The following is a 72089-nucleotide window of genomic DNA, read 5'->3' as shown; positions in this document are numbered from 1 at the left end:
TTCCTATCTGCAGATGCCTGTTATTGCTTTCAGACATTATCAGCCAGATTCTTTTGCTGCCTGGTAGCTCAGATGACAGTGAATACTTGATTGCAATAAAAGGGCAATCTATAATCCTCCATATGGTGTTTACCTCAATAGGTTAGAAATAGAGATTGAAGCCTCTAGGTGGTGCATGGTATAATAGAGCTGTTTTAAAAGTCTGCTCTGATGTTTTACTACTCCAGCACATGGCTTGCTTGCACTGAGATGCATTAAGGTGAAGGCTAGCAGGAGACATCAAACATAAGGGATGGGTTTCATTACTTCTGAAAGTTTCTGAGTAATCTGATATGGGTAATTTGTCTTGTCCTTCTCATCCCGGAGGTGTACTGTAAATGATGCTTACACTATTGATCAGTTCAGGGATCAATGCTACAAAAAATACAAGAGATGGCAAAACTATAAGAAGGCACATAAAATTACAAGGAAGCAACACATTACAAGCAGTAAGACTTCAGCTTTCTGATGAAGAAAAAAATATAAACGTTGGTGTGTTCTTTATGTTGTGCAGAGATTGCATTTCTAATTTACTAGACCTGAGCCACAGTAACAAAATTTGTATATACAGGCTGTCTTCATTTTATTTTTAACAGTGAATCAAATACACAGACTTAAATAGCATTTTATAAGTAAAGCATTTCAGATATTCAGATCTGTCTGGACTGTGGGAACTTCTCACCTACTGTATACATGTCTAAATGCACAACCTGAGGTCTCTCTTTGAACTTTACAGATCTAATCCAATAAGGGATAACCAATGTGCAAACAATTATGTTGGAATTCCGGTAAATAAAGCTGACCATAGACATTCAGATTTTTTTCCTTGTGTGACAAACGGAAAAAATTTGTTTTGATGCAATGATCTAAAAATAACCATTTAGATTTAAAAGGAAAAGTAACAAATCAGAAAATGTTTTGGTCATTACTTAATTAAATAAACAGCAACTATGAAAGTTATGTCCCAGAATAGTAGTGTCACCCATGGATATCGTCATATAAGGAATACATGCAAAGATATTATTGTTACTCAACAGAAATTTTCTAACCTATCCAATCAACTAAAGCAGTAATCGCGATGGTATGAAAATTTCTGACTTTCTGTGCATCTCTATGGCCAGTTTAACAGTGTGTAACGCTGAAGGGAAATAAAAATGCAGGATTTTGTGTGAATTTTGCACCATACGCTTGTTCTATAAATGACCTTTATTGAGCCCTATTGACTTAATGTATTTACCAACAGGATAGAATCATGCAGGATTCCATGCTGATTTCAGATAATATAGGGGTTGTCTGGACTCTAGATGTTTCCCAAGATGGGCAAGAACTGCCCAGATTATTTGACAGTGTATGCATGTGTGTATATAGTGTATAAATGTTGTTTTCACACAAAGTTTTAAGGTCCAAAAACTTGCTGCTTTGTTTTAGACAAAAAGCAATGATTGCACAGCATGGATTTGCAGTATTAGTTGTTTTATTATTTGAGAGAGACAAGTTTATTTGCAGATCTCTTTTCATGCTGTGCAAGATTGAGTAAATGCAAAGTCTTGAGTTTCTTCGCTGAAATCCACAGAATGTTTTCCCACAGTCAGGCCCGGATTTGTGGTGAGGCCATACAGGTCTGGGCCTAGGAGGGGGGGGGCACAGTGGCGGAATAGTTAGGTGTGTGTGCTCACGAGGGGCGTGCGTGCAAAGGCAGGCGATGGGTGCTAGGACCGAGCGGCCTCAGAGCGCCACTGAGGGAAATCCGACCATGCCCATTGTAGCCAACATGATGATGATCCGGATGGGAACAGAAGAAGGAGGCTGCTGCCAGTGGCAGGAGCTGAAATTGGCCTGCGGATTTCAGCAGGCTGATTTCAGCATTGTGTGGCCCAGCCTAATGATTGAAATCTGCTACAGCCATTATATCTCTGCTGGTATAAACAAGCCTTCCCCCAATGCTTTTCCTACATGGCTGCCAAAGAGAATCAACTCATGTAAATATAGAATGGCCTTTATTTGAAATGATTGCCCTAAGTAGGAGAATCAGTTTTCTTATATCTGAAACGTTAGAGGCACACAAATGTGGTGACTAGCCAATCTGTTCTTTGAATTTGCATGGTGAATGTTAAAAAAGAAAATTTACACTGGCTAATTGTGTGACTAGGAGCCAGTTTGTTATGTGTGCAGCCTCCTTATATTTTTTGTCAAGAGCTTATTCACGACATGATTAATTACACAGTCTAAACAGACTGAATGTTTAAGTCTAAATGCAAACCTTAAAAATAGATACTTCATTGATTTTAACATCACCCCAGGGCAATTTTTACTATATGTATTCATGTAACAGTGATCCAGTTCAATCCTATCATTTGGATGTTTATTGACTGATTAATGAAGTACAGCCTATGAGAATTAAAATATTTATTTTGCAGTTTAGAAGAAACAAGCAAAAATCAAAGAAGTGTTACCCAGAGTGTTAGTCAGTTCTCAACATTTACACAGGCACAGGAGAGGAACCCTACTGAAAATGTAGCTGCCCAGACAGTAATCAGAGCAGGTAAGGGTAGTTCCATAATGAACACTACATATTAATAGCAGTAGCTAGTTCTAATGAACACACAGTGATGGGCAAGGGCAAGAGAAAAAAAATGCCAGACCATAAGCCAAGGAATAGAAGAGAAAGGTGAAAGAGTCAATGAAGTTAAACTCACAGCTGGCATGCATCATTCTGTATTGATGGTAGTCTAATTGACCTGTGAGCCCAATTACATTCTTTATCTGATTGTATTCATAAATTGTTTGTGATTTAGGGTGCAAAAAGAAAGAGGGGAAAGTAGAGGTATGTGATTAGCAAGGTGTGCCAGTTTTATTGGACTTAACATAAAAGATGGACAAATGAGAAGGACAAAGACAGAGAAAACATTCTTATGGACCCGCAGAACATAGCAAATATGTTGTCCATATATTATCCATATATGGGATGTTTCTTCCATTTTTCCTTGCCTTATCAGTCGCCCATGGCATCTTAAACAGATGGGAATGACCTTAAAACAGAAAACTGATAACTGAAGGATTGAACTTAACACATATTTCCTTAACTCAAGAATAGCACATCTTAAACTGCACAGCACATTCTAGTTTTAGCAGAAATCCAGGATCTTCAACATGAATTCTGTAGACAAAACCTGAAACATTTAAAATTTATAAAGGGTCATATTTTTGCATTTATAAATTATAAGGGGTCATATTTTTGCACTTTACATGCTGCCTTTTTCAAGTCCTGAATTGCCAAAGACTGTTCATTATATTATTGTATACATAGTTATATAGTTACATAGTTAAATTGGGTTGAAAATAGACAAAGTTCATCAAGTTCAATCCCTCCAAATGAAAACCCCAGCATCCATACACACACCCCTCTCTACTTTCACATAAATTCTATATACCCATATCTATACTAACTATAGAGTTTAGTATCACAATAGCCTTTGATATTATGTCTGTCCAAATAGTCATCCAATCCATTCTTAAAGGCATTAACTGAATCAGCCATCACAACATCACTCACTGTCCTGACTGTGAAGAACCCCCTACGTTGCTTCAAATGAATAAACAATATTAACTGTAAGTCTAGCTATCTATAACCTCTCTCTGTAATTGCAGCTTACACATAAACTCATGATTCTTGTATACTGGCTCATACTTCATTCATCTCTGCTGTTCAGTAAATGAGAATAAGTTCTGAGATATTTAAATAAACATATTTTTTCATTTATCTTATTTTATCTTTGTGGTATGTGACATATAGAATGATTATTAGAATGGCTACTTGATTGAATTATCTTGGCATGTTGGATATTACACAGCATAGGTATGGAATATATTTTATGAAAACCCAGTATTCTAAAAACTCTAAAATACAGTAAGACCATTTCACATAGAGCATTATTTTAACAAACAAGTCTTTTGTACTTGATGCAATGGGGCAAATTCACTAACCTCCGAAAATTTGCCAGCAACGGCTTCACTCACAACACAACACTTCGCCAAGCGTAGATCGCCAGGACAACGCTAATTCACTAAAATCCAAAGTTGTGTCCAGGTTGCCGAATGCTGGCGAACTTGCACTAGCATTACTGCGCCAAGCGAAGCGAAGTTGTGGACTTATATGTTACAGCAAATACATTACACTACACAAGCCCGGGAAACCTTAATAAAATAAAATAGAGTTATTGCCCTACACATGAGCCGAGTATATACTTTATGTGCCGTATGCTAGGAAATGTAGTGTTTTTTGGGAAATTGTTCAACTATTTTATGAGGAAGTCCTATCTACCCTACTGCACTTCGCCTGGCGTTATGGAGCGAAGTACCGCTAGAGTATCTCCTTCGCTACCAAACTTACACCAGCGACCGTTAGTAAATCAGCAAAGTTCTGAGATGAGTCACTTCACCCTTTAGTAAATTTGCCCCTAAGCATGGGCTAGCATAAAGTCCATGATGATGGCAAAGAAACCATATATTTTTCAAAATGTTATTGTTCCTTAAATAAGACAACTGTAATATATATAGTAAAAAATTAAAATTAAAAACTCCAGGTCCCAAGCAATCCAGATAGCAGATGTCATACTTAAATAGCATTCTAAGCAAGTCTGGATAAAAAACAAAGCTTAATGTGTGTGCAGACTGGTGAACTACTAATCTGTGTTGCCATTATCCATTGATACTGTGAGCATTAATGCAGTGACCCACATAAGTCTACTTAAAATGTCTTAGACCTGACAATCACAGAAGCAGTGTACACTTATCTCATCATTATTCCTACATCTTTTACTTTCAGAGAGGGAAAGAGAAATTGGTGTCTTTCAAGCAAATGTATGTATAAAAAGCTGCCATTTGTATAGATTAAAACACAAACATTACAAACTGTGCACCGTCCTTTCAATTTTCTTTAACTTTTCCTTTGTCTGCAATGTTTGGCAAACCAATATTCTAATAAAGACCTCATAATCTAACGTAGCACAGTTCTATCTTTTGTATTTTACATTTGTATAGATTGGAATGAATTAAAATGGAAACTTTGTTAAAACCATTCATTTCAATTTAACAAGAACTCTGCAAAAGGCAACACATTGTAGTAGTCTGGATAAACTGTACTTGTACCGATTAAATTGTCAAGCATATTGTGTACATTTACAGTATATAGTTTTAACTCAATAACATAATAAACTAGAAAAGGATCAGAGAAAGTGAAGTCAAGTCCTGTCATTGAGCTGTATATAGGTATGGGACATTTTATCCAGAATGGAGTTTTCTGGATAAGGGGTTTTTCTGTAATTTGTATCTCCATTTCTTAAGTCCGCTAAACAATCTTTTAAACAGGTAAACTGTACTGTGTTGCCTCCAATAAAGACTAAGGGGTATATCTATCAAAAAGTGAAGTTAAAGATCGCCACAGTCCTCTAGAGTGAAATTTCACCACTCTCCATGCTTTTCTATAGCATTTCAAAGGCATATTTATCAAAGGTTGACCTTTTACTTTCACCCATTGATAAATACCCTTATAAAAATCCCATAGAAATTAATGGAAAGTGCGGAATTTCACTCTAGCAGACTGTGGCAACCTCTAACTTCACTCTTTTATAAATACACCCCGTAGTTAGGATCAAGTACAACATATTGTTTGTTATTACAGGGTTGTAACTGTCCAGTTTTGCACTGGACAGTGACTCTCTAACATGAATACCCTAAAAGGGGACCCGTCACCCAAAAAAATTATTCAAAATACTATTTTATCACATTAGTCAAGCAAAATGAACTTTAACTACACTATATAAATTATTTGAATCTTGTTTCCTTCAATCTGAGAATTCATAATTATAGCAAGCAGGTAGGAGCCATTTTGTGGACACTGTTATTAAGGAAAGCCTTCCATCATCTCAGAATCTTGTTTGTGCACCAGAATGGGGGACCTGATGTCCATCCCCATGCCCTGGCTACACAATTAAATGGTAAAGAGAACGGGGGAATGCGTGGAATGCGTGGAGAGCAGTGACATCTAAAAAGTGCTGAATGGAAAGTGAAAGTAATTGTCTGCCCCGCCTTTATGTCCAGGGCATAGAGGAGTGGCAGACAATATTTGATTGACAGCTGAGATTTTTGAATGAGCTTACAACAGCTATGAATGCTTTAATAAAACATAGAAATTGGATTTCATGTTTAATTTGAAAAGGACTTTTATTATACAGATTTTTGTGTCTGGGTGACAGGTCCACTTTAATTTACTAATACATTTCCTTGAAAAAATGGTGCAGGAAGAAGTCACGACAAAATTGTGCTTCAATTCTCATCGTGCAACTTTTACTAACTGTCGCCCAAAAAACACAACTATATCAAATTGTCGCCTCGACAACTTGCATTTATTGGATTACCAAATGAAAACCAGCATTAAACAGCCTGAACCCCAAAATCAAGGTATAAAACATGTTCCAGTTGTTAAGGGGACCATCTGCACTTGACTTCTACATGATTTCGACAGGCTTTAGCTGGAGTATTTTAGATTTCTAGCAGCTTCAGAGAATAATAAATCTTGAAAAAATTCAAGTTTTTCCCCTTTAAAAACTCAACCAGAAAAATTTGAGGTTAACTAGCACCTCAAGTTATTTTGAGTTGCTAAATAGTGATCGGCGAATTTTCACCCTTTCGCTTTGCAGGAAAATTGGCGAATTTCCTGCGAAATACGTGAAATGGCGAAAAATTCGCAAAACGGCGCCGGCATCTCGTTTTTGATGCAGCGCCCGTTTTTGATGCCGGCTAATTTTTTTGGGCAAATTTTTGCAGGCGTTTCACAAATTTATTCGCTGGCAGCGAATCGCTCAAATTCACCGCGAATTTGCGCCTGGCGAATAAATTCGCCCATCACTATTGCTAAACTCAAGAGCTACTAAAAATAATTCATAAATGTGAAATCAATTGTTATTTGGCCGACTCTACACCCACATGCATATGTTCTAATAGTGCTGGATAGTGTTTTGGAATGTATGATTGTGCGATTTCAAATTATACAATTTTATGTAAGAAGAGTCTGAAAATGTTTAATGCCCCTTTGAAGATTGTTGCAGTACTTTATACAGATGGTTTTCATCCGTAAGGAAGTTGCTAGTTTTTCCTGCATTAGCAATTCCTTCCTCCTGTTTCTAATTCCAATTCCTCAGGCAGTGAAGATTCTCTGAATTTTAGTAGAGGAGACCCTGATGTTGCATTGGCAAGGGAGTACTGGGTGTTGGACATCTGTGGGGACTTAAATACTTAGAGGCAAAAAATTCACATATTTTATTTTGTATTAAAACTCAAATCGAGTAGAGTTTTATTTCTGTTTTAGAAAGCAAGAGATTTAAGGAGATTCTGTGTACAATGGGTTGAGTTGAATTAATTTAAAATTTAAAATGTAAATCAGTCATATCATTTTAGATTCAGTACACCTCCTGGGTAAATGGCTGTTTGTCTGATTACTGATCAAAAGAGAGTATCTTTATCAAGTTGTGCTGAATTGGGCTGATCAGAAAATTTGAAATCATGATGAACCATGAGATCACATAGATGGCCAGCAAAAGGCTGCCAGACACATACACAGAGTGATACAATGCTTGGCAGGATCATTTTTTCTACTGCAGGCCAGCATTCAAATTAGTATTATTATAGTGAATGGTAAAGGTGCCAAATATAAAGGCAATGGGCTACTGGTTTGGTCAAGAAATCAACACCTGTATGCACTTGTGTATGGGCATTTTTAGATTTACATCACACAAGGAGATTAGTTATTAAGGGGCCGATTCACTAAGGGTCGAATATCGAGGGTTAATTAACCCTCGATATTCGACTAGGAATTGAAATCCTTCGACTTCGAATATCAAAGTCGAAGGATTTAGCACAGATAGTTCGATCGAACGATCAAAGGATTATTCCTTTGATCGAACGATTAAATCCTTCGAATCGCTCGATTCGAAGGATTTTAATACAACGAATATCCTTCGATCAAAAAAAGTTAGCCAAGCCTATGGGGACCTTCCCCATAGACTAACATTGACTTCGGTAGCTTTTAGATGGCGCACTAGGGGGTCGAAGTATTTTTTAAAGAGACAGTACTTCGACTATCGAATGGTCGAATGGTCGAATAGTCAAACGATTTTTACTTTGAATCCTTCGATTCGAAGTCGTAGTCGAAGGTCGAAGTAGCCCATTCGATGGTCGAAGTAGCCCAAAAAAAACTTCGAAATGCGAAGTTTTTTAACTTCGAATCCTTCACTCGAAGTTAGTGAATCGGCCCCTAATTGTTGAGGACAAAAACAGGGCCATTGGTTTCCTATATTGACATAAGGGGAAGAAAATAGCATATTATAGGTAAAAAAACATGGTGTATTGGGCTTGTGAATGATCCCTATAGTTAGGTGCAGCAAAATAAATTGTTTTGAATGTAAAAAGGATTTTGTGAGTTATCTTTTGTATAACAAAGAGCCAAGATATAATGTTAACAATGGGAATTTGCCCAGGGTAGCAGCTAGATTGGGGGTGAGGAGGGAGGGGTAGGGGGCAGGGTTTTTTTTAATAAGGGGTTTGTTTCTCCTTTAAAGGCTGTGCTTAGAGAAGGCAATGATTAGTAGATACAACGCTCTGAACAAATTGTCTGAGTTCCCCCCAGTTCAGTGAAAAAAGAACCTTTCAAATTAGTGCTTTAGATGACAGGAGAAGACTTTATTGCATGCATACTTGTGGCAAGATGATGACAAGCATCTAGAGTGATATGCATGCAGGCTTAATCTCTGTCACAGGCTTCTGTGTGTGCTGGTGAGATCATCAGTGACGCAGACATATCAAGTACAAAGAATATTTGACAGCAGGTCAGTATGCAGAAGCTGGTTTGCAGTTGTAGTAGAGAAGATTCAACACATTTGCCCCCATGGGTTGCATTTACTGTGGTGGAATTAACTCTCATACTGTTACAGAAGAGAAATAATGCATTATACATTATTTTACCTACTTGTGGAAGTACAGAAAGCAACAAGAAAGTGGCCGCAAGAAAAAACACCCATTGACTTCAACACATTGTCGCTCACCGCTTACTATTAATACCAACTTTCTTTTCAGAGGTTCTAACCTTTTCATTAACTCTTTGCCTGCCAAGCATGTATGCCCTGGAATTCAAATGTAGGGTGATTTACCTTTGTGCAGAAAACATTGTGTGAGATAAATGCAGCAAATTGCAACATTTTTAGGCGATTCTCAGAAACGTCATAAAAACCACTATGTTTAGGAAGGATTTGCAGTTTGGCAGGTTGGTATAGAAATATATTGGATTCACCAGAATGTGTACTTTCCTAAAAGATATGGTTTTCTGGGGTCTTTGTACAATAAGGGGGTCTTGCAGCACATAACACGCAGTCAGGGGGCTTTGTTCACAGAAGGCGAATTGACAGCCGAGAAAATTCACATGCACTATTTTCATTTTTGGGTCCGCATATGCCCACCTGCTTTGGTATATCTATGCATATTAGACATCAAACTGTTCATTAGACCCTTGGTGTCAATATTTAGGGTGTTTTCCAATTGTATGTAAGAAACAGGGTCAGATAAATGTGGCCAATTGCAATATTTTTAGGCAGTTTTCAGAAATGTCATAAAAAATGCTGCCTTTAGATGGGGAGCCCTGGGCTGGTACAGAAGCCCAAAACATAATGTACAACATTTCTACCCTACTTCTTTGGTTAAACTTTAGTTCTCCTTTCATTCTTGTACTTGAGACATAACACTGATATACTGTATATCACAGATATACCAAGAGATCATTTCCTGGAGTGAGTGATGTTCTGAGATACCTGAAGCAGAACGATAAATGTCTCTGGGTATATTGTCCTCACAGTTTGGGTTTCATTAGACTTGATACCTTTCTGTCCCTGGACCTAAACTACCCGATGTTAGAAATGGAACATTTTGAAACAAAGTAATTTGTAATAGAGATTGAAGGGAATTTACTGCTAAGTAAAGTAACTTTCCCCACTTGAGATAAGTGTGTGCAGTGTAAAAGATATTGCAGGTATTTTGTACATTTCCTGGAAATGGTTAGATGAATGTGCCATTGTGGTTATGCAGGCTAGGTGTTTTGCAAGTGAGTCAGAAAAGTAAACCATATTATGCTCTGCAATTTCCAATGTCTTCCGTAACCATTCTGTCAGCATACAGTAAATATAGTGTACATTTTTCAACCTTTGTTAACATATGGTTTCCACAGCAAGACATTTAGGATTAAACATTTAAAAAAAGGATTCAAAATGAGCACTGCCACAGTAATAAGGTGAGTCAGGCAAAGTGAATGCAACTCATTTACTAACACAGGCGATACATTCCAAAAGTGCAGTATCCCATAGCAACCAGACATTTGCTTTCATTGTCTGACCAAATGAAATTGCTTATTGAGGGAAATGGCGTACTGTGCTAGTGTTTAGCATCTGTTATAGTAAATGACCATCTTTTTTATCTTAGCTTGAGAAAAAGCTAATTTTAGTCTCTCGTCACACTGTGTTCTGTGAATCTAAAATCAGCCTTTTAGTCCACTATTCTTTTCCATAAGACACTAGCAATTCAGACTTTCATTTGATTTAATCAGAAGCGTGCTTCATCGTGTATTAGTTACAGTTCAGTGTTTTTTGAGATATATAACACAACTTACTGGTCAATCAGATTTTTATTTTGGCACACTCTCTAGCCATTGAACAACCCAAAGCCACTAAACATGCAGATTTAATACAGATTTAAAGGTCAACTAAAGCCTTTACTGTACTTTATGCACTCTACATACCATTCCAAATGGTACAGTAGCCAATGATAGTTACATTTCATTCATTTAAAATTGTATCCAGTACCACCCATTATGTTGTTGTTGTCCCTTTCCCTACTGCTAAGGCATGCAAAGTTCAAGGATCATTACATCTATCATATAAAACTATCTTGGAACTTAAATAATTAAAGGGCAATTATGAAAAATAAATTTAATATAAGCTTCATCAAACTGAAATAAGTAGTTTTCTAAATAAAATATTCTGTACCATTTCTGAAATAATCAAGTTTATCATCACTTTCCTTCTCTTAGCATCTGTTTCTCTTCATTCTGTCTTCATGCAGCAGTTGGGTGTCAGATTGACAGTTAGATCCAATATGTCTTATAGGGAGGCTCCTTTTGCCTAGAAGATGTATTAGAGCTCGCTCTTTTAAAATCACCAGACATCATGTCTCTCTATATGCAGGATTTGTGCAAAATGCAGTTATTTTGTTAGATTTTGGAATCTGTTAGGAAAGGAGCCCCCCTATTGATATATTGGATCTAACTGCCAATGAATATCTGACAACCAACTGCGGCATGAAAACAGAATGAAGAGAAACAGATGCTGAGAGAGGGATAGTAAAGACAAACTTAATTATTTCAGAAATGATGCAGAATTTTTAATTGATTGTATTCAGAAAGTTTCCTATTTCAGTATGATGAAGCTTATATTAAATTTTCATTTTCGTGATTGTTCCCCTTTAATGAAAAAAAAATGCTATTAATAATATGTTGGAGCAAACATGAAATAATGCTGTCTGCAGCCTATAGAGTATGTAGCAAACACCTGTACTGCTGAAAGTATATGTGTTGGGTACTAGGGCAATTGCACATGTGGCATTTTATTGCACATAGGAAGAGAGTACACAGAAGGGAGTATTTTGCTCAATTTGAAGATTCTGGTTTGTGTGCGGCGATTCACATTACCTGCAATACAAAGGTATTTTGGGTTGTTTTGCTTGACACACAGGAGTCAAAAGGACAAAATGTGCCATTGCCCTGAAAGTGTTGAAATGTCAATTTAAATGCATAGTCTGGATTACTAATCAATTTAGAATCATTCTGCATACTGTATTGATGTCTATAAAGCCATAGAACATGGATTGTATATGTGTCATGACAAAATGAAAATCCCATGTATATAACTGATGGGGGCTTCTAACACATCAGTTATTAAAATTCTAAAGACAAAGGTTGCAAAGTATGTTTTTAACCTGAGAGCAGGGTGGTGCTGATATTTGTGTATGTCTAGCCTTGTCATGATTTATAAATGTTTCATGTAACAGGGACTTAAAGGAATTGTTCAGTGTAAAAATAAAAAACTTGGTAGATAGATAGGCTGTGCAAAATAAAAAAATGTTTCTAATATAGTTAGGCAAAAATGCATAAAGGCTGGAGTGACTGGATGTCTAACATAATAGCCAGAACACTACTTCCTGCTTTGCAGCTCTCTTGGTTTACACTGACTGGTTATCAGAGACTTGAAGTGGGCAACATGGGTCATATCTGTTGCTTTTGAATCTGAGCTGAATGCTGAGGATCAATTGCAAACTCACTGAACCATGTGGCTCCCCTTCAAGTCGCTGACTTACTCAGAGTTAGAGAGCTGAAAAGCAAGAAGTAGTGTTCTGGCTATTATGTTACACATCCAGTCATTCCAGCCTTTATACATTACATTTGTGCAGTGGCGTAACTACTGGGGGAGTAGGGGTTGCCAGGGCCCGCACCCCCTCAGGGCCCCCCGGCAGCTCGCGTGCCACTGATTTTCTGGGCGTACGGAGGGGGGCGGGGGGCCGGCTGCATGTCCCGCGCCAGGTCCCGCCCCCCTCTAGTTACGTTACTGCATTTGTGGCTAACTAACTATATTAGAAACATTTTTATTTTGCACAGCCTATCTATTTACCCAGTTTTTATTTTTAAACTGAACTGTTCCTTTAACTCTGCATTCCACACTTCCTTCTTCCTCATCTTCAGACTTATTACTGTTACGTTGCTGCTTTCCTTTCCTCCTTTATCTCCCTATGCTTTTAATTCTGTTTTCTTTGTCTCTTTCACTTTGCACTCAAGTAACCTCTGATGGTTTCCCTAATATACCCCCCCCCTACAACCTTTGCAATTCCTCTGACTCATAACGTCCCTACATCTCGCTGCTACCCTGGCCGGTGCCACCTTAAGTCAGTGACGTCACGTCGTCATGGAGACGGGCTTACGCTAAAAGGCAAATGAGGTAGAAAAAGCTGAAGGGAGGGGGCGGGAGTGCTAGTTCAGCAGCACGTTATCTGCAGACGGAGACTCTTCTAATACTTGGCGACGCTGAACAACCCGAAGCACCAATAAAGACTCCACTTAAGCGCATCGTTCTGCTACTCCTCCCGGTGAAGTCACGCCCGGGACTGTATGTGAGAGACTGCGGCACTGGCCGGTGAGTGACAAGATCCCGTTATTTGCACTTACTTGGGGGAAACATTAATACTGAATTAACAGTCCTTCACCTGCAAATGGCAAACGTTAGACGTAAGTCATCCGCTATTTCTTGTTATTCAGCACGTGACTGTTACTATACAGAGGCGCAATCGTTATACCACTGCGCACATGTCACCGACCCTCTGGATCCCGTGAGAATGTTGCGCTACATTGTACTGTTCCCTCTGCGGGAGGCTCAGCTCTGGCTATAACGTCTGCTTCATTTCATATAGATCAATCAAGCGTTTTATCTTCCTCGGAATAGAAGTAATGGGTTATTTAGAGCTGTGCGGGTTATGCAGCTTTACGTTCATAATGTCCCGTTAATATAAGGGTGGGGGTGCCCCATTAATACTGGCTCAGTACATTGCTGTTTTCATTTGGGATACAGAAAACTGCTGGGCAATGTTCATCATCTTTCTATCTATGAGTTCAGCTTGTGCCAGACTTTGTCTCTATAAGATCCCAGCCTGTGCCAAACTCTGTCCCTATAAGATCCCAGCTTGTGCCAGCCTCTGTCTCTATAAGAATCCAGCATGTGCCAGACTTTGTCTCTATAAGATCCCAGCCTGTGCCAAATTCCGTCCCTATAAGATCCCAGCCTGTGCCAGCCTCTGTCTCTTTATAAGAGTCCAGTCTGTGCCAAATTCCATCGCCTATAAGATCCCAACTTGTGCCATCCTCTGTCTCTATAAGAGCCCAGCTTGTGCCAGACTTTGTCTCTATAAGATCCCAGCATGTGCCAAATTCCGTACCTATAAGATCCCAGTTTGTGCCATTCTCTGTCTCTATAAGAGCCCAGCTTGTGCCAGACTTTGTCTCTATAAGATCCCAGCATGTGCCAAATTCCGTACCTATAAGATCCCAGTTTGTGCCATTCTCTGTCTCTATAAGAGCCCAGCTTGTGCCAGACTTTGTCTCTATAAGATCCCAGCCTGTGCCAAATTCCATCCCTATAAGATCCCAGCCTGTGCCAAATTCCATCCCTATAAGATCCCAGCCTGTGCCAGCCTCTGTCTCTTTATAAGAGCCCAGCATGTGCCAGGCTTTGTCTCTATAAGAGCCCAGTCTGTGCCAAATTCCATTGCCTATAAGATCCCAGCTTGTGCCAGCCTCTGTCTCTATAAGAACCCAGCATGTTCCAGGCTTTGTCTCTATAAGAGCCCAGTCTGTGCCAAACTCCGTCCGTATAAGATCCCAACTTGTGCCATCCTCTGTCCCTATAAGATCCCAGCTTGTGCCAGCTTCTGTCTCTATAAGAGCCAAGATTGTGACTGTTAGTGTAGATGTTAGTGCAAATGCCAATACTAGGTTGAACCCAAAAGGGAGAAAGAGAGAAGTTGTATCCAAGACCTGTCTTTACTATGAGAAGCAGGGAGGGTTGTATTTATTTCATAAAGTACCAGTAGGTTTGTTTAGATGCTGTTGGGTTCAATCAGTCTCCTTCCACGTATCCTAAAATCAAAATCAACTGCCCAAAACTGTATTGCTTTGTTTGGATGGTTGAGCCTGTGGCTCTTGATAACCTTCTGGTCTCAGTGGAAGTTGGGAGCTGTAGTTTGATGGCAGCTGGGGTGCTCTTTTTTTAGGGAATTATGCATGCACATTTTTTTTGTGCATTCTTTTTAAAGAGATCAGATATACCACAAGTAAAAGTAATTATTCCCCTTCTTTTCTTCTGAGAGGTGTATCTGTTTCACTGAATTGTCTCCCATGAGCACAAAGAGAGGCAGTGAGCCCTTTGGCTAAGGAAGGGTAATCTGTATAAAATTTCATCTCATTCTTTTTCTTTAGACAAAGTAGGTCATTTTATAACATATAGAATACCTATTATTCCTAAGTACTCAGATATTTTATTTGCAGAAAACGTCTCCTTTGGACTCCTGATTGTGAAAGGTTTCAAGCTACAGTGTGTAATGTATGTACACTTTTTCTGGTAGCAAATATAAAATGTATTAAAGAAGTTGTTATACAAACTAGGAAGTATCTTGAGTGACATACAGGATAAAATTGTTGTAACAGTTGCCCTTGGGCTTTGCATCGCACAGACCGTTAGTACTGTACCTGGTTTGTTTACTTCCTGGGTTTGAGCCATAGACAGGGAAGAGAACACCTTAGTGCTGGTGGTGGCAGACAAGGCTACTGGGGGGAGATTAGCCAGCCTCTTTATCGGGCGACTAATCTCCCCTAAATGTCGGGGAAGGCAAATCTTTTTTCCCACCAGCTATCTGAGTGCCATCCCGCCGGTGATTTACATTCTAGCCAGCAAGAAGGACTTTAGGGGAGATAAGTCTCCCGAAGAAGAGACGATTTGTCGCTGGGCGACTAATCTCCCCCAGTAGTCTCGTCTGCCACCACCCTTATAGTAATTAACCTCTTCCTACTGAGAGATGGGTAGCTCTCCTTTATAATGCTTGTTTGTGCTGCTCAGACCAGAATAGATTTAAGGACAGATTTTTTTCAAATAGTTTTTTTTGGTCAATGTGAGATCACACCTTGACCCTGCACAAGTTCATGCACAAGCCAATGGCAGAGGTCCATTTAACCGTTTGAAGATGTTAATAGCCTTCCTGACATTCAAGGTTTTTTTTTTCGGAGGAAAACTCGATTCAAATTTTCGGGTCGTTCTTATTCAATCGAATTTTAGACATTCACGTTTTTTTCAAAAATAACTTCCCATTCAAGTTGTGAGTACATTCGAATTTATTAGAGTTAAAAACAATTCACATATGGTAACTAAAATTCGACCTCTGATAAACAACCACGTATTATTTACAAGACGACTACATTTATTTAGGAATTCATTCGATCTGTATGCTTAGGATTTTGACTGATCTTCTAGCTTTTCTCTTGCTTTCTAGTTTTCAAGCTTTGCAATATAAACGTTGTTACTGTCTGGGTATGTTGTCAAGCACACAATACAAAGGCATTTTATTCATTAACTGAATGTATGACGTTCACTTAATGTTGTGGTGTTTTACACACGCTTACACACACTCTCTGTGTTTACATTTTTCTGGCATTACACTTGCTCTGTTTTGCTCCATTTACATCAATGTTTTATATACAAGGACACTTAGAGCAAAAGTGTGATATACACCCACTCAAAAGCAGATGCTCTTTATCAGATTGTTCAGTTTTGTGCACAATTACTTATTTTTCTTTTCTCATTTCTGCTTCAGAAGTCTTCAAAGCAATGTTTTTTTTAAGGAGCAGGTGCTCATTGAGTTGCTGGGCTACATGGAATGCTCTTGAAGGAGATAATTACTCTGGACTTGATGGCCTTCACTGTCTTTTATGTTAGTGCTGGATGTTCCCAGTGTGAGACTTATGATTAATCTCCACATCATACAAGGATATTGCAGGGAACAGGGTGTTCATCATTTTAGCTGCTATTATATAATGGATTTGTAACCAGCCTCACATGTAACTCAAAGCTTCTAAACTTGACCCATGAGCTCAAACCTAATCACACACATCTCCTTTCTGCATTTCTGTAGTGTAAACAGGTGCAAATCTCACAAGTAATTTTGGGAAACAGTCATTTAAGCGGATGCTGGCAACCAAATAAAGAGTTTTAAAACAAATATAATTGAAAAAATCTGATCATAGGTTTTTTTTGCTTAAGTGTAGAAGTATATTTCACTGTACTCATGTTTTCCTTTCATTCCAACAAAATACAGGCACGTCAGAGTTCATTTATCTTAGCTAAGCAAACTGTATCTCACAGGAGTCAAGATCCATATTAGTGATGGGCGAATTTTGCAGCCAATGTAAACATTTCCGGCGTCAAAAGATTTTTGCTGCTTGCGACAATTAAAGGCGCCCATTGACTTTAATGGGCGTCAAAATAGTTGCCGGCATCAGAATTTGCGTTTCATGAATTTTTTTGCAGGAAATTTGTAAATTTTTTGTCAAAGAGAAACAGGAGAAATTTGCCCATCACTTCCATATGTCTTAAAAGAGGTTAATGCTGCACTCGGGGATTTATAAGTATACTGTTTAGTGTTGCTGCTTAAAAATAAGGTTCTTATTTTCATAATGGATCAGACTATGCTAGTTTGTGAGAATTGCCATACTGGAAACAATATCTATTTGTAGGCAGCTACGAGAAGCGGATTCTAATCTCATTTCTTATGATTTATGCCTTATTAGGACCATAAAACAAGCTAAATCATATAGTGATTTCTATAGTGTTTTATTGTAGCAGGAAACTGTACACTATTTTAGGCTCATTGTGAACAGAACATATTCTCCAGTGGTATTTTTTTAAGCCTAAATCTGCCTGTCACAACTAGTAACAAGTAAATGGCACATACCTTCCAACATTTTGGAAATAAAAAGGGGGACATAAAAGTTGAACATTTTTGACCATGCCCATTTTTTGGCCACACCCCTAATTGCCCTGTTCATTTTACAATTTTTTCAGGTTATGAAAGTTTGAACATATTTTGTGTTTTTTTTTCTTCCAGTTATTACAGTTTTACTAAGGAAGGTGAATTGCCTTTTAAGATGTGAGTCTAACATCTCCCAAAAGACTTGTTATCTTATATTGTTACAATTACTTATTTGCTTATCTCAAAATTGTTTCTAAAGTATCTTATCTGCAGCTGTGGCTGTTCTGGGCTCTCTGCCAAAAGCCAATTAAGTTAGAAACTTTGTTTCTTTTTCTGGCTGTTCAGTGCTGAGAAAACCGTGACTTTCCAGTACAAATGAGGGATTGCAGGTTGAGCTGTCAAAAGAGGGACTGTCCCTCTGAAAATGGGACAGTTGGGAGATATGCATGGCAACCTCTACAGCAACATGCAGGTTCTGAAACATACTGGCTGAAAATACAGCCCATGTGTCAGAGCCTAATACAAAAAATATATTAAATGGTATTATTTTGCTAAAGTCAAATCATGAGTTATTAGCATCATATTATGCCATGTCACTGTATCTTAAAAATATTTTACATGTATGGCTTTGCACAATATTTTTCACCTTAAATGGTTGGATAAGGTTGAAATTATGTACCTTAAACCTGAAAGATAAGGAAATCAGAAGTTTTTTTTTTCTATTGGATTTTTATGTGAGTAAGTTTTCCGGGAACTGCTCTCCCCTGCTGCTGCTGTACAGATTACATTTTGCACTACAGCTTCTGTTAATGATGACAAATATTATGAAAGTGTATTACCCACAATGTAAATGAGCCTGCTGTTATTGCACAAACAGTGGATCCTGCTCCAAAATCGTATAAACATGCCAAGCATCCAGTAGAACAGAAGCAGTATTAATTACAATTAAATTAGATACCTACCATGGAAAAGATTAATACCAGTTTGGCCCATCTGATATTAGTAGACCGTTTTCTTGTGATCACTGAAGTGTGAAATTAGAGGAGCAATTCTATGTCTTTTCATTTAGTAAATATGCAGTAGAGATGTATTAAAGGATAGGGCAGTCATTCACACTGGCTGTTGCATTAGAAAAGTAAATCTTTGCATGCCTGGCGTTTGCAATAATTTGAGTTAATTAACGACTTGGTACTTATAAAACCCACATTATCTTTCCCTGATATGCATTCTTCAAATCAGCTGAAATAAAGTATTTCTCTCAAGAGTATCCTTGATAATGAACTATTAATGAGATACTATCACTTTAGATTTCTTCTTTTTTCAATTATTGCTCTTTTTTCTAATTCTCTTTAAATGACGTGTTGTTAAACTGCCAGGGTTTTGTTTCCTTTGCCTAAGCTTTCTTATCTCAGTCTCTCAGCTAATTCATCTTGTTAAGTTTTAAAATCCCACATTGAGGTAAACAGTGGAGTTCAGAATGGAACTTCAATGAATGTGAAAGAATGCACTTATTTAGCTAGAACATCAGTCATAAAGCATTGCAGAACTGAGAGAAATGAAGTAGATTTAAATAGGTGATCATATCTCCCTAAGTACAAAATGCAAGCCAGGTCCAGTACTTTATCAACTGCTCAGCTCTACAGAACTTCCCACATTGTTTCAGAGATTTGCTCTTTAAGTTTAATGTCTGAAAAGACATTTTTTGCAGAATCATTTGCACAGTACTAGTGATGGGCGAATTTATTCGCCAGGCGCGAATTCGCGCCCAGTGAATAAATTCGCAAAACGCCCGCGAAAATTCGGCGTCAAAAACGGGCGCCGGCGCGAAAAACGGGCGCCGGCGCGAAAAACGGGCGCCGGCGTCGAGAAAACGGGCGCCGGCGTCAAAAACAAGATTTTTCGCCGTTTCGCGAATTTCACGCGAAATTCACGAATTTTTCGGCAAAGCGAAACGGCGCAAATTGGCCCATCACTACACAGTACTAGTGGCACTTGCCCATAAATGTTAAACTCATATGGACACATGTATATTAAAGAGTGCTTCTTTGTTTGTACAGGTATTGGACCTGTTATCCAGAATGATCTGGACCTTGGGGTTTCCAGATAACTGATCTTTCCGTAATTTGGATCTTCATGCCTAAAGACTACTAAAAAATCACGTAAATATTAAATAAACCCAATAGACTGGGTTTGCTTCCAATAAGGATTAATTATATCTTAGTTGGTATCAAGTGCAAGGTACTGTTTGATTATTACAGAGAAAAAGGCAATCATTTTTAGAAATTTGGATTATTTGGATAAAATGGAGTCTATGGGAGACTCCTGTGTCTAATTCGGAGCTTTCTAGATAACGGGTTTCTGGATAATGGATCCCATACATGGGATAACTAAACCAAGTGCTTGAATTTATACATTCTGTCACAAATAACTTGTATTAGCATATCATGCCCAACTATATTCGTTCTCTGGAATGGAGATGTTTCCCAAAGTTTTTTTCATGTTATAATCAACATATTCCACTATTGCTACTCATCTAACTGTCCTCCAATATAACAACATTATTACAAACATTTATTAAAAGGAAAAAACGTATAAAAATTTTGCTCAAAACGGCGAAAAATTTGCGAAACGGCACCGGCGTCTCGTTTTTGTCCTTTTTTTTTCGACGCTGGCGAAAATTTGCTTTGACACCGGCGAATTTTTTCGGCCAAATTTTCGCAGGCGTTTCACGAATTTATTTGCTGGCGGCGAATCGTGCAAATTCACTGCAGATTCGCGCCTGGCAAATAAATTCTTATTCAGTTGATGAAATTCACAGATGTGTGAAAGTGTAATGTAGTCACAATGTCCTCATTGGGGCTTATTTATTATGCTGTGTAAAAAACCAAATCACCAAACTTCGCCGTGTAAAAAATGGTGTAACTTTTTAAAGTTTTTTTATTAGAATGACTTCCGCCCGAAGCAATGAAAAACGTCAAATATCGGCAAATCTGGCCTTCACATGGTGTAAAATTACACACAGCTTGATAAATTCACAATTTATTTTACCCATCTTTTTACACCATTTTTTCTGCAAATTCTATTGAACACAGCATAATAAATATGCCCCATAGAGTCAGGTGTTCATATTTCAATGTGTGTGAATTGTTGGGAAATCGCAGTAAGGAGGTCAAAGCAGCATTGCAACCAAGAAACATTCTGAGACAGACGTTGGTACACCAAAAAGACCCAACACTTTATTAAACACTTGAAAAATATTGTGGTTAATGCTGTCCAGTGTAGTGAAGACCACTTGGATCTATTCATTTGGATGAATAAACAACTGCTCAGTAAGAGAATGGTCAAGCATAGGAGGGCAAACTCCTCAGGACAAGACTAAGTAGTTTATCTAGATCTAAAGGAAAAGGGACACTTTGAAGACTTCAATGTGCATAATTTGGGCTGAGAAGACAGTAGAGGTGTGAACGAAGCCATTTATGCCAACTGGAGAAACCATCCCTGAACAGAGGAGGAGACCTGCAACACCACTTGTAATCAACTTACAATGCTGCATTGATATCCTAATCATGGCAGTTTCACAACAATTCACACTTCCGGTCATGTATGTTGAAAAATTAACACCTGACTCTATGAGGGTCATGGAACCATTGTGATTGGATTTCTGTAATTGTACTACCCTTAAAGCCAGGGAATTCCCTACCACTTAGTTGAACTGAACAAGCCCCTTGGGTGACTGGTGAAGTGTTTATAAAAAAAATTGAAAGTCTGGTTGCTTTAGACTTAAATCTATGAGATACTGTTGATTGGTTGCTATAAATTACTAGACTAGAAGCAAACACTTCCCCAACAATATTTTGAAACATACATATTTAAAGGAACAGTAACGTCTAAAAATAAAAGTGTTTTAAAGTAATGAAAATGTAATGCAGTGTTGCCCTGCACTTGTAAAATTGCTGTGTTTGCTTAAGAAACACTACTATTGTTTATATAAATAAACTGCTGTGTAGCAATGGGGGCAGCAATTCAAAGGAGAAAAGGCTCAGGTTATACAGCAGATAGCAAATAAGCTCTGTCTCTCTAATGGTGTTATCTGTTATGCATTAGTTAACCTGTGCCATATAGCCGTTTTTCAATTTCCACCATTGTTCCACAGCAGCTTGTTTATATGAACTATACAGTATAGTAGTGTTTCTGAAGCAAACAGATCAGTTTTACCAGTGCAGGGCAACAGTACATGATATTTTCATTACTTTAAAACACTTACATTTTTTGGTGTTACTTTTCCTTTAAGCTTACTTGGAGTAATACTGTATACTTCTGGTGGAGGAGGTATTTGGGCCTTTCCAAATAATGTATCTTTCCATACAGTAATTTGGATCTTCATACCTATTAGAAAATAATTTAAACATTAAAAAAAACAATAGGCTGGTTTTGCTTCCATTAAGGATTAATTATTAGTTTGGATAAAGTACAAGGTACTTTTTTTTATTACAGAGAAAAAATGAAGATGAAATGAAGTCTATGGAAGACAACCTTTCCGTAATTCGTAGCATTGTTGATAACAGGTTTACAAATAATAGATGAAATATCTGTACCTCTCTTCCCCTTACTTATATACTGTACATATGCAAATTGCACAAGAGGAAGGGGAAGAAAAAAATATTTAAATTAAGCAATCAATTTGTGCTTTAAACTGGACACATGGGAAGTAATTGGAAAAGCCTTTTATTGCTTTCAGTGGATACATTTCCACACAACTGAATATTTAATGAAATACTGTAGTTATATTCTGGGCTGCATCTCCTGCTGTCAGTTGTTCTATATATAAGCCTCTAGTTATCTATCTATTACATCTGCCACACACTGTCGAGTGGTTTCTTTCAGGGAGCGCTTGGATAATGTTCTGACATGAAAAATACTGAGAATTAAGAAACTTATTTAGCACAAAATATTTCTGTACTGTATTATTGGTGCAACAATGGTTAATGCTTGGCCAACGCCTTTTGAAAAATTTCGAGACATAGTGCTGTGTTAAGCAGTGTATTATGTGTTACTATTTCTAACAGTTTATCTCAGTGTAATCTAACATCTCCCCGTGATAGTGCAGAATAATTCTGACAGGGATTTATCACAGCAGCACCTTTGCAAGCTATTTCATGGGGACAATTGCATGAAGATATGCATGCAAGATACCCCAATGATGTTCAGTAACTGAAGAGCATCCATACTGTAGCTTCCATGTAAGTTAGTAATTAGCTTAGGCATTTACAGGTGGAGTCCTCTGTGGGTTTGTTTTTACAGACTTGCACCTGGCCTAGACCTGCTCTTTAGCAATCCATCCTGAACCCGCATTGTTTCTGTCATCTCTCCCTATTGGAACCCGCCCAAAGAAGTCCCTTTTTAAATCCACCCTGCTCCCTGCCAAATGCAACTGTAAACCATAATTTACATCATTATTTTGGTATAGCACAGTCTTGGCACTGGAAGCAACATTGCAGAGAACACCGGGGAGCTTTTATTTTTAAGCTGCTCCCAGCTTTCTAGATGGGTACCTGCAGTCCTCCACATACTCAAGATATGTGGTCTTTTCTGCCCAATCCTGAATTATTTGTGGGTATTCCGCAGGTGCCCCCTGTTCAGCAGCTCTGTGAACTGCATTAAGTAATCAGATGCCAGCTTGCGTGCAATGAAGTTCCATTGGTATCTGCAAAAGGCTTTGCAGGTACCCTACCCACTGCAGGACTCTATTTACAGGTAGGCATTGGATGGGAGGACACCTGGATGACTTCTCAAAATTATTATTATTTTTATTGGCCAATAAAATAAGATCGAATTAGTGTTAAAAAAACTGTAGTGTTGTAAGTTTTAAACTGAACTTTATAATGGCAGAACTATTAGGACGTTGTGACAATAGTATCCATCCAGGTAAGGGGAGCATATCACATCTCTCAGACACTCACCTCCGTGCTGCACGTAATTTCCGCCCCCTTCGGATCAAATCCATAGATAAAAAACGGAGCACCAGAAGTGGTGTATTAAAAATATATAAACTTTAACAATCCATATTAGGACGTTGTGATATTGATTAAAGTTACATACTTGGGTGATGTTTATATGCAAATTTGAGTAAAACCATAAAGAAAAAAAGCTCATATAGAAAAATAGCTCTACATATTTTTAAAAACTATAGCTGAATAATAAATGCAATGTGCAAATACATTAAACTGAGCTCATTACATTATAGAATACCATGCAAAGAATGTATAAAACACGAGGCAATAGAATCATAAAGATCATAATGACTAGTTCATCACTACTGCATTTGGTTCCCCTGTGAAAAAAATACCTGAAATATTTCAGCCTCTGTTGTTGGGAATACAGCCAGGAGTATTGTAGGAAAACCAAAGTGAAATGCGTTGGGCAGAAAAATCAATATTGCTAGTTAAATGTCACACTGCAAATATGGCTTCAGTGGAAAGATGAACTGATTCTAAAATAAGACTAAATGCAACACTCTCATAATGCTTTAATAAGGAAAACAAGTTTAGCTCTCTTTTATGCCTGTAATTCTAGATAGTGATATTTGCCTAAGGCCTAGTAGCAAACAGAAAAACACCAACTCAAGATTGTCTCAGAATTCTACCTTTTACATTATGTTAAAGATAACTTGAACTCCCTACAAAAAAAAAATCACAATTATTGAAATACATGGGAAACTGTACTTATGCTTTTCTACTTCTGGGGCACAATATCACTTTTCCCCTCTTACCTGCTATTGGAGTATAAGATTGTTTTGGTGCAATCTGTAATCAGTTACTCAACAGAATGACTATTCTGTTTGGATCAGTGAGCCCCCTTATGAATGCAGGCTGGTTTAACATGTGGACAAATATGTATTCACCAATATATATTCTATAATATAATTTGATGCTTGATTGTGTTTCTTGCCTACTATTGACTTATGGAATTGGCCTTGACAAGTAATGTTATACAGTAAGTAGTGATAGGCAAATCTGTGTGAAATTTGCAAAACACATTAAAATCAATGGGCATCAAAATAATTTTGACATGCGTCAAAATAATTTTAATGTGCGTCAGTTTTGACGTAATCTACAATTTTTATACACATGACTATTTGGTTCAAATGCATCAAAATCAATGGGCATCCAAATAATTTTAACACGCAATAAATTTTTTTGATGCAGCAGATTTTTCGCCAGCGAATTGTTGTCTCAGTTTCCCGAAATCATTCTCTCGAGGCAAAACGTGGAAATATTTCAGGTATTATACATTGTTTAAGAAAAATCAAGATTATCCAATCAATTTTTTTTCCCCCTAACTCTTGCATATTAATTAGCCAATTAATTACGCATCTGAGATACTTCTTGTTTCTATTTTCTCCTTTTCAACTTCTTCAGGTGGCTTTTTGTAAGTGGCATCATGAGGATTTATGTGTTCTCTGAAAGATCCAATGAGTCATCTTGCTGATAACCCTGTTATTAATCTTCCTGCGACAAAACCATCCACTGTAAGTGAAATTTCATTCTTTTTTGAACTCTGAGAATTAAAATATTATTTACTTGTGAAACATGGCCATGCATTTATTGAGTTATCTTGTTATGAATGGTTTCTGATTAAAGCTGCAGTCTATTAATCTTCCAGACACAGCATTAAGGCTTATAAATGAATGTCAAGCCATTTAAATTGTAACTGTGCAAGCTTATCCCCGTGGCATTAAGGGTTTTGCTATTCTTTGTACTGATTAAAAAAAAAACAATTACAGTCTGCACATTGGTTGAAATGAGATGTGTAGCATTCAAATGTTGTTAAATGCTATTGTTTGCACAAGGTTTGCCTGTGCACAACATAACTCAGGATCATTGTGCTAACGCTATATTGATTTTGGTCTAGTCAGAAGACATCATAGTTTGGCTCATCTTGTAAGAACAATCTCATTATTATTAGTCAGCAAGTGGTGTAACTTATTGCATTAATACCACTAGTGTGGGTGTGAAGTGCGCAGTGTTAATTTTTGACATGATTACATTAGTGGTTTTGAGGCTCAATTAATTCATTCTCTATTACATAGGTACTTAGTAAGTTAAGTTGAAAAAAGACACACGTCCATCAAGTTCAAATTCTCAACCCTATTTTAACCTGCCTAACTGCTATTTGATCCAGAGGAAGGCAAAAAAAAAAAAACATTAAAAGCCTCTCCAATTTGCGTCAGAGGGGGAAAAAATTCCATCCTGACTCCAAAATGGCAACCAGACTAGTCTCTGGATCAACTTCTACTACAAGCTTTCTTTCATAACCCTGTATTCCCTCACATGCTAAAAAGCCATCCAACCCCTTTTTAAAGATATCTAATGTATCAGCCTTTACAACTGATTCAGGGAGAGAATTTCACATCTTCACAGCTCTCACTGTAAAAAAAAAAACTCTTCCGGATATTTAGGCCGAACCTCCTTTCTTCTAAACGGCATGGGTGACCTCATGTCATCTGGAAAGATTTACTGGTAAAAAAAAGCATAAGAGAGATTATTATATGACCCCCTTATATTTTTATACATAGTTATCACCCCTTAAGCGCCTCTTCTGCAGCATGAACAACCCCAATTTGGCCAGTCTTTCCTCATAGCTAAGATTTCCCATACCTTTTACCAGCTTAGTTGCCCTTCTCTGTACCCTCTCTAATTCAATAATGTACTGTTTGAGCACTGGAGACCAAAGCTGTACAGCATATTCTAAATGGGGCCTTTAACAACCATCCTCTGTACCCGATCATATAGCCAGTTTCCTATCCATGTGCAACAACTTCATTAAGCCCAACAGCCCTTTGCTTAGAAAGCAGTAGTTTGTGGGGCATGGTATCAAATGCTTTGGCAGAATACAAATTGATCACACCTACTGCTCCCCCACTGTCCAGCATCTTACTTACCTCATTATAAAAAGCAAATCAAATGTGTCTGACATGGACTATCCTTCATAAAACCAAGCTGATTGCTACTCATAATACCATTCACTAGGACAAAATTTTGAATGTGATCCCTTAACAAGCCTTCAAACAATTTGCCCACCACAGATCCAAATTTACTGGCCAGGCTGGGATTGTAATCCCTTTTTAAATATTGGAACTGCATCATCTTTTCTCCAATCCATAGGTACCATACCAGATGAAAGCAAAATCGGAGAAAATCAGAAATAGGGGCTGGTCTAAAACTGAACTAAGCTCTCTCAGAATGCGGGGGTGTTTGCCGTCTGGCCCTGGTGCCTTCTTAACATTAATTTTTATTAAAGCTTTATGAATCATATCCTGAGTCAGCACTGACTAAATTGAGTTGAGCCAATAGTGCAGCTATGAAGTAAACCTGGGAACTCTGATTCCTCTATTGTATACAATGAAGAAAATAACTGATTTAGCATTAGATACAGAAAGATTTAGAGTGTATTCTTGTCCTAACCTCACGGATTTTATTCTGGTGCTCCTCAAAAACAGAATTTTGGAGAAGTTTAACTTCCAGGGCAAACACAGAAAGTACCTTGGTAGAGTCATTCTATTACATTTGTAATCTAGGCTGTATCACTACCTAATAGAGAACCGTTGCTGTACAGATTTATAATCACTGCTTCTTAGATTTATATGAGGAAACCTTTTATTGTTTTGCTGTCAGTTCTACTATAACCGATTAGATACTAATCATATGTGAATTTAGACTGTTAGACTAATACAGTTGGTAGTGAATGCAGTAAATACGACAGCAAAAAAGTGTAAGTAAACAGCAAAGATGTTGGGCTTTTTTTTGTTTTGTTGAAATTTGATCAACCAGATGCTTTAGATTAGATAATATTAATCTGATCAAGTAGGTGCTTTGGATTCAATAACTGTCTGTGTGAACTCTAAAACAATTTCCACTTTATTGACTCTGATTACCAAGCAATTGTTCTGCAGTTTAAATGATTTAATTATAAAACACAGGCAAATCTAGTCAGAGACTGACGGAAAGACATTCAAAAAGATGCAGTAGTGATACTTTAAAGGGTCATACTACCATTTTTTATTAAAAAAAAAAAATTGTGTAGTCCGACTTTGTTGCAGAATATAGAATTTTTTTCTAGAAGACATTTTCATCTAGATCTAACAAATGAGGAGGCAGTATGGCATGAAGGGACATTGTATTTGGGGTATGACTTGGGGAGGCCTATTTATCAAAGTTTGAATTTGTAAACTTTGTGTTTTTTAATTAAAAAAACTTGAAAATTCATCGAACTGAAATGTGCACTTATTTATTAAAAAACATAAATCTCAAAAACTTGATTGCTACAAATGTCTACCAATGTTCACAAACATTTTGCTAGTACAACTGCCATTGACTTCTACATGAACTCTCTAGCTATAAGAGGCCACTTTTTTACATTCAAGCTTCTTGCTCTTAATAAATCTCAGACTTTCAAGTTTTAGGAAACCCTAATTCACATCTGTGAGTCTTAGCACAGAAAACCTCGATTTGCAGTATAAAACTCAATATCAAATGTTAATAATTCAGACCCTCAGAGTCTTGAAAGCTTGCATTAATAATTACAATTCTGAAAACATATTTACCACCTGTCTATTTGTATAATTATATATTTGTCAGTCAGGTTTTCTATTTTTCCATATTATAATGAATATTGTGTGTTAATGTGTTAACTACTGATAGAGATGCAAATCAAAAGAAATATTATTCCATCTGTAAACTTGTCTGTTTTTTTTTTTTTTTTTTAATAATTTCTGCAGTTATACTACTGACTGCCCACCATGACTGAGTGTCCAGACTGCCGATTCAGTAATCTAACCTGGGATCAGATTATCATTCTTGATCAGGTGTTGACAGAGGTTATACCTATTCATGGGAGAGGAAACTTTCCAACAATGGAGGTGAAGCCAAAAGATATTATACATCTTGTGAAAGAACAACTACTGAAAAAGAAAATCATTGTTAAGGACATTCGTCTGAATGGATCTACAGCAAGTCACATTCTAATAAAACAAAATGGAACGAGTTGCAAAGATCTAGACATCATTTTTGGTGTAGAACTTCCAGGGGAGCAGGAATTCCAGACTGTTAAAGAGATTGTCTTGGATTCTCTTCTAGATTTCTTACCTAAATGTGTTAACAAGGAAAAGATCACCGCCCTAACTATGAAGGAGGCGTACGTCCAAAAGATGGTTAAGGTTTCTACTGACCATGATCGCTGGAGTCTAATTTCTTTATCAAATAACAGTGGGAAAAATGTTGAACTTAAATTTGTCAATTCTCTCAGAAGGCAATTTGAATTTAGTGTTGATTCCTTCCAGATAATACTAGATTCAATTCTAAGTGTTTACACAGATGATAAAAATGAACTAAAGCAAGAGTCACATCCTACTGTTGTTGCAGAGAGTATGTATGGTGACTTTATGGAAGCCATGGAGCATTTGAGATGCAAGCTTATTGCAACAAGAAATCCTGAGGAAATCAGAGGTGGGGGCCTTCTTAAATACAGCAACCTGCTGGTTCGTGATTTCAAGCCTGCAAGTGAAGCAGAAATCAAATCCCTGGAACGTTACATGTGCTCTAGATTTTTCATCGACTTTTCAGATGTGACAGAACAGCAAAGAAAGATAGAATCTTATCTGCGCAACCATTTCATTGGAGAAGAGAAAAGCAAGTATGATTACTTAATGACACTCCGTTCAGTGGTGAATGAAAGCACAGTCTGTCTCATGAGTCACGAGCGAAGACAAACTCTTAACATGATTACTATTCTAGCTTTGAAAGTCCTAGGAGAGCAGAACATCATCCCAAATACAGCAAATGTTACATGCTTTTACCAGCCTGCTCCTTATATGAGTGACAGGAACTTCAGCAATTACTACATTGCTCAAGGACAACCAGCTATCTACTACCAGCCTTACCAACTTCACATACACATGCAGAGTGGGCTGGTTTAGTGTGCACATTGCTGGAAAAAAGGGTTTTGGCAAATTCACGTCAAAAGACCTATCACTAATGACAATTTGTTGTGCAAAATGTCACTTTAAGTAAATACTTTTCATTCAGTAAACCACTATACTTGTAACCATGGTCCACCTCTTAAAACTTGCTTTTTAAATTGTTAACTATTATGAAGACCATTTGTGTTTGAAAAACGCCTACCAATGATTCTTCAAAACTGTGATATAACATAAGTGTCTTTTACTGCAGATATATATTTTAGTAACACAGTGCCAATGACTTGAGGTGCCATAAATGCTTAGCTTGTGCAAAAGTTTGTTGATTCAATATAACCAGTAGGGGGTTTATCAAAGGTCTAATTGGGGATTTATCAGTGTTTCCTGGCATGTTAGCAGCAGTCCGAATTTTATTTAATTTAACCTTTTCCTGACTGATATCCTTTTTCAACTAGAAGGTGCTCACCAGGTTAAAACAGTTAAATTCTGTTGTTTCTTATGTGCAGAAATCTTGCATCTCAGTGAACCGATTAATAAAATTATCCAAAAATACCCCAATAAATCTTAAACTATATTCATGGCTTAGAAGAAAATACATTTTGCAGCTACCAATGCATTTTGGTTCTCTTTGGTATTAGTTTATATATATATTATGGTATGTATAAAATTATTATAACATATTTCTGTGGTTAAATGCTCGCTACAGCTGATACTGTAATTATAATTCACGCAGTCTAAGAGCTCTTACTCACGAGCGGTTGTAGCTGCGCTCCGTTTTTCTGCGTTCAGCCGCAGGGGAGCGCAGGAATAGATGCATTACATTTTTTCCAATGGGGCTGTACTCACACAGGCGCGTGTAGGCGCCGAACGCAGGTTGAGATGCAACATGCTGCATTTTTCATGCTGAACGCAGAAAAACGGAGGGGAGCGCAGCTACAACCGCTCGTGAGTAAGAGCCCTTAAGTGTTCTTCATTCATCCCTTGGGCTTCACCTATGTACAAATTTGCAGGTGTTGCTAAGCCTTGAAATCATACATTATATTTTTGTTTATTCAGAATTTTTCTGAATTTATTAAACCCGAGGATGGAAAACAATCAGAAAATCCGGCATCTCAGACCTGTCGAGGTTGCATATAAGTCAATGGGAGAAGTCCCAATGATTTTTTGATGTGTGCTGGGTTTCGTGAAATACCCCAAAAATCTGAGTTTTCGGGTGAATAAATCTGAAAAATCCATGAAAATCTGATTAAAAAAAATCCGAAAAAAAGGTGAAAATCTGATTCTTTCTCAGGAAAATGTAACAATAAATAAGCATAAAAAACCTGAGCGGATTTGATAGAGTTTGTAGCAGAAAATATTGAGATAAATTCGGACTTTGATAAATAACCCCCTAAAACTCTTTAATTTTTTTGATGTTACTGTTCCTTCAAAGGGCAATTCATCTTCATTAGCAAAACTGTAATAACACATAAAAGCCAAAGAAATGTGTTCAAACTTTCATAACCTGCCAAATGAACATGGCAATTAGGGGGTGTGACCACAAAATGGGCATGGTCAAAAAATTTTACGGCAAATCTTTTTGTTCCTCTTTCTATTTCCAAAATGTTGGGAGGTATTACTATGTCAGAAACCACAGAAGTCGAGTATGAAAATTCCACCTAAAGATTCAGAAAAATTTAATTTCTTAGATATTAAGCTCCATCAAATTCATGTATGCCTACATTTTTTAATTTTAAAGAAAATTGCAATGTACCCTGTGTTCCTGTAGATGCAGTATACCAGTAGGCTTGTAGCAAAAAAGTATTTTTTGCATTTGCTATTTTGGTTTTAATTTTCTGTTTTGTTTTACCAAAGATGTGTTTGTAATAATGCCACTGAAGTGCCTGAGTGTTCCAGTTCAACCCCTATATTGAAAAATACCTTATTCTACATTTAAAAATAACTTTAATTATTCCAGAAAAGGAGCTGTACATTTTTATAATCTCACAAAAAATCTTTTTACACAAGGAACATATATTAACATGCATTTAAATCCCTTATGTGAGCGACTTTGTGCCAGTTATGTTTCTTGATGCTGATATCATTTACGTATATGGTATATCATTGGCACAGGAAAAGAAATGTGATTGGGAAAAATATCGGTACATTTGGAAATATATCCATTAATGTTTTCTGATAAAGGTACCCACTACTTTTACAGCGTACTCTCTTCTAAATAAGGGGTTCACTGTATTCCATACAGCTTCCAGACTTTGTAAACAGTTATCCAAATGTTTATTGTATGTAATTTTGATTCATTTTATGTTTTTTTATATATTTGTATTGTAACATCATAAAATCCTACATGCAGGGATTGAAGGTTGTTTTGTTGAAGGTTTTTTGCTAGAACTTCCTTACAGAATGAACTCTAATACATGTATTTCTTTAGGCTGCTTTCCGATAAATATCAGATAATGTAACAATATTAAATTACATAACAAATCATATTGACTCTCATTAGTAAAGTGTTCTGTATTTGTTTTTTATACATAAGTCTTGCTTAAAGGGATCCTGTCATTGGAAAACATGTTTTTTTCAAAACGCCTCAGTTAATAGTTAATAGTGCTACTCCAGCAGAATTCTGCAGTGAAATCCATTTCTCAAAAGAGCAAGAGATATTCAATTTTGAAATCTGACATGGGGCTAGACATTTTGTCAATTTCCCAGCTGCCCCTGATCATGTGAATATAAGAAGAGAATATAATTGAATATAAAAAAATCTGTTTAGCAAGGCACTGAGATGTTAAAGCTCAACTTTCAAGCAGTTTCACCAGTTGCCAAATTTTTTCTTTGTTACAAAAGCCTACTCATTTAAAATTATGGAACTTGCCCAGCTTATACAGCCCAAGACCCAGGGCCGTTCCTGCCATGAGGCAAGGTGAGTGCGGAGTGAGAGAGGGGGGAGGCAGGCGGCATCAGCCCACGGTTCGCCGCTGCCAAGACCAAGTGTGAGTATAGTAACTTACTCTGGGTTTCCTTAGGATTGCTAGAACCGAAAAAATTGAGCAATTATAAATAGGCCCCTTAATTTTAAAGGAGAAGGAAAGGTTAAAACTAAGTAAGCCTTATCAGAAAGGTCCATCTAAATATACCAGTAAACCCCCAAAGTAATGTTGCTCTGAGTCCCCTGTCAAAAGAAACACAGCATTTCTTTCCTTCTATTGTGTACTCATGGGCTTCTGTATCAGACTTCCTGTTTTCAGCTTAAACCTCATTGCCCTGGGCAAGAGCATGCTCAGTTTGCTCCTCTTCCCCCACCCCTCCCTTCTCTACTGTAATCTGAGTCCAGAGCAGGGAGAGACTCAGGCAGGAAGTGATGTCACACCACATTAATACTGCAGCTCCTATCCTTAACAAACAGAGAGTTTCTAGAGCTTTTTACTCAGGTATGGTAAAACATTCTACAGAATAAATATAGCATTCTAGCTTGCACTATTGCAGCTAATCTATTGGCAATAAAATGCCTCTGTAGCTTTCCTTCTCATTTAAAGGTGGTACATCAGTTATTGTATTCACTCTCTGTGTACGTTACATTTTGTAATTCTAAATTAAATGGGTCGTGTAGGAATTTAAATGTAAAAATTATATTAAGGAATTCCAAATTATTTATAAACCTATTCATCCCTGCAATTTTAAAATGAAAAGCATTATTTGGTGTAAGAAATTTGTTTAAGTTAAAAAGGAATATTTAATACAGGGCTTTAACATTAAACATTTTAACAAGAAAATGTATTTATATTTGACTAAGTAGAGAAAGAGCTGTAACTTTTTTTTAATTTCATATTCACAATTTAAAAGAAAATCTTGAATAGTAATATATATATATATATATATATATATATATATATATATATATATATATATATATATATATATATATATATATATATATATATATATATATATATATATATATATTATAATAATAATTATTCTCAGGAATAATTTCACACCAAGCACGTGTATCTTTGAAATTCCTTGTTCATTTAGCACTGTTGTAAATGCAGTTAACTTGCCAAATAATAGTGGCTTATCAGCAGTGTTGCAGAAGCATTATTCCGGAGATTTGTTTCAGATGTTGTTTATTAATGAAAATTCATAACTATTTCCTGTATGCATTTAAAGGCTAAATGAAGTTCAAACAGCATTGCTAGTTGCTAGTGTGATATTAGTTACAATATTTGTGCTTTGCTGCCTCAAATAACTGTGTAATTGTAAACTTTATTCTGAAGATAATTACATTTCGTAGTCATATTGCAGTCATTCTTAAGTTAACCATATCTTGCCAAACACATGGTTACTTAGTCACTGAGTTATTGTTAAAGCCACAGACATTTGTGTTTATCTCTTCTTGTGCAGTATTGGGAGTATTTGTTGTCTGGTGTAATAATGCTTTCATGTAACAGCTTTATGCAGCACATTTCTTTTTGAAAAGCATTGATTACAGGGTTAAAGGAACTTGATCTGTTATATTTAATATATTTTTTTATGGATATTTACCTGCAGTTATTTTATGCATATTTAGATATTTATTTTAAAATATATTCATCTGTTTCTCTTTTTAAAAGCTTCTCTTGTTACAGTTATTATATTTTGAGTACTCATGGTAATTCTGATTCCCAAATGAGCAACAATTTTATGGTCAAAGTAACATGAGTAGATAAATATATATTTAGGTTATTTATTTTATATCATTTTTTTGTTGTTGGCCTTAGTTACTGGTTATGTAGAGTCTGTACTAATGTGAAGACATTTCCAGGAATGATTATGTGATCTTTAAACTAAACAGAAATATTTTTCAAATTATCAAAAAATCTGTTAGCCCTGGATTTGGGTAAATAATGGCAGAGCATTATGAAGGGTGACCTTATTGCTAATTCTAGTGCCAGTTATCAATTCAACCTGTGTTCAGCTTGAAATTGAACTCCTCTGTGGGTAAGCAAGTATATCCTAACATATACAGGAAAAGACAATTTCATCTGCTCAATGACTGGGATTTTTTTGTCACGTGTAAAAACGTGGATAAAGAAGTAATAGTTTGCATTAAAAAACCAACAAGACCACAGTGACAGTAGTTGTGATAATAAACACTCCATATAATTGCTAGATTAAAAAACATTGACAAAGTTGTAGCAGTAAAATTTATAGTCCTTTTAATGACATTATTTTTGCTTTGTTTGAAATAGGTTGCACCAAAAACGTTTTCACTGTCTTCTGCCCATAGGTCCCAGTTTAAAATATTTGCAGTGCCACCCTTACCCTTAAATTAGTTTTGCATTCAAAAATTATAAATTTTTGCTGAACAGGTTCAGTATTATACACAAAACAAATATGAGGTACTCAAATGTTAACCATATCTTGCCAAGCACATGGTTACTTAGTCACCGAGTTATTGTTAAAGACCTGGACATTTGTGTTTCTCTCTTCTTGTGCATTATTGGGAGTATTTGTTGTCTGGTGTAATAATGCTTTCATGTAACAGCTTTATGCAGCACATTTCTTTTTGAAAAGCATTGATTACAGCGTTAAAGGAACTTGATCTGTTATATTTAATATATTTTTTTATGGATATTAACCTGCAGTTATTTTATGCATATTTAGATATTTATTTTAAAATATATTCATCTGTTTCTCTTTTTAAAAGCTTCTCTTGTTACAGTTATTATATTTTGAGAACTCATGGTAATTCTGATTCCCAAATGAGCAACAATTATATCCTAAGATAAGCTATAGATATAGATAAGCTGCTTCTGTCACACTGGGTGACAAATGACAGATTTCTAAACAACCAATTACATACCACTGTATTGTGCAAGAGTGGGACAATTTAAAGTGCCTTGATACTGGATACTAGGCTTTGTGAACTTAGAAAATAACTCACTGCATCAATAATAAAATGAATTATGACATATCAATGTTACTCCAGTAAGATACCAGGAGGGAAATGCTGGTGTCTTTTCATATTTTTGATCACCCAACTGGTTATTCCTTAAGAAAATAATCATATTACACTATAGCATTGAAATAAAAAAAAAACATGTTTAGGTGTGATATTTAAATATTTTATTTAAGCATGACATTTTTGCTTATGCTTTAAGTAAAATTCAGAAGAATAAGTAGTAAAGTACAATGAAAAGCCTCTATTGTTTCCCAATTAATTAGCAGCTTTCTGTAGCATTTTCTACTATCGTCATGCATCTGAGGCAACTTCTGCTGTACATATTTTCTGTATTCCAAGTAAATTGTGTGATTGTATTCTTCCTTTTGAATTTTCCACAGGAGATGCACATTAGTTACTCAGCATTCTCTTGTTTCTAATTGTCCGTGTTACTGTAATCTCACCACTCAGTCTAAGTTTTTTGTTGTGTTGGCATGAGTTCCAGGGGGCATGGATCATCTGTTGTGATCATTCATTTCAAATGCCTGTATTTACGTTCTTCAAAGTTAGATTCCACTCAATAAAACAGGTTGTATTTTAATTCAGTCAATAAAGGAATCAACCGTTGTTTGTCTTTATATTATTGGGATGTGTAGTGTGTATATTTTTCCAGACAAGGAGCTATCTAGTTTGGTTAAATGTTTTGGAGTTATTTTGAAATCAGCAAATGATCACTCATATTGGAGTGTGTCTCACACATGGAGAGAGCAGAAATGAAAGTAGCACTATTTCGGTGGAAAGCTGAATTGCCTTTTTCCTAACCTGCCTTCTGATAGACCTGCCATGCAGGTAGTCTAACAGGAAAGTATTGTTGTTGCTTTTTATTAATTGTTATATTTATGTGGAAACGTCTGCATGCTGGTTTAATAAATGCCTTTTTTAACCATATTCAGATGTATCATACTATGGCATAGGGCAAAGATACCAAACATTGCCTCCAGCTATTGGGAACTGCCACATTTCTAAGACGCTGTCTGTCTGGGGATGTTGGGAGCTCACATCAGTTGGAGAGCTGCAAGTTTTTCATCGCCACCTTAAGCCATAGCTGGTTGTGTATGTCAAAGTTACTTTTCTAAATGACTATTTTGTAAAAGTAAAGTCTGATCTAAAAACCCAAATGACTGTTTGTCCTGGTTTCCTATTCCTTTGTGTTTGTTAAGTTATAATATCATATATGAAAAACAAGAAAATATTTTAAGATGAAAGCACTGTGAACTGTACATAGTAATATTCGCCTGTTGTATTTTTTCCTTAAAAAAAATAAAATGTTAAAAAGGCTTGTTGCATTTGTGTACATATCTTAGTCAGATAATAATGTTGCCACCATCGCAATTCTAATGTTGTACAGAAGGAATCTATAATGACAGGTTGAGATGATTTTCCTCTACAGCATTTTCTACATCTATAAACATATATGTTTTCTTGTGTACGCCTGTAGTCACATTGAAACTGATCTTTTGCCAGTTATCCAGTTTTGCACTGCTTCAAATAGGGCATCATTTTTGCACTGCATCAAATGCGACATCATCTTAAATTAAGTGCATTATTTAAATTGCACAAGCCTTTCAATCCATTCATATGGAAACCACAGCATAGATCTTTAAAGGAGAAGGAAAATCTTCTTCCACTTGGGGGTGCCAAATGTTAGGCACCCCCAAGTGATTGTATTGACTTACCTGAATTTTCATATAGAAAGCACGATGCAGGAAGTTTCTTAAAAGGTCTTTATTAGAAAAGGGCTTTTCTTGGACAGATATACAGCAATGTTTCAGGCTAACAACAGCCTTTCCTCAAGCTCAAGTATTTACTTACCTGAAAACCGGGCCCGGCGTTCTTCCAGCAAGCACCACAGAGCGATCCTCTTGGCTTTTTCTTTCTTAAAATTTCCCAGGGCAGACACATGCGCAGTAGAACAGCTGATATTATAGCCCTGCCCCCATCGCCTATTCTGGGGCTGCTGCCGCCCCCTCTCTCCTGCTTAAAAATTAGCGTTGGAGCGGGTCAAAAGGGGGCAGTATAGCTAGTGCATTGATCGCAATTTCGCTCTTTGCACTAGCAGAGCCGAATTTCCGGGTTAAAACCCGGAAATTTGGCTCTTAAAGTTACAAGAGGCGGCTTTTTGCCGCCCCTGGTAACAGGCCACTTGCTGCCGTCTGAGGCAAGGTTCTAACCTTGCCTAATGGCAGGAGGGGCCCTGCCTGTCGTCACAAACCCCCACCCCCATAGCATCACTGCCCCCCGGCCCAGATTCAACCAGGCCAAAAGGTAGCAACCCTAGATGTCCTGACATAATGTTGAGGATGTAGCTTCATCTCAACAATCTCAACAATTCATCAGCCAGAACCTGGTGAAAAAGACTTTAGCGCAAAAAAAGGGTAACATATAGAAAAGTTCATGCTTTGATAAATTTGCCTGCCCCTGACGTCACAAACCCCCACCCACATAGCGTCACTGCTTTGTTCATGCTTTGATTAATTTGCAGATTAACGGTTGTTTGTCTGGGCGAAAATTTGCCTGGAGAAATGGCGATAAACATATGGCACCTCCAAGTGGAAGAAGACTTTCCTTCTCTTTTAAATGAACATAAGGCTTTCAGTTAAGTAAAACTAAATTCTCTTTTGGCAGCATAAATGAAACCAGAAGAAAATGTGTGTATGTTAACACATTCAGAGAAAAGGTTAATTATTTACAGAACAAAGCAAACAAACAGGTGCCAAGGTCTTCTAAACCCAGCTACTGATTGGCATTTATATTATGAATGAATATTATGAATGAATAATATATGAATAATCTAATGTGCAACTGCTACAACTGGATAAATTCCAACCGAGGAACCTACAATACAGGAGCTGATGGCTCCTGGCCAAAACTCAAGACAACTCTGCATGCACTGGGATTGAAATCTAAAAAAGCTACAAGGGTAACTGCATGACCTCTGATTAAAGCTGTTTGGTTGGCTTAACTGCCTGGTCCTCTACACTCTAAAGCAGGCCATTTAGTTTCTCAAATAAAAAGTATTATGCCTTAACATATAGAACAAAGCAAGCTTTATAAATGCATTATAATTCAAGGCAATGCAACATGTTACACATAAATACCATTCATCAAAATGGGAAAAAAGAGGTGTCATGTTGAACTGTATTGATCAAATGTCTCATTAAAGCCTTCTCCAACTATAGCTGTCCCTTTCATTTGGTACAGGAGGGTTACAATTTCTGAGAAAAAGTGTTGGCTCCCCTTGCCAAACTGTGTGTCAAGTTAATTACCAAGTGAACATTTGTAACACATTTATGGAGCAGATTTACTTACGTCCGAAATTTTCACTTTGGAAATCTTTGTCTTACTTCGGGCAACTACGTAATTTTGTGATTATGTATATTCATCAATGCAAAACTTTGTCACAATAAATGAATACTGGTGTACTTTCACCAACAAGAATTTGTCAGCGCAATAGTTTCTTAGCGAATTTTCTCTAGCGTTACTTTCTTCCTAGCAAAACATTGTTAACATACTTACGCTTATGTCAATTTAAATATGGTGTGTACATATAGGTCATGTATGTATTTATTAGTGATGGTGAAATTGCTGAAATTAAAAATGTCCAAGGAAGCAAAATAAAGACAAAAGAGATCCTCTATTGTCCTAAAAATAAGCCTACCCTGAAACAAATGTGGCATGAGCTTCAAATGGTTAAAAAGTGTAAATAACACAAATTTAACAGTTACAACTTGTAACATAATCCCACATTTTGTCTTTTTTTTATGACTATTTTTGTAATACAGGAGATAATGTCGGTAGGGTTGCCACCGGTTAGTTTTTGATCCTGAGAGCCCTTGTTTTGCCTGCCCGGTTTTCCAAATTAGGAAAACCGAGCAGGATTCCCTATGATTGATGCAGTGATAGGCCTATCACCGATTGCCATGTTATAGCCCTGCCCCTGACGTCACAAACCCCCCCACAGCGTCACCGCCTCCCCCCGCCCAGATTCAACCAGGCCAAAAGCTGGCAACCCTAGATGTCACGGACATAATGTTGAGGATGTAGCTTCATCTAATCAATTCACCAGCCAGAACCTGGCGAAATAGACTTTGACAAAAAAAAGGGTAACATATAGAAAAGTTCATGCTTTGATAAATTTGCAGATTAATGGTCAGCTGTCTGTGCGAAAATTTGCCTGGCGAAATGGCGATAAACTTCTCATTTGCTAAGCTTTGTCTCTAGTGAATTGTCTTACTTGCCTTTTAGTAAATAGGCAATGTTGTTTTGCGAATTGTCATTTTGGCAAATTTTCAGCAAAAACCATAATTCGCCCTTTAATAAATGAACCCCTATGTGCTGAATTGAACAAACTAAAAAGAACAAAAGCTAAGAAGCCTGATGAGCACTTCAATCTTTTATAGCAAAACAGTCAATCTGTGAATGAAAATATCACATCTAACCTAAAGCACAAAGTCTGTGAACAATTTACAGGTCAGTGATCCCATATCCCATATTTGAAACCGTTCTCACAAATTTCTCACTTAACAGGATTGATGTGTCAGTCAGGTTAAGGCTAAGGCCACACTAGGCGATAGCGCCGCGATTTGACTCGCGGCGACTTTTCGCCGCGACTTTTAAGCCGCAATCGCTGGGGAAACTTTTGCGCTGGCGTCTATGGGGAATCGCCAGCGTAAAAACACACGCGGCGATCTTTTTTCTATTGTCGCTCGAAATCGCCTAGCGAGGCAATTTCGAGCGACAGTAGAGAAAAGATCGCCGCGTGTGTTTTTACGCTGGCGATTTTTCGCGATTCCCCATAGACGCCAGCGCAAAAGTTTCCCCAGCGATTGCGGCTTAAAAGTCGCGGCGAAAAGTCGCCGCGAGTCAAATCGCGGCGCTATCGCCTAGTGTGGCCTTAGCCTTATACTGGAATGAGAATCTCTTTCTTCTAACATAGACATCTTGTGAAGAAATCATGCTTCATTTGGTGATCTTGGTTTACTTTTTCTTTTTTAAGTTAGCCACAGAGCATTAAACAACTGCTGACACGTTTCACGTAGTAAATCTATATACAGTTAGTTCCAAAAATCTTTGGACAGAGACACTTTTTTTCTAATTTTGGTTCTGTACATTACCACAATGAATTTTAAATTAAACAACTTAGATGCGGTTGATCTGCAGACTTTCAGCTTTAACTCAGTGGGTTGAACAAAAAGATTGCATAAAAATGTGAGGAACTAAAGTCTTTATTAACACAGTCACTTCATTTCAGGGGCTAAAAAGTAATTAGACAAATTAAAAAACTGAAAATAAAAAGTTCATTTCTAATACTTGGTTGAAAACCCTTTGCTGGCAATGACAGCCTTAAGTCTTGAACTCATAGACATCACCAGATTCTGGGTTTCCTCCTTTTTAATGCTCTGCCAGGCCTTTACTGCAACGGCTTTCTGTTGCTGTTTGTTTATGGGCCTTTCTGTCCGAAGTTTAGTCTTCAACAAGTGAAATGCAGCTCAATTTAAATGAAGTTGTTTAATGTCTGTAAGGTTTACAACGGGGAACGGCTGTAACCAAGGATAGCCACTCCATGGGGAGTGGATATGGTGGGAGCCCAGGGGTGTAGCCATAGGTGATTGGAGGCAAAGACATGATGATGAAAGTAATAGTAGGTTTATTGGCAGCCAGAACACAGAAAACAAAGAGGCAGGAACAGGCAAAAAAGGCTAATCAAGGTATCCACAAGGTGAGGGAAAAATTGGGGAACACAGGAACAAAAGGTACTCACTCAGGAAACAAGGTTTTCAGGAACAAGGCATTCAAGGTTTTCAAGGTTTTCAAGGTTTTCAAGGTTTTCAAGGTTTTCAAGGTTTTCAAGGTTTTCAAGGTCAGGAACAAACAGAATACATTCAATGACTCAGGGCGGGGTTTATAAAGGGAAAGTGATTAGGAATGGGAGACACATGAGGGTAAACGAGGTGGGTGGAAAACATACTGTGAACAGGCAGATAACAGAAACACAAACACAAGAGTTCAGAACCAGTCCCGAGAGCCCCCAGTGGCTCATGAGGTAAATGCTGCAAATGACCTGAACAGCACAACCGAGTTCAAGTCCCGGGCTGATCCTGACAATGTCACTGAAATCCCATATTTGAAGACCCATTATCTCAAAAGATCCTAATTAAGGCAAAGACCCCTTACCAGGAAACCCCCAGATCAACTTGTACTATGAGCTATCATTCATTTCCCTGTATTCCCTCACTTGCTAAAAAGTCATCCAACCCCTTCTTAAAGCTAACTATTTTAGTTATACTACAGCAACCAAGGCTGCAGGTAGTAAATACTTATATGAAATGTTACTGTCCCTATTTAGGCCAACTGTAACAATTGGATACTGAAATCAAATGGGAGCCTGTGTGGTGAGGAGCCCGGGGTATAGCTGACCCGAGCCATAAAGTCATGGTGAATAATACAAGATTGAGACAAAATAATAACAGGTGCTCAATAAAAATATAAAGAAATATTCTAGCCAGTGAAAGAAGGAATCGTCAGGTAAACAAAGTCCAGTGATCAAGTCAAGGGTTGGGTCGGGGAGAAGGCAAACAGAGTCCAAGAACAGAGCTAGAGATTACAACCAGGAAAACCAATAAGAGGAGGGGACAAGAACACAGGAACAAGGCTGGGAATCAAGGAACAAGGAAGGGTCTCAGGAACAGGAATCTCGGAACAAGAACTAGCACAGCAAGATCAGGGCTAAGAAGCAAAATGACCAAGCAAGGAGAAAAGGTCAGGCGCAGGTTTCTAAAGGGTCCAGATTACGGAATGACGTACACATGTGCCTAATGAAGTGGGTGGAGACAAGAGAGCAGACAGAAAATACAATGAATACATAAGTAGAAGGACTGGTCAGGAGCAGCCATGAGAGTCTCCAGTGGCTCAACTGGAGAGTGCACAGTTCTAGGAATACACACCCCAGAGTTTGAATGGCGGCTGATCCTGACACAAACTATTCCGCTATGCCTACCTGTAAAAATGTAGCTCTCCTTTGGTGTATGTCCATGGCCCTGGACAGTCAACAATTTTTGGACCCTCCCCAATGACTGCTCTAGGTGTAGAGAATAACAATAAAATATGTACAGCATCTACAGAAACAGAGCCAAGAAGATTTTATAGAAATACTGTACATGTCCATGAAGCCTGGTTCCACACACTGCCAGTAAGAATTTCAACAATATTTCAGCAGTTTTTGCCATCACCATTTCTGACCAATTCCAAATCTAAGCTCCTGCATAAAAAAAGATGGAAGGAAACATTGCCGTTGTACTGTAGACGTGTATTTTTTAAGAAAAAAATCTATACATAAATCTCATAAATCTCAAGTCTAAGTAGTTTTCTACTCCAGTGTTGTGTTTGACAGAAATCATCTACAGTATGTATAAATATAATTTTAGTATAAATGGCTTTCATCTGACACTAATTGTAACTTTTCAATACAGATACAGTCTCATTGCCGCTCAACCAGTGCCACACTTATGACTCTTTCTTTCCTCCCTGTAATTTAAGCATTCTCTTCTGGTTCACAAACATTGTTAACATCAAATTAATTTGTTTGCATTGGAACCTGACTTTAAGAAAAGTAACAGGACTAAATTCACAGGCTGACAAGTGTTCAATTTATCTCTGGTTAAATAAAGAGAATTCCATTATGTCCCTCAATTAAGATGATGTATGCCAAATAATGATCTGGTTATACACTGGAAATTAGGTAGTTACATTTATAGGCATATTTTATACCTAGGGGAGCTCTGGAGTAGATACGGCATAGTTCATAGTATCTTAATGCAACAGCAGAGCTTATCATGCAGTGCGATGACTGGATGGTATAGAGATCACAAGAATACAGGCTCTGGAGTGGGTGAAATCTGTTATCTACCTGCCTGAAATTGTCTCATCACACAAACAAGTAATAAGGGCCATTTACAATGATTTGAGTAATTGTGGCCACATGGTGAATTGCACCTTAGTGCAATTACACATTTTGATGGATTAATTGCAAGGCAAATAGGCAGTCGGAATTGTATTATTTGCAGCACTGGGCTTTTTATGCCCAGTTTGGGTGTTATTCTTAAAGGAAAAGTCGTCTGTGCCTAATGATGCACCTATACTGTAGGAACCGTGGCATTACTGCCACATACAGGGTGGGGGTAACACTAGAGGCACGCATTTCAGCAGAAGAGTCATACACAATGACCCGTAGCCCAGCCATATAAAAGTGTAAGGAGCATGATCAAAATGAATAGTTCAAGTACGCACAACAATTGCTTCCATTGTTAGTTTCACTGCGCTTACTTCAGTCAAGGCTTAATGCACATGTAAAAACTGGTTTAAAGGGGTGGCTCACCTTCAAACAACTAGTTGTTTTCAGATAGATCACCAGAAATAATGACTTTTTCCAATGACTTTCTATTTTCTATGTGTGATTGTTTTTCTAATATTGAAGTGTCAAGTGTCATTTTTCACCTTCTGAAGCAGCCCTGGCAAGGGGGGGGTCGCCGACCCTGTAAACTGTTCTAAATCGATACATTAAGTGGATACATTTCTTATCTTTGCCCCTGCTGAGCAGAATTTATGGGTTTCATTACAGGCAGCTGTTAGAATTGATACAATAGTTGCTAATACTCCAGAGATGCTACTGAGAAATGTATCATCTAAATGTTGCAAAATTGTAACAGTTTAGAGTCTGCACCAGAATTACTGAGCTGCCAGACTGAAACACCAGAGACAGGGACATTCAACTTTAATCTTAGATTTTGGAAAAACAGTAAAAAATAAATAATGGAAAGTATTTGGAAAAAGTCTTTATTTCTGGGGAACAATCTAAAAACAACTGAATTGAGTGTTTGGAAGGTGCCAAGCCACTCACTGTACCTCAGCGAATGGTTCTTTGGTTATGCATTTACGGGCAAAGGTAAAGTAGCCCTTGCATCCAATCAGCAGGTAGCGCTGACCATTTTATTGGGGTTTTTTTTATACAGGGTTACTATTCACCAACACTAGGGGTTTTCCTTAAAAAATATGTACACGCACAATAAGTAATGATCCACAGTGGAATCTCTGAGATGGTTTTCTGCTACGCAAGTTCTGAATTTCTAATCCTGTAGCTGTTTAATACCCAAAGGGAAACAATCTCACGTGCCTTTATCGAAGGCCAAATGGTAGAGAATTCAGTATTATGAAGTGAAAACATAGAATGACTTTCCCTTAGCAGCCAGCAAGCTTTAATAATTAACAGAATCCATTAGATTATTTCTGTAACACATCACAGTTGTGCAGAAGTAAAGTACCCCATTTCTCATGTACTGTATGATTGTCCTGTTATCGTCATGTAAATCTGTACAGGAAACTATCGCCTTAATGATTAACTTTTCCTAGTCTAGAAAGTAAGCCTTTATAATGCTGTATGTGCAGCTGGATAGGTTAAAAGTGCCACAGAATGTAGAATTCCTTGTGCAGCATCACAATTTAATATTATTATATCAGAACATTAAAATTGACATAGCAGTCAGTATATATATATATATATATATATATATATATATATATATATATATATATATATATATATATATATATGGCATTTAGCACTATGTAGGCAAAAGTATCATCAATCAGAACATCTGTAAGTTTTTTTAACTCCCCCTAGTGTCCACCTTTGGAAATTGGGGATATCAGATTAGATTAGACTGAGTTTCTCCAGAGTGGGAGGTTTGGAAAAAGCAGTGGCGGCCTGCCTCTGTTATATGAAGGGCTGTTGTCCAGGCCCTGAGGGCTGTCATTATTACTGCCAAGTCCCTAGGGATATCTGCCAGTACCATGTTAGGAGCATTCTACATAGCTTCCACTGAACCTAGGAATGAGGCTTGCAATTCCATATTGGGGTTTTCAGCATTTGGCACCAACCACCAGTGGAAATACACCGCTTGTGCCGTCAAGTAATAAGCCCTGAGGGTAGGCAGTGCCAGACCCCCACCATCAAGAGGGGCATAGAGTGTCTCCTTAGCTATTTTGGGGGTCTTATCGTTCCAAATAAATGAAGTTATAGTATTTTTAATACTCTGAAAGTATTTGTTAGGTTTGTGCACTCACTGGGGAGTTACCGAGGTAAAGGAATTTGGGGAGAAATACCATTTTGAATAGAAACACTCTGTCCAGCAACATGTGTGACAGGTGTTTCTACACATTCACCGATCTGGTAAAGTTTTGGGTTGCAGTCTCTAAGTTTAGTTTGATAAAATCAGATAGGTTCTGTATCCTAAGACCCAGGTATTTAAAGGTGTCTGCGATCTGGAGGTCTTGTCTAGGGGATATAGTTCGGGTGGGGGACAGGTCTAGGGGGAAGAGGACCGACTTTTGCCAGTTCAATCTTAACCCATAGTGCCTGCCATGTTCATTTATGGTATCAATAGCTGCTGCTAGCAATGGTCCTGTGTCTTGGAGGTAGAGGAGGATGTTGTTGGCATAGAGGGAGATTTTCTCCTCGACAGCCCCAACTTGTAGTCCCCTACAGATGTATGTGGTTCTATTTTTAATAGCTACTGGCTCTATTGCCAATGGGAAGAGTAGGGGGGGCAATGAGCAGCCCTGACGTGTACCACATTGTAGCTGGACGACAGAGGACATGACTCAGTTTAACCTGACCTTTGCTGTGGGTTTGTGATAGAGCATTTTGATCCAAGCAATGAATTTGGGCCCTATACAGTATTTGGGCAGTAATTCCCACAGGTAATTCCATTCTACTGAATCATGCTTTCTCACAATCAATTGACAGAATAGCCCTGGTGTCATGCAGGAGCTGTAGATTGGCATAGAGTCTTCTGATATTTATATCTGTGGCCTTCTGTGGCAAAAACCCAGATCGAACTGGCTCTATGAGGGTAGTGATGACCTTAGCTAGTCTGGTGGCCAGGACTTAAGCTAATATTTTGGCGTCCAGTCATGAAATTGGCCTGTATGCTCCGCACTGTGGTGGTTGCCCTGTATATGATCACTATATCATAGTATAGTATGATCACTATAATGGCTTCCTGCATAGACTGGGGAAGGTAGGCCTTTAGTTTGGGTGTCTACTAGGGTGTTAAGTAGGTTTGGAACAAGGACCTTGGCTTTCACAAGGTACTAGTCAACCGGGAATCCATCAGGACCCGGTGTTTTGTTTGCAGGGAGGTCGTGGATTGCTAACGCTAAATTATATTGGACAAATTGGAGAGTTGAGGTATGCCTCCTGTTGTGGGTTCAGTAAGTTTAGGGGTATTCCTGAGAGGTAGGTATCTATTTGGTCTGGGTAGACCTTGAGCCTTTTCACATAGAGAGTGGCATAGTAGTCGGCAAATTCCCTGACAATACCCCCAGGGGTCAACTAATTTCTGTATTATCAGGCCTTATGTACTTTAGTACTTGGAGCAATGGGAATCATAGTTTAGTCAGTCTAGGGAACACTATATTTAATGATCGTTATTTACAAGATGCATGGGCTACACTCGCAGCTGGCATTTCTAAACTATTCTGCTAAAAATATTTATACATCACAAAAGGTATATGGATTTTAAGATACAGTTAATATTCTTCATGGCCTCTTATTTTTAGCTCAGCCATAATATGTATCGATTAGTGCGAGTGAACCATAGTGCAGAACCATAGATTTATTGTGATGTATAGCTTTATCCTGCAAGTGTAAAGTATGCAGATGGCTACCACATTAAAATATCTCTATGCTCACAATTAGGGGTCTATTTATCACGCTGTGTAAAACATCGGAGAAAAACATCATCGATGATGTTGCCCATAGCAAACAATCAGCAATTATACTTCAACAGTCACCTACAAGTTAGAAAATAAAAGCAAAGATCTGATTGATTGCTATGGGCAACATCACCTACAGTATGTGATGTTTATTACACAGCATGATAAACAGGCCCCTTAAAGTTTCTTTTTAAACACTTTCAAAGGATTACATAGTAACAAGTGCAAAGCTTAATTTATTCATAGCAACAATCAGGTGTTTGCTTATATTATTATATACTATATTATCATACCTGTCCTAGACCAATAAAAGCTAAATGCTGATTACTTACCTTGGGTTAATGGTGCTTGATGAGGTTTAACTGTTTTTCTCAATAACTCATTAAAAGTTTTTTCATTTTGCCTAATGGGTTGTGTTCCATCCCAGGGCCCAGACTAGCCTTCATGTATTGAATCCTGAACTGGAATAATAATATTAGGTATACAGTACATAAGTGGAATAAATAGGCACAAAACAGAGGTGGAGAAATTTCTAACTTTTGCTCAATATTCTTCTGATAACTCAGTTTATTATAATCCGTCCTTATTCCCATAGGTCTAATCTGCCCCAATAGTCTAAACTAGCAGCATAAATTTCTTCTCTATGTTTTCTCTTCACAAAATGAGTCCTTAAAACTGGAGGTTAATGCCTATGTTATATAGTAATGATCTATCTTCTTACAGAATAATCAATTCCCCATTCTATCACAGTAAATTACCATTATTAGCCCACATCTTCCACCATAAAGCAATTATTATTTTTTCTTAAATTATAGATTTTCTGACAGATAGTTTTTTCATCATCCTACCCAACAACAAACTAAATTGTACATGACAATGACAATACTCCTAAAATTCTAAATACTTTGGGTTTTCCACTTGGCAATATCCTAATTTTAGAAGTTTTAACTATTTTAATAAAAGTTCAAACCCCTTACAGTGTAATAAACAATATATATTTTTTCAGGTGTCTCTTGACTGTTGTTTCCCCAATGTTGTGGAACTGTGGGTAGTGCTGGGATCTGTAGCTGAACAGCCCCAAGTCAAATGCCTTGAATTAAACAAAGTTAAAGCAGGCTTTAGTGAAGAATCAGTAGATAATTGTGCAAAAATGCCTTCTTTCACATCTTTAGGCGATTACCAGGGATTGCCCCATGTAAAGTGTTCTACATGCAGTGATTCAAATGAATGCAGAGGGTTGTGCGTTTTATTGCCTGTGGAAGAGGAGATTTCCCATGGATGATAAAACCTCCCATATATCATTTCGTTTACGCTGGGTGAAGGATAAACAACAACTAGATTATGTATTAGTTTATTGTAATAATATTTTATGAGAGAGTATGAAATACCAGTAATTGTATATTCCAGCATTTTGCTCTGTAATAATATAGCATTAGGAATGACTGATCCTTTACTCTTCTGACCAAATCAAGAAAATCAATTATACATATGCAATATTAGCGAAACCACAGTTGCCATGTGCCCAGTATGAAATTTCAGAAGAGAATGTAATAAGATTCAATTAGCACAAAAATGTAATATACCTGGATATCAGTAAAAAAACTGCAATAAGTGTCCTTCGCATTACTCACACACCGGATTTGTATCTAAAATTTGATTTGGTGAATTGCAATTCACTGCTGATTATTTTTGGGATTTGAAAGAGCTACATTTCCAAGCCCTTATAATATCCACCTAAAATCACAGGTTATTAATCTAATTCTCTGTGCCCTTTTAGAAGGGAGACTTGTTTATGACGGTATGGAATCTGATATGCAGAATGTGTGGGACCTGGGGCTTTCCAGATAAGGGGACTTAATTTGGATCTATGTACAGTGAGTCTACTATAAACTCATTTAAATATTGATTAAACCCATAAGAATTGTTTTGCCTCTAATAAGGATTAATTATATCGTAGTTGGAATTAGGCACAAGGCACTGTTTTATTATTATTATAGGAAAGGGAGAGAGTGGTGGCAGGGAGTATAGATGAGGTTGAAAACTAGGAATTAGTGATGGGTGAATCTGTGCCATTTAGCTTTGCCGAAAAATTTGAGAAATTGTGAAAAATTTGCGAAACTCATTAAAGTCAATGGGCGTCAAAATAATTTTGACGCAAGCAACATTTTTTTTTACGCACGACTATCTTGTCCAAATGCATTAAAGTCAATGGCCGTCTGAATAATTTTGATGCAGAATTTTCGCCGCAGTTTCGCAAATTTATTTGCTGCCAGCGAAACGTGGAAATTTGCTGCAAATCCGTGCTGGGTAAATTAATTCGCCCATCACGATGAACGCAGTATTTTTCAGAAGGTGCTCATTTGCATCTTATTGTACGTCAGATGGAATATTGGCACAGCATTGTCCTGTATAACAACCCCAACTGAACAGAATGAAACATGTTAAGACTAATTATTTTATATGGTAGAACAGTCAGGCAAGGATCTTTGCAGGTGTTTTGACCTAATTAAATAATCAGTTCTTGGAGTTTTACCCTTCCCTGACACCAACATATTTAATGTGAGGGCAATAGAGCCCCTGAACTGGAAACAAATTGTTTAAAATAGATGCCTACTCTGAATACAGAAGGAAAAGCACAACTAGAGGTGCAATATATCACTGTATAACATTCAACTCTCAAGAGTATAAATTGTGTCTTCACTATCCTCTCCATTGATGACAGTTTATAGATGAGCTAATAAGATGAAGCAACGGAATTGATCTCTTATAATTCAATATTCAAAATAATTGTGATCTTGTGACAACCCCTTTACCACCCCACCCTGTAAAGAACCCAAATAGAAGTGATACACAGAAAACAAAAAGAATATAACAATGAAACAGACTTGTCCATTTGAATAACTGCAAAGTAAAACATGTTTTCAGTTCATGTAAAGTGAGAGTGTAGATATGAAAACGTATTTTCGCTTGCAGTACAAGTATTAATTGTCAGAACATATAGATTGTGCCTTGGCTTAAGCAGCATTTATTGAAGGTTATCGAATGGAGTGGGAATGATTCATTGATGACTATGTACTCTTCTGTTTCTCTTTTCCCAATGAAAAAGACCTTGATTAATTTACAGCTACCGTTGTAGGCCTGCTACTTTCATACAGCAGTAAAAAGTGTGAGTATTTGTGTTTTATTTCAAATGAAGCATCCATTGATCTAAAAATCTTTTAAAGTCAGAGGGATATGTTTCAGATATGGGTGGGGGTAGAGTTTCTATCAAATGCATTAAGGACATTTTTGTACAAGGAATGCTTAGATAAAATCTTAGTAATAGGTATAATTTGTATGTGATCAACTGTAATATGGGGGCGGGGGGAGCTTTGAAATCCAGTAAAGCAGCTGTTATTTTTATGACTTATTTTTCTTTTCCAATTCATCCAACCACCCGCATGGCTGCCAATACAGATGAAAATCCTGTTCTCTAGAGCTGGAAAATGTTGGGTTCCATAAAGGTCACATGTGATGTGATGAAAACAGTTACCATTCCATGGGGGACATCAAGTTTGTTCATGGACCCCAAAATATTGTATGTGTTCCTAATTCCAGCTAATTCCAGCACTTCGCTCCACTTCATCAGAAGTCAATTCGCATTCGCAATGTGTAGTTACAGTGACAGGGAACACTGTAAATAAGCCTAGCAAGTTTAGTAATGCAGCAATGCAAGTTCACCAGTGCTTCTAATGGCAATGACAGACTCTACCATGTTATAGGATTGGATCAGCTATTAAGGAGTAGTTTGCAAGAGATTCTGGTGCAAATTTACTAAAGGGGGAAGTGGCCGTCGCTAGAAAAAATTCGTCTGAAATACCATCCGCAGGTAATTCACTAACAAGGTTATACCTAGCGTCTTATCAGTTGGCTAGGTATAACCTGGTGAAGGAAACTCTGGCGAAAGGTGTAAAGTAATGGAAAATTTGCACTTTAGTGAATTGCCGAGTAATGATCGTTCGCCTGAGCGAAAATTCACCTGGTGAAAGGGTACGAAATCTATTTTACAGCATTATTTTAGTTCTAACTATTACAGATTTTAGTGTTAACATTTTTTCCCAACCATTTGAGGGACATGCCACATTTGTTTTAGGGTGGGCTCATGTCTAGGGCATTAGAGGATCTCTTTTGTTTTTATTTTGCTTCCTTGGACATTGGTAACAATAAGTGGCCACTTCAAGCATTTGTACCAACATCTCTAATAAAGACATAAATATGACCTATATGTACCCGCCCTATTTAAATTGACCTTAGTGAAAGAGTACTAATGAAGTTTCGCTGGGCAGAAACGAACGTTAGGGAAAGTTCGCTATGAAATGCGCACACTGTAGCGAAACTTCGCCAGCATTCGGCTACCGAGACGTAACTTCACATTTTGATGAATAATCATATGCGCTGCGAATTGACTTCTGATGAAGTGGAGCGAAGTGCTGGAATTAGCTGGAATTAGGGACACATACTGTATTTTGAGGTCTATGAACAAACTTGATGTCCCTCATATATAATATAACACTCTCATTATATTTGCACAGCATTTTGCTGTCCTAGTAAATAAAGTACAATTTCCCCATCCCCAGATATAAATGCATACTATTGAGATTTCTATATGGAACATTACTCAGTAATTCCACTTGAAGGTATAGCTGACTATAACTCTATGGAAACAGCATTGGACAAACTATTTCTTTCACTTTTTTATATTATTATTATTTTAGTCTCCCTGGAAACAAAGTGAATCTAACAGATATGACTTTCAACACAGTTAATTATATCATTAGTGTCAGTGCTGCCAGTGACTCATGTAAACTCTTACAAGCCTAACATTGAAAATGTTCCTACGGAAATGACCCTGCAGAAGGCCTGACTAAAACATGTAAAGGCAATAATGTAAAGGTAAAGCTATTAAAAATGAATGGGGCAGTATCGCATACAAGTATACAGACAGCATCATTGAAAAAAATATTGATGTAAATAATATTAGTCACTGCTTCAAAATATATTTCATACTTGTCTTATTGGTTAAACTCAAATCTACAAAGAACAAAGGGACAAATTCTCTAAAGGGTGAATTTTTCAAAGGAACCATAATAAAGATAAAAGAGATCCTCCAATGCCCTAGACATGTGGCATTTCCCTCAAATGGTTGGGAAAATTTTTTAAATCTAAAATCTTTAATAGTTAGAACTTTTGAAGGCAATCCCGCTTTAAAATATGAAAAAACGCCAGCGTTTTTTAGAACTTTTATAACTTTTCAGGATATGATATCACTGACATAAGAATGAGGAAGATGTAGCTTCATCTTATCAGTTTGCCAGGTCTAAGCCAAAGAAGTAAATTCACACTTTAGTGAATTTGCGGAGTAATGATCATTAGCCTGAGCAAAAATTCGTCTGTTGATAGGGTGCGAAACTACGCTAGCGATGGTCTCTTTCTTTGGGAATTGTCCTCTACTAAAGGGGCGAAGTGGTCGTCGCTAGCAAAAATTTGCCTGAAATACCATCCGCAGAGACATTGTTAATTCTCTAACAGGCGTAGAGGACTAGTGATGGGTGAATTTGGGGCGTTTCGCTTCACCGGAAAATTCGCGAATTTCCCGTGAAACTGGCAAAAATTCGCAAAACGGTGCCGGCGTCAAAAACGAGACTAATTTTCGTGGCGGTTTTCGCGAATTTATTTAAATTCGCCCATCACTACTAACAACATTTTTTGGCGAAAAAAAAATTCGCACTTTAGGGAATTTGCGGACTAATGATCCTTCGCCTGAGCAAAAATAGGGTGCGAAACTACGCTAGCGGCTGTCTCTTTTGCTGGGGGATTGTCCTCTACGTTAGTAAATTGGCAATATCCCTGCGGATGGGATTTCTGGCAAATTTTCACTAGCGACGGCCACTTCGCCCTTTAGTAAATCTGCCCCAAAGAATATAAGGCTCTATTCATCTTTTGTGACGTATACCAAGCATGGGTACACCTGTATGTAAAAAAGTGATGTACTATGGGCAAAGTCCCGTGTATTTCACCAATGAGGTTTTGATTGTATTCATCCAAATTTAGCATTCTGTAACTCCTGAATATGAAACTGCTACACATTACAAATAACAAATATATTTTTCTTGTTTGGGGAATGTCTAAATCCCATTGCCTTGCAAAGAAATATGCTTTGAAGACCTGTAAACACTGGCATGTTTTGTAGCCAAAGAGCATATTAACATGGATGGCATACATCCCTGAATTTCCTGAGAGGCCAGGCAGAAACTTCCAAAATAAAGAATATGCTCTAGCAAAAAAACTCTGCCTTCAGATCTTGCAAATAAGAAATGGTAAAATTAGTTTATAGAAAGTCCCAAAGGCAATAGTTTTACTCCAACACAAAAGGGGATAATGGAATGCAAACATGACCTGTCCTTTTGGTACAATCACATGACTGGTTAGTTACCATTGACATCCTTGTTGCAATTAAAGAGGTTGTTCACCATTAGATTAATTTTTAGTATGATGTAGAGAGTGATATTCTGATTTGCAACCAATTTGCAACCAGTTTTCATTTTGTTGTTATTATTTGTGGTTTCTGAGTTATTTAGCTTTTGTTCAGCAGCTCTCCAGTTTGCAATTTCAGCAATCTGGTTGCAAGGGTACAAATTACCCTAGCAACCATGAACTGATTTGAATAAGGGACTGGAATATGATTAGGAGAGGATCCGAGAAGCAATAACAATAAATTAGTAGCATTACAGATCAATTGTATTTTTCAAATGGGGTCAGTTACACCCCCCCCCCATTTGAAAGCTTGAAAGAGACAGAAGTAGAAGGCAAATAATTAAAAAATTATAAAAAGAAAAAATGAAGGCCAGTTGTATAAAATTAGCCATTATATAACATAAGAAAAGTTAACTTAAAGATGAACCAACCTTTTAAGGCATGTAACACAATGGCATTCTAAATTGACTTATAATGTACCCTAAATATTTTGTTTAACATGTAAAAAAAGAAAAAGGCCACAAATAAATGATTAATTGAACAAGTGAATGGAATATCTGCAGAGCATTCCCTGTCTTGCATCTGTATACAACACATTTTTTTAAAAGTTAAGTAAATATAAATGCCCTGTTATGTATTAGAATATGCATACAAATTATCATTAAAGGAGAACTAAGCCCTAAAAATGAATGTGGCTAAAAATGCCATGTTTTTTGTACTTAACTTATTGCACCAGCCTAAAGTTTCAGCTTGTCAATAGCAGCAATGATCCAGGACTTCAAACTTGCCACGGGGGTCACCATCTTGGAAAGTGTCTGCTCAGTGTTCTCAGCTGTTGAGAAGCTAAGCTTAGGGATCGTCACAAATTATCAAGCAGAAAATTAAGTTGTCCTGTAATATAAGCTGATGCTACAGGGCTGATTATTAAATTCTGATGCTAATTGCACTGGTTTCTGTACTGACATGTAGTAATTATCTGTATTAATAATTACTAATCAGCCATATATTGTGACATTTCTGTTCTATGTATACTGTATATTGTGAGTGGGTCCCTAAGCTCAGTAAGTAACAGCAGCACAGAGCATGTGCAGTGAATCAGCAGAAAAGAAGATGGGGAGCTACTGGGGCATCTTTGGAGACACAGATCTTTACTACTAAAGGGCTGTTGTTGCCTTGGGCTGGTACAGAAGCACAAAACATAATGTACAATGTTTCTGGGCAGATCTGCAAAATTACTCAGGCTGACAACAGCCACTGATCAGCAACAGCCTGTGTGTCCATAGCCTTAGTCTACTAGAAAATCATGTAAACATAGGCATAAACAATAGGCTGGTTCTGCTTCCATTAAGGATTAATTATATCTTGGTTTGGATCAAGTACAAGCTACTGTTTGGTTATTGCAGAGAAAAAGGAAATCATTCTTAAAAATTTGGATTATTTGGTTAAAATGGAGTCTATGGGAGATGGCCGTTCCTTAATTTGGACCTTTCTGGATAATGGGTTTCTGGACAACAGATCCACTACCTGTATATGATGCAGGAATAGGACTTGTACCTGAAGTGATCCGTTTTTTTTTTTTTTTGCTTAGGGGCTGATTCACTAAGGGTCGAATATCGAGGGTTAATTAACCCTCGATATTCGACTGGGAATTGAATCCTTCGACTTCGAATATCGAATTCGAAGGATTTAGCGCGAATAGTACAATCCAACGATCGAAGGAATATCCTTCGATCAAAAAAAGTTAGCCAAGCCTATAGGGACCTTCCCCATAGGCTAACATTGACTTCGGTAGCTTTTAGATGGCGAACTAGGGGGTCGAAGTTTTTTCTAAAGAGACAGTACTTCGACTATCGAATGGTCGAATAGTCGAACGATTTTTACTTTGAATCCTTCGATTCGAAGTCGTAGTTGAAGGTCGAAGTTGCCCATTCGATGGTCGAAGTAGCCCAAAAAAAACTTCGAAATTCGAAGTTTTTTTACCTTCGAATCCTTCACTCGAAGTTAGTGAATCGGCCCCTTAGTATTGTCACTGGGTAATGCAGAGTATGAAATGTCTTTCCATGGTAGCAATAGTATCAGTTCTGTAAAGGGGCTGATCAAAATGTTTTACTGTTGTAACTTCAGCTTTGGGTACCTTGCATTCATCACTGTGAATCATCACTTGGTGTGTCCTGGTGATGTACTCTTTTCTCCATCTGTTCCTAAACTAATTTACAAGATGCTGAAAATCTTCCATTGCCTCCTACCGGAATCCACTGTGTCAAAATCTCCTGCTGTGGATTGGATTGATTGAGCATTTTGAGTGAGGAGAGTTGGTGGTGTCAAGATTACCAGAGATGCTGAATGGAATTTACAGGCTGCATTTATTATATCAACTGGTAATGGTCAGAAGGTGGTTAAAACTTCATGAACAAGTAGAATTTACATGAAGGAAGCATTATTTTCACCAGTATAACAACAGTAAGGTGAATTATATGTCCACATATTGTACAATCATTCTCATTCAAAAATCGAGTGCAAAGTGCATTATATGTGCACTAACAAAGCTGGTTCCACTGTCAAAAAGCATTTAGCTATTTAAACTTATTGTATGAATATGCAAGTAACTAGTATGGCCCATCTTATGTCAATGGATTGCCCATGTAACTATAAACAAAGACCAACAAAAGTAAATAGAAGTTTTGTGCTTACACTATTGCATTTTGTGTTTCCCTCTTAAAGAAGAAAAGTCTTTTTTACTTGGGGATGCCAAGTTAGGCACCTTCAAATGATACTATTTACGTATCTGATACCCTGGTGCTCATGGAAGAACTCTGGGCCTGGGCGGTTTCCTGCTGAAGCACCACCTGGAATTCTTCTAGCGAGCCCCTGGCGTGATCCTCTTCTTCTGCTTCTTCTTTCTTCAAATTTCCCAGTGCAGACGCATGCACAGTAGAGTGAAATGGGGGGGGGGGGAGTTTCACTCTACTACACATGCACATTTGTGCGAATAAAGAAGAAGCAAGACAACAATTGTTCTTAGGTGCTGGAAAGCCTTCCAGGGGTTTTACTATTTGTTTACTATGTTCTGCCTTTTTTTATTATAACATGACTGGATAGACTGGGAGCAATATTACATTTTTTACCCAGCTATGCAACTTGCAGTGGACTATTTTGAAGTGAGATGGACTTGGCCTTCTGGGGTATGTTATGGACTTCCTATGGATACTGAATATGGACCTCATGTTGATGATTTATATTTTTATTCGGTATTAGTAATTATTTTAAGGTTTAAGTTCACCTGTGGGTTTTCACACTGAATGGTTCTGTAGGGACCCATAGGGTTAATGTGCCCCTATGGCTTTAAATCCCTTCCTGATCTCCCTTGTTGCTGGGCAGATGCCCATGTAGCTATATGTAATTTACATATCCCAGTTATTGGAGTAAGTGGTTGTATACCACTTCCTGTCACACTTTGGTATAGTGAGTGAGAGGGGGTGGATCTTCCTCTTTGGCTTCTGGTTGCTGATCCAGCTGGATGCTTCCAGGGAGCATGTGTACACCAAGGCCTTAGTAAAGCCAGTTTGCTCTAGAGGGACCTGAACCTCTAGTTTAGAAGGCGGGGAGCAGGGCCCTGTGAATGAGGCTAGTGAGTGGCAAGAATATAAAAGTTATAGACTCTCTAGGAGAGTAGGACAGTGAGGGAAGATATAAAAAGCAGCTTTGTGCTCCCTCAAGGAGGTGTAGCGGGGAGTTGCTTGTAGGCTGTAATATTTGCCTACAGTGAAGGACAGTGAAGGGATCACAGTGGATAGGGTGTCAGGCTTTAGGTTCTACTCCCTGACCACTTCACTGAGAACCAGACCACGTATGAAGTATTTCTGCATAGAGGGAAGTTGTACTGCCTTGACTACATCCTAAGGGAATGCACCTGCATCTACCTCTGATATACTGTCTGAGCTGTGTGCCTATATATTCTGCAACTGTCTCTGTACTGATGTAAGTACCCTGTGGATCATTTGTCTCTGACAAATAAAAGCATGTTCTGTTTGATTGCAAGAACCTCCTGGCACCCATTTCTTTATTGGTTTATACACAGTAGCCAATGGGAGTTGTAGTTGCGCTACACCACACCTTCATTCCTTCCATTATGTGAAGGCCCTGGATAAAGCGTTAGGGTAAAGTGTAACCCATGCTCTAGTTTACTAGATGGATGTTAATCTCGTTGGCCTGGATATCCTGTGAGTCCAGAAACATGTTACAGTTCTAATAAAGAGTTGTGCAGCCCACTATATCAATAAACAATTTGAAGTCAAAGTTACTGCTGGAAGTCCTTAACTTATTTTGCTTCACAATGAAACAGTGAATCAATAAAACATCAGTTATAAGTCAAGGATCTTCCTAAATCGTAGCAACACAAACATAAACACAAACTGGAATTGCGATGGTTTGTCCTAGTTTGTATGAAAAACAAAAAAAGGAAAGCACACTCTGTAATTAAATAAAAAGTAAATTTTATTGCATGCTAGTTACCCCACATGGCAACAGCATGTCGCCCTACGTGTTTCGACCTATAAAGGTCTTCATCAGGGGCACAAAAATCAAAAGAAAAAGGCAGCCTTTTTCTTAAAATTTAATAAAATTTACTTTTTATTTAATTACAGAGTGTGCTTTCCTTTTTATGTTTTTCATGCATGATTTTTTGGAAACTACAGATGGGTGGTGTCCTTAAGGATTAGCACCTCGCATAATTATACTTTTGTCGGTCTTTGATTTTCTATTTGGGAGTGTGCGCCTTCCACCTTTGATGTTTTGTCCTAGTTTGTATAGCTGCATACGCCAAAAATCAAAGATACCCTTATATACCATCTTTTAAATAAAAATTTATTTATTTGTTTTTATTTCTGAGAGAATGTCAGAATGAAATTGTTCCTGCTCTTGCTTATTTTTTCATTTTTCCTGATAGCAAACACTTTACCCAGTTGTTGAAACAAGCTCTTTAGAAACATCTGTAGATTTTTTCACAGTTTTGATGAACTGCAAGTCTTCAGTAAATGGAACTTCTTTGTTGTTATCCATTGCCATTTAGTACACTGTGTTTTCAAGGTTATTATCAGAATGAGTAGGAACAAGGTGATTACAAATCAGTGCTGGGTGTCGTTTACATAGTGATTTTGACTTGTAACCTTGTTCATGAACAGTATGCTCTGTTCTCTGTAATCTGTACATTACGTGGAGTGTGCCTCTCCACTTTTATTGTTTATATGGAGGAAAAGGGTTACAATCTGTATTGTTACTCAAGCACTTTAAAGGAGCTAGCACATGCAGTGCTTCGATTTCCGAAATCGACCAAGGTTGCCCCACGAGGAAACTTCGGGTGACTTCAGAAATCGAAGCGCGGCGAGTGCATTGGCGCTGGTGTTTTCTCATTATAGCAGGCAGAAGGCAGGGGGAAGGCAGTTCGGACTTCGGAGAGATTGCCAATCCCACAGAAGAGGCGATTAGTTGCCAGACGACTAAATCTCCCCAAATTTGCCCGTGTTCTTGAATCCTAAGACACTGTGTGGACAGACACTAAAATCCTTGGCCTTGGTGCTTGTTCCTTTTTTTAAATCGACTTTATTCTTGCATAGGCATTAAAATTAGATTTTATACTGAAACGGGCATATTTATTATGCTGCATAAAAAAAAGGCAGTAAAATACACCACACATCGGCAGGCTTCACCTAGGGCCTCGCAGTCCAAGCGCCCACAGTCCGAGGCCTCGCAGTCCTAGCGCCCATGGTCTGTGTGCACTCCCCATGCAAGCGCATCCCAGGAACGCTGCATTCTTAATGCGGCTGGGTGGCATGCTGCCCCTAAAATTTCGCCGCCCTAGGCCCGGGCCTTTGTGGCCTCACCATAAATCCGGACCTGGCTTCATTTTTTTCCAAGAGTGACTTCCACCTGAAGCAATGTAAAATAACGGCACGAAATATGGTGTTGGCATGGTGTTAATTTACACACACAATTTGATATCTCTTTACACCGTTTTTTCAGCGTATTTCATTTTGCATAGCAATAATAAATATGCCCCAAAATGTAAATGAATATGGATAATAACCTTTTGAGTGGATTAAAATAATAATAACATAATAATAATAAATTAAAAAATAAATTCAGTCTTTTATTTTCAAGTCAAGGCTTCACTGGACTGGCAACTAACAAGGTAATGCACAATGTAAGAAGCGTTCGTTACCAAATGTTACTGTATAATTCTGTTAAATACATATGTTAAGTAATCAAATACGGTTTAAAAACGTAGGGGCCGATGCATCAAGAGTCGAATATCAAGGGTTTATTAACCCTCGATATTCGACTGGGGAATGAAAATCCTTCGACTTCGAATATTGAAGTCGAAGGATTTTGCGCAAAAAGTTAGATCGAACGATCGAAGGAATAATCCATTGATCGAACGATTAAATCCTTCGAATCGAACGATTCAAAGGATTTTAATCCAACGATCGAAGGATTATCCTTCGACCAAAAAAACTTAGCCAAGCCTATGGGGACCTTCTATTAGATGGCGAACTAGGGAGTCGAAGTTTTTTCTTAAAGAGACAGTACTTCGACTATCGAATGGTCGAATAGTCAAACGATTTTTAGTTTGAATCCTTCGATTCGAAGTCGTAGTCGAAGGACGAAGTAGCCCATTCGATGGTCGAAGTAGCCCAAAAAACACGTTTTTTTACTTAGAATCCTTCACTTGAGCTTGGTGAATTGGCCCCTTAATCTTTGCTCCAGAGGAATGGCTTAAGAAACTGTTTATACACTAATGCCTCTGCTTGTGGTTGAATCTAATGTCCAAGTGAACACAGTTTAATCAATCGGAGGAAAAAGGTCCAATTTAAAATGTACTTGTTGCAGTGTAAAAATAAGTGCAGGAGCTTCTGAGTACGTTTTTATAGTTTCTCTGCACAATTTCTTTACTTTTACATCATGAATATTTTGATATAATTAGCAAATGAATGTAATCATTTTCAAATATAATTAGCCCCTGAATATGCTCAACCTGCTAACTGACTCAAATGTATTTCTGCAAGATGAGATATGTTTAACTATGCGTAATTAGAGGAAGTTGTAGAATTAGTAAAACAATAGTGTGTAATGATTAAATGGTTGTAAATCTATATGTGGTGTAGGTAGGTTATATATTTTTGCGCAAGAAATAAAATTACAGTGGTATTTATTAGATGAGGACTACAATTAGATTTATAAAGATGTATTTCTAAAGGTGTGTAAACTATATTAAAAAATTGGCTTTAAAGGGTAGTCTGCCTATAACCTAACTTTAGAATATTGCAGATAGACAATTTTCATTTGGTCATTGTTTTTTAATTTTAAGGGCTTTTGAATTACTGTATTAAAGGACCAGTAACATCAAAAAAAATGTAAAAAACAACTTGTTAGTATACCACGAAAAAAAAAAACACCAAGACTAATTAAACTTTAAAATCGCAAAGCCTTTATTAAGAAATAGCTTACTGAAACTCCGCTTGTGCTCCTCTTCAGAAAAGGCAATCCTGCGATCCATCGTGCATCGCTCAATTTCTCCTCCCTGCCTTCCTTATAGGAGATAGCCAGGGAGGAGAAATTGAGCACCACACAATGGATTGCAGCTGTGGCGCCTTTTCAGAAGAGGAGCGCAAGCGGAGTTTCTGTAAGTTATTTATTAATAAAGGCTGTGAGATTTTAACGTTTAATTCTTGGTGGGTTTTTTTCGTGGTATACTAACAAATTTTTTAAATAAAATTTTTGATGTTACTGGTCCTAGTTTGGAGTTTCAGCAGCTGTCTCGTTGCTAGAGTAAAATTTACAACTTAAGTGGCTCGAATAAGACTGGCATGTGAATAGTAGAAACTCTGAATAGAAAGATAAGTCATAAAAGTAGCAAAAACAATAAAACAGTGCCATCATTGTTTTTTGGTCCCACTTGAGAGGTGGAAAGGGGCAGAAAAGGAAGGGAAATAATAAAATATGAAGTAGAGAAGTAGAATGAACAGCAGAACTAGCTGCAAGTGCTTTATTGGCACAACATGTTTTAGCTCCATGCTCTATGTCAAGTGTGAAGATAGGAAAGGAAGGACAATTAGTCAGGAACGATAGAAAATGAAGACCAGTTTAAAAGTGCGGGCCATTCTATAATTGTTAACGTAAAGGGGAACCACTCCTTTGTCATGGTATGCCATATAAATCACATGTAGGTACTGTATACAGCTGTGTAGTAGATTTTGGTGTATGTGCAGAATTCTGGGATAAAATAAGTATCAGCTCCAGAAATGCAGAAATTTGTGCTGCCTGTATTTGTCCCATCATAATCTCCCTTTAATTGAGTTTTATAAATCCCCTATTTATTTTACACCACTTCTTTCACAATTTCACCATTTTTAAGAATATCATTCTTAGGGGCAGATTTTTTAAAATTTGGGGTTCTATTTTCTTCACAAATTGTATATTTTTCTCTAAAAAAATGTTTTTTACTTACTTTTATCTAAGAGGCTTTTTTTTTATTAAAGGTCGGATTTTAGTGGTTTTCGAGGTTTTTGAAACCACGATTAAAGGGGTTGTTCACCTTCCAAACACTTTTTTCAATTCAGTTGTTTTTAGATTGTTCCCCAGAAATAAAGACTTTTTTCAATTCTTTCCATTATTTAATTTTTAAGTTTTTTCCAAAATCTAAGTTTAAAGGTGAATGTTCGTGTCTCTGGTGTTTGAGTCTGGCAGCTCAGTAATGCAGGTGCAGACTATAAATTGTTACAGTTTTGCAACATTTAGTTGATCCATTTCTCAGCAGCATCTCTGGAGTATTAGCAACTATTGTATCAATTCTAACAGCTGCCTGTAATGAAACCCAGAGATTCTGCTCAGCAGGGACAAAGAAATGTATCAACTAAATGTATCCATTTAGAACAGTTTACAGGATCGGCGACCCCCCCTCCCAGAGCTGCTTCAGAAGGAGAGAAATTACACTTTACACTTCAATATTAGAAAAACCGTCACACATAGAAAATAGAAAGTCATTGGAAAAAGTCGTTATTTCTGGTGATCTATCTGAAACCAACAAATTGTTTGAAGGTGAACAACCCCTTTAAAATCACAAACTCTAAAACCATGATTGTCATTGAAATTATTAGAGGATCTAAATATAAAAAGTCTGAATGAAAAAAAAGTGCTGAATGATCCAAAAAAAAAAATCTGAATACCACGAAAAAATCGAGTTCGAGTTTTGTTGACAATTTCTAGTGGAGAAAAAAAAACCTCTAAAAGTTCAAATTGATTTAAAGTGGTCCAATAGGATCAGCATAGCTCCCATTCACTTCTATAGGGTCTCAAGAGGGCCCAGCAGTGCTGAACTTTTCGAAAGAGCCCCCCTTGACATCGCTGAAGCCGTGCCGCCCTTCCGAAGTCCCGAACGGCCGAAATATGGAAGTGCCAAAAAGCCAAACAGCCGAAGTCCCGAAGTGGCGAAAAGACCTGAAGTCACGAAAACAACCGAAAATGAAGTCCTGAAGAGACAAAAAGACCCAAAGTCATGAAAGGAGGCAAAGTTAAAGTCCTGACGCCACGAGTTCAATTCTACTGAACACCAATGTGTGTTTTTTTTATTTTTTTTAATCCCCTGGCCACCAATGTATAATTTTAATACTCTATAGGCCCCTGCCACCAATGTATTATTTTAATGCTCTATAGGCCCCTGCCACCAATGTTTTTTTAAAAAATATTTTCTGGGGCCCCAATTTTTTTGTTACTTGTAGACGGAGCCCTGGCGCCAATATTTTTAAAAAATATATTTTTTGGGGCTCCAATTTTTTTTTTACTTGTAAGGGGGCCCTGGCACCGAAGTTTTTTTTTTAAAAAAAACTTTTATGGGGGGGCCCTGGTACCAATGTTTTTTTTTTACTTATAGGGGGGCCCTGGTCACCAATTTTTAAAAAAAAAAAAAAAAACTTTTATGGGGGGCCCTGGCACCACAGTTGTGTGAAGGGTTACCTTTTTTAGCGCTGATGTCTGTGTGGTCTTTTAACTGGTGGTGTTGGCAGGATCTGGGGTGGGGCTTGGGGCCAGGTGGGCTTGGAAAATTTTGTTGTATGGGGCCCCATGATTTCTAATGTAGTCATATATATTATATATATAGTGCAGCACCTTTAAGAGAAATCAAGAGTTTTTCCCTGGTGGCAGCAGTGGTAAAAGAACAAATCTCAGTACAAATCAGCATGTTTTGTACCCATTATTCAGCATTTTCCCCAGAATACTAGCCAACATCATTGCAGATCCTACTAAGTTGCAGTCATGCAACTTGAGCCATTTGCTACTAATTTTGACTCTTATGCTTTTGAATTTTACTTATTACATTACTTAAGGAGGGGTTTCTGATGTGTTCAGAAATGTGTTATATACACCTTTAACAATCTATTCAGGGGGCACGAATGCAAGGAGCATGTTATGGTGCAAGCACCTTTGTGAATGGTACCAATGAAACTCCATTTTAGATCTAGAGCACTTGCAATTGTAAGTGTACCTTATTAGCCTTAATCTGTTATTACCAGCAGTCCAGCACCCTTATAGTTTACATGGCAGCCCCCATGTCTAAATAGCTGCTTTTTACCAGTGCTGTTTCTCCACCTATATATAAATGAAGATAGGAGAGGTAATGTATGACTGCATATCACACTTCTGCATAGTTGCGCTCATTGCTGGTGCATCCATCCTGCCTCCTTTTGCGATTTGTGTGCTAGTGTGGGATTCCTGGAGCTACAGCCACCCTGAGTAGTGTATGTAATAATACTTCTTACTGAAAAAAATCATTGAGGGTCATTTACAATTACAAATGCAGCATGCAGGGTCCAATTTCAGACAAAAGTCCCCCTCATTGCTGCAATTATGCTGGAAATGTGGTATGTTCTTTGCTCCCTGTTCACTTTGTAAGATCTTACTTATAGAAGAAAATGTATATAAACAAACAGACCATGGCTCATTCATTCACAAAGCCACATGACATACAGCATTAATGATGTCACGTTAGAACATGTGAAAATAGTATTACACCATAGACCATGGGCATCATAAACATTACCAGTTATTCCATGAGCAATCCTATCAACACATAGCCTTAAAATGACATTTTGTATGTTAATCCACATGGAAGAAAATAATCCTTCCAGACTCCAATAACATCAGTCAGATAAATCCCATGGTTCAGTTATCCCATATGTTCCATGTTTATTGTAGCTACAGATGGCATTCCTTGTAAGGAAGGCATCACATATAATGTCATGTAGGTTTTTGTAGTACTATATCTTAGCTTTGAAAAAATATTGTATGTTTAATGAATTTGATGTTTCCAAAGTAAAAGAATATTGATTCTGCTAAACCAAATCAAAACACACCCAGCTAACACATACTGTACGTTAATAGTGCTGCACTGAAATTAATTTCTCAAAAGAGCAAACAGATTTTTTTTATTTCATTTTGAAATCTGACATGGGGCTAGACATATTATCAGTTTCCCAGCTGCCCCCAGTCATGTGACTTGTGCTCTGATAAACTGCAGCCACTCTTTACTCCATGTCCCACTGCAACTCCTTCAGTTACATTGAGTAGGAAAAACAACAGCCTGCCAGAAAGCAATTCCATCCTAAAGTGCTGGCTCTTTCTGAAAGCAAATGACCATGCATATTGACTTGAGATGGCTGCCTACACACCAATATTACAATTAAGAAAAAATACACTTGTTGGTTTAGGAATGAAATTTTACATGGTGGAGTGAATTATTTGCAGTATAAACAATCTAATTTAGAAATAAATTACACTGTTTACAGTGTAAATAATAAAAAGAAGTAGCTTGCACTTTAACCCTTGTTCTTTTTTTCTAGCTTAGTATCTTAGTAGTTGTCCATTAATCCTCTCAATTATATTGCATGGGCCGGAAAGAGTGGGCGTTTGGGAATATAAAGGAGCAGAAAATGTGGAAGGTTTTTCATTGTGTATTTGGATCCTTTAAGTAACCTGGTATGGTGTGTGGGGGTTAGATTACAAGAGGAAGTGTAACTATATGCTAATGTCAAATATATGTTAGATGACAAATATGACATTAACGTATCTGTGCAAATGAATTAGGGATGCACAGAATCCAGGATTCGGTTTGGGATTCATCCAGGATTCTGCCTTTTTCAGCAGGGTTCGGATTCGGCCAAATCCTTGTGCCTGGCCAAAACGAATCTGAATACTAATTTGCATATGTAAATCAGGGGTGGGTAGTGAAATCACGTGACAAAGTGAAACTGTTTTTACTTTCCTGCCCCTAATTTGCATATGCAAATTAGGATTTGGATTTCGGTTCGGTATTCGGCCGAATCTTGCCCAAGGATTCAGGGATTCAGCCGAATCCCAAATAGTGTATTCGTGCATCCCTAAAAATGAATGCTCACCCACTCGGCCTTCGATTGGCACAGAAAGACCTGACATACTGCACATGCACCAATTGTGGAGTGTCAGGTACCAACCCACAGCTCCGCCACCAGATTTAGCCATGAAGTATCCAACATCTGTGGGGGAAATACATTCTGCACATTGTAATTTACCATAAGGCACTCGAAAGCTGCCCCCTAGGTGACCCTCAATTGCCTATATCTAACCAGCAAAATTGGGTGGGTAATTTGAGGGATTTCCAAACTTTGTTGGACAAACTTGAATACAATATAAATATAATTAAAGAAATCTATTTAAGAGATAATTACACAGGCGAGATTCTGAGGTTCAGAAGCACATCAATTTTGCATAAATTAGCGTAATTAATGACTAATGCCATATATACTTTTATGACTGTGAAAATAAATAGATTTTTTTCTCTGTGATGGTTATGTGTGCTGTGGAAGTAATTATTCTCATTGTACTATAATTTCATGCCTTAGAAAAATGGGCTTTAAAGGTTGCATTAGTATTCATTATGGGGATGATCAATCATTTTTTCCTTTCTGTAATCACATTAATAAAACTACATTTTTTCATGTTATTATTATAAGGTTAAAGGGCAACAATACTCTTTCAGTAAAAATATAATAATGACTGAATTTAAACGGTTTTAATTAGTTAAGGGACATCTATCTATAACTGAAGGGGAAACTATAGTATTTCATTTTTATAGTGCAATTCACCTTTAATGCAGCTTTAAATAATGTAGTTTGATAATATTAAAAGATATATTCTTTTCCAGCTTAGATTAATTTAAATAAGTATCTTTTGCAACAAAGGTTATTTGGATCAATGAGAAGAATTAGACTGGTCAGACTTGCCCCTTTGTCACTTAGGATGCTATCCCTACACTATGGGGTGGGGGCATAAACACAATATGGAAAAATGTTTTAAAAAAAAACATAAAAACAAAAATTTGCAATTTAAAATTTATTAAATTAAGTTTTGTTTTTTCATACATTTTGCACTGGTACAAACGGTACAATTTGCAATCTTACTTCCACTGTCAGATGGGGCAGCAAAATACTTTCTGGGTTTACAAAAGCTATGGAGATACACAAAGCAAATGTGCACTTTTATTTTGTTTTTATTTTAATTTATTTTAGGTGCAAACAGTCCAGGCATGGTCAACGCAATTAGGATATAGGCAATAGCCTCAGTACAGAAACGGAGGAAGTGGGGGTTTAAATACTGAAGGATGACAACGAACATCTCCTTGTGCACTTTTATGGCCGCTTATGTAACTACACTGGTTTCATCCTCATTGCCCTGGCACATTTAATTCACACTGTACAAAACGGTCCAACCTGTAACGGGGTTAAAGTTCTACTTACTGGTCTTCTCGCTTTCAGCTTTGCAAACTATTCTCATCGCAGGTTCTTGAAGGGATAATTTTCTTCTACTGTTACGGAGTAATGTAAAAGTCCAGTGTCGGAATGGCCCACCGGGTTACCAGGAAAACTCCCGGTGGGCCCAGGTATCAGTGGGCCCTTCTGCTCACCCAATTATTTGCCTTGTATGTCTATACCACAGCCATTCCCCCATTTCTAAGAGAGAAAATGGAGGGAAGAATGGATGACAATATGTAAGGAGAAGTGATTAAATTTATAACGAAAGAAGAAAGCAGAAAAGTGAATGAAGAAAAAAAGGAAAAATAATTTGGAGAGTGGGCCCCCACTCAAAGGTTTTCTGGTGGGCCCCAAGCATCCCAGTCCGACACTGTAAAACGTCACAAAGTTTGTACCAGGTGTAATAGTCCATGACAACCAATCAGATGTTACCGAACGGGTGACCTGTAAATGAAACCAGCTGATTGCTGTGAGTAACAAGATCTTGTGCCAACCTTACATTTTATACATGCATTAGAGAGTCAAAGAAAACATTTAAATATATTTAGGGTTATATCAGGCAAAAGAATGATTATTTCTATATTGTAAACCATTTCCCTGTGGTCTCCAAGAGACCTATGGAAAATCATTTATTCCTCCCAGATCAGAAAGCCACAAATATGTTACCATTTGATGAGAAATCCAGTTACATTACATTTGGCAAATATGTTACAATTGCTTACGTTGTCTGGCCAAGTTGTTACATACCAATATGTGACCTTAATGTTTCCAGGGTTCTAGCTCTTTTTCATTCTTTTTTTCTGTCATAACACATTACACTTAAACTCATTTTCCTAACACAATGCTTTGTACAGATATTCATTACAATAATTCCATGTGGGGCAGAATTTACTTTTGGACGCTACTTTATATGTAACAAGGGTCATTAATTCATGCATGTCCAAAGACGTGTTTAAGTGTAGATGCTAGCGGTCCCAAAATATCAGATCAGTTTGTGCTGCAGTTTTGTAACAAAATCATTGTCAAGGACAGATATCTTAGTGAAAACTGAATCCTGTCTTTTCTTTATATAAATAAATATATAACTTATTCTAACATCTATAAGACTCAAATTGGCTAAAAAAATATAGAAATTAAATAGAAATTAAAATAAATAAAAAAGCTTATAAATGTAATGCTACTTTTGAAGGACAAGTCATTATTTCCATCATGTCTTCTGCATTTGTCTAATAAATAAATAAATAAGGGGCTAGTGAACATCTATTAACCCCAGCAAGAAAATGTTCCCAATAGTGCCGCAATTATTCGCCTTTCTTTACCTTATCTTCTGGGAATGTATTGTGTGCGCTATTAATAATAAGACATTCACTACTTCCAATCATATTTTACTCAGTAATTTTTATCCCTGATTAGGCTATTCCATCTGACCAGGGATGATCTGTGAGGGTAATGTAATAAAGGGCACCAAATTGGCAGCAGGTCTAGTAACCCATAGCAACCCATTTACTTTTCAACTGGTACCAGTAAATACTACCTGGAAGTAGAGTAAAGTGAAATAGTAGGCTGGAGTAGCCAAAAGTCAGGGCAGCCATTAACACCATGAAATTCGGCAATTGGTCTCGGTCAGACATTCTGGCTTTTTTAAAATGTCACAAAAGACATGTCTCAACTGAAAACAATTAATATACATAAAACATGAATTTATATAAAATTCACATTGTAAATGTTACTTATGATGCCTTAGTATATCTTTATACATTTGCGAAATGTTTAGCATGCGACTTTAACAGCAATCAGCAAAGTTGGTGTTGGATCTGACTATTCTGTAACTGTATCTGACTGTTTTGTGACTATATATCTGGATATTATGTGACAATAGATTTTGTGACAGACTGTCCTGTAACATTTTTCTCCTGGTCTGTTTAATTGACTCTGCTTCTCCTTCCTTCCTGCACTGATCTCTGGCCTGTTTCTCAGGCTCTGCTTGCTTGCAGTCAGCAGAGACTTTGGTTTGCCTATTGAACCCTGCTTGTCTGCTGCCTGGCCAGACCTTGCCAGTTCTTGCCTATTCCTTTGTCGAATCAGTCATGTGTGATTTTTACACTTTGCCACATAAGCACACGGTCTACGGCACTGTCTACCCGCATTTCCCAGCACATGGGCTCCAGCCTGTCTATGCTCAGCCTGCTATTCCTCACAGAAGGACGCATAGGAAATAGAATTTAAATACACATAGAAATGTATGTAACCTCCTTGGAGTCTTTGCATCAAGCTAACTTCAAGCGACATATGACTCATTGTTAAGCTTTGCCATCTGCCACATTTCATGTCCTTCAATTTCTTTTTCACGCATGACAAAATCTATGTGATGTGGTAAATACCAAGGTTTTTCTACACACACCTCGCCCACCTAGAGACACACTGTTTTGTAAGTATTGCTTCCCGCTGCTTTCTAGATGACCATTTTATACAGTGACTGTAGCAGCTGAAATATATATATATATATATATATATACATTTATTCTTCATTTATTTCCAGGAAAAGTTTATCTTTCCTGCATTCATTAATGCTAATCATAGATCTGTTTTACCACATTCTTAGGAGAGGAGTTTTATCCCTGGAATTTGTTGAATTTTATTTTCCTTTCTTACAGCAAGAAAGGCGGCAACAAAGCAACATGAAATACTATTTCTATTATTTTGTGTGCAGCCATAGATGATAAACGAATAGTAACAAACTAAAAACAATAAAAAATAAACGCCTTTTGTTCAATTTCTCCCTTCTAATAATCAAAGCTTTCTAGAGGATACTAAGATTTGTTTTCCCTTAAAACATCTATGGTAAACAGGTTTATGTCCTTAATAAATTAGAAAATATTTTAGAATATTTTAACCCATAGCAACCAATAAGCTGTTTGATTTTAAACAGGTGATTGGTTGCTATGAGTTACTGCTCCTGGGCAAACTTGGTGCCTTTTATTACATAACCCCATATGAGTGATATGACTCCATTCTTTATTCATTGTGTTAAGCAGGACTTTATACCTTACACTGGAGATTAGTATGTATATAAACTCAGCAGCTGGACACAAAATATTCTTTCATACAGCTAAAGTTGACATTGTATAATAGAGTTCCTTGAAGTGAAAGGCACACATTTCAGTGTTCAATATAATCTGTAGTTGCTTATCAGAATTTTTTACATTTCAATGTCATGTGCTATGATTTTAGTGCATGATTCTGCTATATGGTGCCCATGCTGCTATGACAACAGTGTTTACCATGAGTAAAGCATCTTTGCAATTTCTCTTGTTCAACAGACGGTAGCCTGGCCACGATGCTTTACCAATGTCCCCAGAGACTTAATAATGGTTCATTGATGATGCATTTTTCTGATGTCAAAACAAATGAATCTGCTGAAGGGATACTATGTCAATTTTATTAATGTTATACACATTTTAGACTTTTGTGTTGCCATTAGAGCCTAGTGATGGATGGCAGAAAATAAAGTTCACACTAAATTAAATAAATGTTAACAGCTTAGGCAAGGATGTGCCTTAGCATAATAACCATGCAGTTAATGATCCTCATCAATGGTGAAGAGAAAGTAGCAAGAACCACAAGCAAAATATACATTACAGAGATGCATGTAGAACATAAATCCATATGACTAATTGGACATGTCAGAGCTGACATAGTATTGCAGACCCTGCATCACTAGTATTACTATAGAATATTTGACAAAAGCTTAAAACTATATTAAAGGGATACTGTCATGGAAAAACATGTTTTTTCTAAAACACATCAGTTAATAGTGCTGCTCCAGTAGAATTCTGCACTGAAATCCATTTCTCAAAAGAGCAAACTGATTTTTTATATTCAATTTTGAAATCTGACATGGAGCTAGACATTTTGTCAATTTCCCAGCTGCCCCTGGTCATGTGACTTGTGCCTGCACTTTAGGAGAGAAATGCTTTCTGGCAGGCTGCTGTTTTTCCTTCTCAATGTAACTGAATGTGTATCAGTGGGACATGGGTTTTTACTATTGAGTGTTATTCTTAGATCTACCAGGCAGCTGTTATCTTGTTTTAGGGAGCTGCTATCTGGTTACCTTCCCATTGTTCTTTTGTTTGGCTGCTGGGGGGGGGGGAAGGGAGGGGGTGATACCACTCCAACTTGCAGTACAGCAGTAAAGAGTGATTGAAGTTTATCAGAGCACAAGTCACATGACTTGGGGCAGCTGGGAAATTGACAAAATGTCTAGCCCCATGTCAGATTTCAAAATTGAATATAAATTTTTGTTTAGAGAAATGGATTT

At 37.4% G+C, this 72089-nt stretch overlaps 1 protein-coding gene across 1 annotated transcript; it reads left to right on the top strand.

Annotated features, from left to right (window-relative positions):
* Positions 1-12833: 12833 nt before the first annotated feature.
* On the top strand, positions 12834-30481 carry tent5d.S (terminal nucleotidyltransferase 5D S homeolog). The gene is made up of 3 exons (XM_018233068.2): positions 12834-13319; positions 25116-25225; positions 28475-30481. The coding sequence occupies exon 3, from the start codon at positions 28496-28498 to the stop codon at positions 29669-29671; it is 1176 nt and encodes a 391-aa protein (XP_018088557.1). The 5' UTR covers positions 12834-13319; positions 25116-25225; positions 28475-28495; the 3' UTR covers positions 29672-30481.
* The last annotated feature ends 41608 nt before the right edge of the window (positions 30482-72089 follow it).

The sequence above is a fragment of the Xenopus laevis genome, chromosome 8S (assembly GCF_017654675.1).
Source record: "Xenopus laevis strain J_2021 chromosome 8S, Xenopus_laevis_v10.1, whole genome shotgun sequence".
NCBI lineage: Eukaryota > Metazoa > Chordata > Amphibia > Anura > Pipidae > Xenopus > Xenopus laevis.
The sequence above is the reverse complement of the archived record's forward strand: the minus strand, read 5'-3'. Positions and strand labels throughout refer to the sequence as shown.

What these genes read in the sequence shown, in the direction of transcription:
- tent5d.S (XM_018233068.2), top strand. Translation starts at nt 28,496, where the DNA reads ATGACTGAGTGTCCAGACTGCCGATTCAGTAATCTAACCTGGGATCAG.